The 72,089-nt window shown below is 35.6% G+C and overlaps 1 protein-coding gene across 8 annotated transcripts; it reads right to left on the bottom strand.

The window, feature by feature from the left end:
- Positions 1–18,623: 18,623 nt before the first annotated feature.
- Positions 18,624–61,058, bottom strand: LOC106153078 (uncharacterized). Of its 8 annotated transcripts, XM_086997070.1 has the most exons (4): positions 60,974–61,058; positions 52,214–52,282; positions 27,370–27,463; positions 18,624–22,582 (listed from the first exon to the last, which is right to left on the bottom strand). In XM_086997070.1, the coding sequence occupies exon 4, from the start codon at positions 22,473–22,475 to the stop codon at positions 20,730–20,732; it is 1,746 nt and encodes a 581-aa protein (XP_086853196.1). In that variant the 5' UTR covers positions 22,476–22,582; positions 27,370–27,463; positions 52,214–52,282; positions 60,974–61,058; the 3' UTR covers positions 18,624–20,729. The 8 variants fall into 8 exon arrangements, with proteins under 8 accessions (XP_086853196.1, XP_013382316.1, XP_013382315.1 ...); XM_013526862.2 differs by lacking the exons at positions 52,214–52,282; positions 60,974–61,058 and adding an exon at positions 48,505–49,772; XM_013526861.2 differs by lacking the exons at positions 52,214–52,282; positions 60,974–61,058 and adding an exon at positions 38,537–39,066.
- Positions 61,059–72,089: the final 11,031 nt, after the last annotated feature.

Genomic DNA, 72,089 nt, shown 5'->3' with positions numbered 1-72,089 from the left:
TTATTGGCCGGCGTCTGTGTCAGCCACTGTATCAGTAACCGTCTACATTAACATCACTGTATTAAGACACTACAACACTGACGGCTCGTAGTCAGTGATGGGGCTTGTTATTAACATCCACCCGTCTCTCTAATTAGGGGTAATTTTCTTTCTCACTCTGAAAAGAGCCTTTTGCACCAGCGATAATGATGGAGACGGCTTGGAGATGGTGTATTTGGGTTTGAGAAAAAAGATAAATCATTGTTTAAATGATGTTTGCTGGCCAATAAATCTTATCGTTAGGTACGGTTTCAAATCAGAAATGTTTTATGTCAGTCAAGTTTGAGAAAAAAAATATTACACTTTTTATAAAGTTTGGAATCATTTGAAAACTACAGACATTCATTTTGTGTTTATTCTGCTGGTGCAGGTTTAGCAAAACTACGGATACACAGTGTGTGTGTGTACCTGACTTCAGCAAGGCCCGCTATTAAACAATTTTCAAATTAGCGGGATGGAACACATTACAAGACTTTGCACATTAGGCAGTTAAATTTTTATACCCTGATCGACAAATTTGAGCAAAATGTGAGGTTAAATGTGCATTAAAGTTTCTGTGGTTAGCTAACGAGTGGAGTTGCAGTTTTATTTCTGTCTGGCAAATTTAACAAGGTGATAATGTCTCCTCTAATGTCTAAAGTATGAGCTAGTGGAATTATGCAAGTTTTATTTTAACGCTATTGCAATCACAGCATTATAATTTTTTTTCGAATATCACATACTATTTTAACAAGAGTGTGTTCTTATGATGCATTGACATATCACACGATTATAAACAAAAACACACATAAATGCACATCTGTGCACCAGCACACTCACGTACACACGCGCACACCCACATACATCTTGGTTTTTTTTTTTTTGACTGTGCTCTATTAAACATGCAAACGTATTCTGCTGCTGCAAAATATCCGACGAATGAAATACACAAACAAGCAGCTTAAGCACCGGCATTTACTGAATTCTCATTTAACGTCACTGAGGGTGTGCAGTTAAAAATCAAAATATAAAAAGTGCAAGAATGCTCATGGTATATTACTCTCATAAACGAAACAATGATTCCCAACTATATTTATTTTAAAAATACGTGTAACACCCCAAAGACGCAAGCAGGCAAACGCCTACATGTAGGTCCATACCCTTTTATGCTGAACGTCTTTGTGCCGTATTTTAGCGTGGAACTGCACAAGACGGATGGAGGTATACGGGGTTCTGCCAGCTGTTATATTCTTACATTAAAAATGTGCAACTTTAATAGCGTGAAGAAAGATAAACAACAACGAATAACATAAATGGTCACATCAGGAAAGAAAGAAAAAATGTTTTTCTCATTCAAAACGCGGAAATGCGAGTACCAGGAATTAAGTCATATTTTCTCAACATTAAACAACATTAGAGAAAAAATTAAGCAATTATTATGATTATTAAACCACGAAAATTATTTCGCTATTATTATCACAATCAAGAATGGAACTTAAAACACGAAAGAAATTTTGTAACGTCAAAGACCACAAAGTTTGTTTTTAAAACAACTAGCAGAAAAAAATACTCACTTATAGCACATAGCTCAGTTTTCTGGGATAGATGTTGTTTAGAATTTAACATAGATATGGTCAGTAAGCATAAAATATTGTTGATAACTGAAACATAAAAAAAATTACAATTTAACCCGCAGGTTTGTACACACTGTCAGCTTGGTAGCAGTAGTTGTCACATCACAAGAAGCCTGCTGTATTAATAAACTCATTACCGCGCTTTTACTACGCCTGCAGTAGAAAGCTTAAGAAATTGCAGCACTCATATAGCTTTTATCCGAAATTAACCACGCTTTACCCTGTTATTCAATTATAATTTACAGTGATATATCAAAACATTGCGCAGCAGTATATTTTGATAAATAACGAACGTGAGGTACGCAATGACATAATGTAAAAAAAAAAAAAAAAAACCAAGGTTGATATCTTAATTCAGTGCAATTTAAATAAGTGCTCACCCCCAACTTTGATAGGCGTGTCGAGTCGATTATATAACCATACACTGGGTGCACCTGATTAAGCAATCTTACAGCGAAAACGGTTCTATGGAATTGGTTGTCCTTTAATGGCTTTATTTATATACTGGTAGGCGGATCTATCACGTCGACCACGGCTACAAGCACGAGCTAGGGAGAATTCAGATTCGTCAGGCCGTTGGCGTACATGTAGTGCCCGCCTGTAGCTTGCGTGGGCTGTAAAGAAAGCAGTTTGAGCCGGTGTCAAGCAACACAGAGTCCTACCATTCTAGGGTCCGGCGGACCCGGTGTTTTAAAACTGAGAGTCCGGCGGACTCCCTGTCTCGTTTCATATATGTTATTCATATATGTTTCTCATAGTTTCACATTAAAAATATATATTAAAGCACATGTAGATATCAAATCCTTTATTGTTGATACAATCTTGCATTATAGTTGTCCATATAAAACATAATAGAAACAATTTTAATTAAAATTTCAAATGTTATTGAGAGAAATGGTTTTATATTTAGAATAAAGTTGTGCTATGTGTTATTAATACTTACGCCCTTTCATTATACTTCTTTAGGAATTTAGCACTAACGGCCGTCTTTAGTGTTTTCCCGTCTTGCGTCTTAAGTCTGTACGAACTAGCATGCTTTCCTTTTCCAACCACTATATACGGGCCAATGTACCTGTCAGCATCGTTACCTCCTTTTCTATCAGCGCGCCTCATGTTAAACTTCAAAACTTTACATCCAATCTGGTACTCCTGAAAAAGCAAATAGAATAACTTTAAACTTAAAACAGTTAATAATATAATATAATATAATATATATATATATATATATATATATATATATATATATATGATTGATATAAATGCATGACAATAAACAAAAATAAACACCACATCATGTCTTACTTCATTGCAACGTTTCCCGTCGTAGGTTTTCTTTTGCTCTGCCTGAGCTTCTTCTATACTGGCCATAGCTGTTGGTCGTGCCTTACAATTTAAAAATTTAATCAATTCTATACGTGGCAGAGGGTCTATTTCGTCCTCATCTATTTGTTGCAAGTCCCTTACTTCTTCATTTGGAAGAGTTGCTTCACTAAAATGACAAAAATTTATATGCTGTAAATGTTAGATTTAAAGAAGAGTGATTTACATAATGTTGTAATACTTTTATTTAACAAGTGCCATTTTAAGTATTAATTATTTATCCGACTTAAAAAGCATGCTCACTTTCCAAACATAAGGAAATGAGGCGTCATTTTCGTGCTGGCCTGCACAGATGTGTTATAGGCAAAATTGCATGCCCCTAGGTACATATCCCACTCTTTAGGATCTTTGCAAGATTTGGATATCATTGACTTTATAGTCTGGTTGTACCTCTCTGAAATATAGAATGATGCTTTTATTCTTATGCTGCCACATTGATTGCTTTATAATGTTATCGTGAGTGTAAGTCGTAAAAGTATATTTATGAAATTTATTTATAGCAAAAAAAAGGAAAACATTTATTAATACTGTTTAAATCACCTATTAGTCCATTTGCCTGTGGGTGATAAGGGCTCGTTACCCGTCTGCTGCAGCCTGTAATATTTGAGATCGTGTCAACCAACGTGTTGCAGAATTCTCTGCCTTGGTCAGAAACGATGATGCTAGGATAACCAAACCTATATAATGAAAATGAACATAGTTATAGAACAATGACTTGATGCTTAAGGATTTCATTTAACAATGCACTTTAGATATATAAATCATACTTACACCATCATTAAGTCTGTCAAAAATATAGCCACGTTTTCAGCCTTGTTATTTGGCAATGCTTTTACCGAAGCGTGCTTCGTAAAGTAGCAAATGGCTGCAATATAATATTGGTTGCCTTGATATGATTTTGGCATGTGGGCAAAATCAATTCCAATCTGAAAAAGAAATTTAAACTATTTAAACATTAGCAATTTACTACAAAAAACTTTAAAATTTACTAAAATTTTCATCTTACTGTAAATAATTTTGATATATTTACCTGATATCACGGTTTGCACTTTTCTACCACTACTGGGTGAAGTGGGCCAGGGCTCATTTTGAATTTCTTATTTGCCACCTGGCACTGGTGGCATGACGACACATACTTTCTTATGTCTGCGGCCATGTTGTGCCAGTAGAATCTCTGTTCTACTTTGATCAGTGTTTTTGATGCGCCCAAGTGTCCAGCTTTAATAAAAAAATTTATAATTTTTATAATGAATCAAATAATATAATATAACATTCACTGATAGTTTATGATGATGATGTCAATATTATTATCGATATGTTAAGCTGAAATTTAGCTGTACAACGCATGTAAATGATAAGTTTAAAACACCTTTGTCGTGCATTTCTTGTAACAAGGCAGTTTTCTTATCTTCGCTTTCTACTACTTTCCTCCATCTTCCCTTCTCCGTCTCTTCCTTCCCACTCTCTACCCCCACTATCTTTCTTACAGCTCTGTAATATAAGCAGCCGCTTTCAAGCTAAAACAGAAAGATAAATATGTACCTTAATATACATTTAAGTTGCTCTTTTATTGAACAGTCTTGAAGTTAAACGAGTATAAATGTATAAAACTTACTTTATAATGGTTTGCGGCGCTTCTCCTTATTGCTCTTTTCTGATTGTTGGTTGTTCGTCTTCTGTACCTGCCATGTTGTAAATAAAGTCGCACTGCTTGAAAATCCATTCTGACAGAGTAAGACATCGCGAAGATCTAGCCATTTTATACCCTGAGAAACATGAACTACATTCCTTTTGGGTTGATTCCATTTTCATTTAGGGTATGCAACTTAAATTAAAACTTATATAAATTGTTTAAAAAAATTAAATGAGTACATTTTCAATTACACTCCAAAAGCACGTATATTAAATAACAAATTAATTTCGTCATTTTCCAGAAAATACATATTTTGCACAATTTGGCATTGATGCACTGTATAACGCTAGCTGTCACACATTTATGAGTGGTAGTCATTGTAGCCTAAGTCACGCGTATAGTCTAAAGCAAGAAACGTTTTGCATAGTTTAGCTTCTATTCATTGTGTACCCTAGCTTACGCACATGTACGAGTGGTATTCAAATAAGTCACGCGTATATGTAGTACAAAGCATCACAATGCAATGGGATATGTGTGAAAAATATTTTAAGTAAGTTTTATTTTAAAAAAGGGTATGGAATATAATAAAAAGTGAGTATAGCACATTTTATTGCGGAATGAAACACAATAAATAGACAGTAAGTAGAATATTTAAGTAGAGATTTAAAAAACAAGAGTGAAAATAGAGACGTTATACAGTCAACTCTAGTATGGGACTCGAACCAACACATTGTTAAATTACTGCATACTTCCCTGTCATTGGATACCATTGTAGTCTCATAACACGTGTCGCTGTCCACTACACCACCAGGTCGTTGTGCAAACCACCGCCGTTTTGTTACATAATATTTACTTGCATCAAGGGTTTGCTTTATTATAATTCTATTATACCCAGATTGTCAATATAAAGCGCTTTTACTAAATATCTACTGTTCTACAGTAGGACCCTAGCTTTTAGACCCAGTTCTTCTGTATGACGGACGGACTCTGTGTTTCGTGATAGCTGTCATGAAACGTAGGGTCCGGTTAAATGCAGGGTCCGGGGGACCCTGTATATTATACCTAATCACCATTATACAGAGTCCGAGACCCGTTATTTCAGAAACCAGGGGTCCTACGGACCCCTGGTTTCTGAAATAACGGGTCCCGGACTTTCTGTCATGGGGGACCTTCTGGTACATGACACCGGCTATTTGTATGTTCAGATTTTCCATTACTTTGTACTTTTCATATTGCGAATGTGTGAGAGATTTTCTTATCTGTCGGCATCTCTTTCTTTGTTTTTGTCTCTTGGATATCATGAGCGTATACATATAAGAAGTCCATCGAGGTCTAGAATTTTAAAACTAGCCCCAAGGTTTTATTTTAATGTTTAAAAATCCTGTAAATCAACTCAAATTAGACCTCAGTAACGAAAGGACGCCTCAAATAAAAATACCAATGTCAAAATTTCCTCCAGAAATGTCAGGAAAAAATGGCGTTATAAATTAACCTCAATTCATTAATGACACAGACTATAAAATCCAAGTGCACAGAAAGGTCCAACAGTGATTCGTGAGAAGAAGAAAATCACTTTTTCCACAGAAAATTATATTTGGCGCGAAAATCCTGTATGGTTAAAATACCTTTGATTAAAAATCGTATTACAATAATAATTCTAATACAATTGCTCATATTTATCTGACGTATACTCTTTTTTCTTATGAATAATACACATTTGGAAACGATATAACGTATTTTCGTTTTCAATCTGATATAAATCCTAAATTAAAACATATATCCAAATGATACTTATGTACGTTTATATAGAGAGAGATGATGTGTATCCAGTACTGTGCTGCCGTCTCATTTCCAATGGAATTATTTTAATATGATTGCATTCAGCGGGAGTCCCTGCGAAGTTAAATCGATCTACGTACACTGTAGAACGATTTTGTTTCAATTGGGAATGAGCCAATATTCTTAGTTACCTCGTTATCGATTTATTACCGGCAAGACCAAGGATGGCCAGAGCGAGGCTCATTATGCCTCTACATGCATTATTATTGAATGGATGGGCTTCTAATTTAAAACTGTCTGCGCAAAGGCTGCTTTGGACGGCGATACCTTATGTCAAATGCTGGATGGCGCAGGTGAGAGTGACAATGCTTTTCAAGAGGATTTCACATCTACCGCAATCAAGCATATGCGACCACCATCATTCTGGTTTCGACCGAAATGAGATAATTTATGATCTGTCAGCAAAATCTGGCTTATCTTGTGACTTTGAGGTCAGGGACCTCTATTTGACGGGATCGGACAATAGTTTGTCCGGTCACACCCATGTGGTAGTTTTCTGGCCACAATTAACGCAATATTAGTTAAAGCAAAATGTGCGCACTCTGATTTATTATTCTTTTAATTATTTTATTCACTTATCTTTTTATGCCCAGGGAAAAGACCAACACGCTCAGTGCTACATTTTGTATTGTTGAAAATACAAGACATTTTCTCTTACATCTGCATTACTGCACACATAAAGAAACATGGAATAATTAAACGCAGTTTATCTGCAATAATTTTAACAGCAACCAACAACTATAACTGATTTATCTGATAAAAAAAACATGCAATAATCTTGGGATTTGATTTGAATATCGGTCATAATTCGCTCAAATTAACCTTATACTATTTTGCAATATCGCTTCTGGCAAATGTGAGTTTTAAGTATTTTTTTAATCCTCTGATTGAAATCACGGAATAGCGCCTGGGAGTTTAACAAGGAAACTTCCTTAATTTTTCATATACTTCTTTCAGTCTCTTTTTTGTCATAGTGCGTGTCTAGACTTATACAAGGAAAATGTCTTCAAAACGTCTGAAATATGGTAATTCTATATACCTCTTGCCACCTGGCAAGCATTAATTTTTTCACGGCTAGACAGAACGCTATGCCGTGACCTTGGATTTTAGATAGGGTTTTGTAAATACTGTTAAGATGCCATTAATTGGCTAATGAATTTTGAAAGAAATTGTTCGAAAAATGTTCTTGTGACCTTTAAGGTATTATTCTGTGACTAAAATATAATTATCAATTCGTTGTAGGTTACATTTGTCTGAAAGAGACTATGATACGCTTAATTCCGAACATCCGTCTAATTTATAATTGTATTGAGACTTTAAGTGAAAGAGGCAACATCATCCTGTAGTATTGGCTAAATTTTGTTGTATTTTACCTGAAATTAAGGACATAATTAAAACACCAATGAGGTGCGGCCAAATTCAACTGTCACTTAAAAAATACCGCTAGGTGGATCCTTGCTTCTCGTGTCTTAACCCCTTCAACGTCATCTCCGTCTCATTCCTCAGGTGCCTGCATCGCGTGCGTGGCTCCCAAAGGAACAGACCCCGTCGTTAACGCTGTTCAGATCTGTACTTCATACCGTTCATTATTCTCGCTGTCACTCGGTGCAAACTTTTGTTCTCGGGATTCTTTTTAAAGGCGAGTCATAGCGGCTGTCACGTCATCTGAAAACTTCAAACAGTAGCAAGGGTGTGCTTGTTTTCGCATATTTGATATTGGTGAAGAAATACGAGAATGAGAGACAGGGCATAGGGTGAAGTGTTCATTATTATATTTTGAAAACTAGACGCTAAAATGTCATAATAACATCATCGAAATCGGGGAGTAGACAAAGGAAATAAAATAAAATAAAGAGAAATAGAATAAAATAAAATGAAATAAAAAAGGTACAAGTTATGCCAAGATAAATCCTAGTTCAGCAATTCAATTTTAACTAAAAGATGCACCATGGTTATTTTTGCATATGCAGGACACAGCTCTAACGCTTATCTCATCTGCATGCTCAAAGCCCGTGACACAACTTCACAAGCAAATGAGTACAAATTACAAATAAGTATATTTGAGACATTTTGACATATCGATGCTGTACATAAGACCCCTCGTTAGATAGTATCAAGTGGCAGGTCGGGTTATTAATTAGTTGTCCAACGCAAAAGTGCGATGGATAAGAGTTGGAGCATCTTGAGCGACGCCTGACCGTCTCTCACTGGGTATTCCTCGTCGTACATGTATAATTATACCCTGGCAAGATGCTCAATCTGTACGTATACGTTCTTCCCAGGTGATATAATCATAAGATGCTGTCATAAGCATGGAGGACATCCATGTACTTGATAACCTCACCAAGACACGTCTTGTCATTTGGTCAGCGCAAAACTTTTTCCCTAAATGACCATCGTGTGGAAAATTCCAAGGAAGCGATTCAAATTGAATTATGCAATTAGGAAGAAAGATTCCTTCGAACCTGAATTTCTTGAAAAAGTAAACTGGGAAGGGGGAGGAGATGGGGGTTGAAATGGCAGGGGAGTGTATTTTGGCTACAATAACGCCCGGACTATGAGCGCCATTAAGAATACGTGGATCACTAACGGCCAGTTTACATAATGTTAGTTGTTGGTTTTTTTTAAAGTTTATTGTCAGTACACATGTATATGAGAAAATGATTATTTTGGATATGTTACCCCCTGTGCTTAAGCAACATCGATGATTTTTTTCCCGAAAACATTAATGTACAATATTAATTTCGATTAAATATTTTGCACAACAGTAATATGCAAAAATCAATTCCCCTATCTCTAGTTACCTGTCAAATATAACACAAAACTTACTTCAAAATAGTGACAGAAATGTCTGATACCTAGTGACCTTCATTGCTCATGGCTGACAAGCTCCTTTCCACTTTGCCTTCATTTAAATATAAAAAAGAAAATGATATAGCCTCTGCTATGGCTACAGATCAAGGAATGGCGTCTTCTTGGCACGCTACCCAACGATCAGATCTTTAAATATTGCGTCAGGGTTCCAGACTCCCTCGGGACGCCGGCTAGCCCAACCCTCTCCACTGGGATTCCGTGGCCTTAAGGCAAGTACAAGGACGTTCCTTGTTTACCTTGGTGCTCCCCTATGTGAGCCTATGTGCGTTGTATTATCTATATGAGCTTTTTTCTCTTTATTTTTAATACAGGACATTATAATTAGACATTTGATCTCTTTTTCTACTTTTAATGCCATTACTTTTTCATATGAATTAATTCTCTCAACTATGTATTTTATTTATATTTGCATTGTATTTTAATTGCAAAGTCTACAGAACATATTTTCACGGATTTAGATAAATATATTATTTAAGTTATAATTATTATTTAACATATCATTATGAAACATACGTACCTCTGCAGTGAAATATCTGTGTGATTTGTTATATCTATCGTTAATTGCATGGTGATTTAGAATGAGACTTGAACTGAACACAAATTGGTTATATATGATTAGTAACATAAAAAGCATTAATCTTTATTTTTAGGTTAATTCAGACATGATAAAGTGTCCTAGTATTTGTACGGTATTCTTTGAATGAAGATTTACACGTTTACAGGAAATCACTTAAAGTATGTAATAATAAAAACAATATGTTTGAACCTGTATTTTTGCTTGGTCGAATTTATTCTGTTTGATTCAAGTAAAAAACTTCTTCTAACTTGAAATTATGTCATCATTTTCTTTCGTCTTATTTTATTATATTTTAAAATTGATGTTGCGTTCGGTTTTTGAAATATTTCTCTATCCATTTCTGTCCACATCACTTAAAGTTACATGATTTAAGTTTTGATAATCATATTCGAATGTTAGGGATAGAAATGCAAAATTTGAGTTTTAATGTGTGTTATAACAAAATTTGACAAATGTCTTTTTCTTAAATGTCCATAGAAAATTTATCTTAATATTCGTCTTTTAAGAAACTGTTTGTAGGATTTTTAACTATTTTTCTATCATAGTTTTTATTTTGATAATTCATATTCATAAGTGAAATATGAAAACTGTTCAGATAATACAGAAATTATGAATACGAGGAATTCACATATATTATGACTTTTAAATTCTATTAAGCATGTATCAGTTGCAATCACCAATATAGCAATATGGCGCTGACCGAAAAGTACAGGTGTTTTTAAAACCTATAGGTTGCCACAGAAAACGATAACTATTCGTTTTCATAGCTAGTAAAGGCCCAAACATTCATCTTCCCGTGTGATATAGTAAATATGTGCTGATATACAATAGTTAGTGTCACAGAGTTATTTGTTCTCAGTACTAGTTCGAAATTTCTTGAAATAGTTTGTCATAAAATTATTGGCAAATAAGAGTGAAAAATACATAGATTCAAATACTATATATTGCATAGCCCATGAGTCCGAATTACATGATAGTATGCCGAGCAATAGCAAGGCATGCCAAAATATATATCGGGCTAGGGAATAGCGGTGCATTATTTGTCATACCTGTACATATAAAAAGAAAACCGTGCATGTTCCCCACCCAAGACCCCTAATTTTTAGTAGAATCACTGTGCTGATATCACCGTGCGTAAGGTATGTCATTGTACGTGAAATCATACACTGCCACTTTCTCGCGATATAATATGCATGAAAACTCGCTGGCGCTCGAGGTTTTCTGGCATATGTCGCTCGGGTGACAATGTATGACCTCAAGCATGGCTGACGTGCGATACCTACACATACATGTAAAAATGCACTGTAACGGACTTTGGTTATTTGTTCACAGCATTTGTCAGAGAATTGTCATTAAGTTTGTCATTCAAAATATGGGTAAGTAACTGAGAAAAAATTCCGTATTTAATATAAGAGAATACCCACTGATGCAGTATTATTATTATTTCAAGGCATTTGCAATGCATTTAAATAGGGTTTAAAATCTGAACAAGACTGTGCTTGGCTTACTATCACAAGGTCGTTTTAGAAGCTATTTAAAGCATACAGAAAATAAACAGATATCATGAAAAAATTGCATGTCGGTAGATATATGTACGCAATTTTGGCTATCGATGTGATATTGATTCGTGTCACACACAAGTTTGACGCACTTAAAATTAATTTATTAATTCTCTCTGCTGAGGCAGTGCCAAGTGAAGACTTATAAGCTGTTATTGCTGTTTATTAAAATTCACACTATAACCTTTTTTCAATGGTATACGGTATTTGAAAGTTTAACCTGCTGTTTAAGAAAGACATCCATTTATTTCAAAGGAGCGTGCAGATGTTAGAATTCAATGGCATGCTGTATAATACTCTTTCATCAAAACATTGGATTGTCAAATTATGATACGAAGTGTAAATGAATTAGCCATAAGCTGTAAACAAAAACAATAAAATACATTTCAAAGATGACTAAAGCGACCAATTTACATAAATAATGAATACCTTAAAAACACTTTATAAATTTCTACGGCTTTGTATACATAAAATCAACTAAACTTTAGTTAAGAAAACTAAATACGTTGACGTCAAGAATTTTTAAATTTAAATTTAAATTTTTAAAATACGACGTAAAAAGATCTAGAGGGTGTTATTTGGGAACCGCCCTCTCCATCCATGTGATTCAGCTTAAGGCTCGTGACTGAACGCGGGGTATAACCTCTATGGCCTTCGTTACATAAAAACAAAACACTGGGATGCACTGGCATGTTTTTCACGGTAAATCACTTCACATAACCCACGGTCAGGCGTTATCTGACAGCTCGTGATGTGAATGTCCGTTCGCCGGTTTGTTGTGTTGTATAAGAAATGGACACAGGTCAACCTGTAATAATAATAATAATAATAATAATAATAATAATAATGACTTATCGCACTCTCTTTGCAACAATTTCAAAATATATTGTACAGACAATCAAATCAAAATAGTGTCTCGATTCCATGGCCCCGTATCTCGAAATAGAATCGGTTATGGAATCGAGACACTTGCGCACGTGCGCAACATAGCGAACCTTTCGAGATACAGAGCCCAGGTCCAATAAGCCCCCCCTCCCAGCGCCTTAGTGCCCTCAAACCCAAACAAGTAACCTGTAGGAAGCATACTTTACACTTTCAAAAAAAAAAAAAAATCTACGAGTATGTACGTCTCATATATTCTTCCGTTTTTCTGTTTGTTTTCTTTGTCTGTGCACTCCAAATATCATTTTGCATTAAAGGTTTTCCCTGGTACATGTTTTCATATTGGGAACTTGGTGTCCTAAGCACGTGCCAATTCTGCTTGGGTGAACAGAAATCCAGTCTTGTCTGCGTACCAGTATAGGACCCATCATTGGCCTACATGTAGGTCTTACCCCAAGCCTGAACATTAGTTTCTGACAACAGTTCAGACAACGAGGGTTATCAGACTTCTTTTAGTCTTTTTAATCACCATGGCAATCCCTGCTTCAAACTTGTCAATCAATATCAAATAAGCCATAGTGTAGCTGCATTTCCCAAAACTTTGGACGGATGATAAAGCTGACATAAACATCATTACATCCACCTTTATCTCTCCGTGAATTTTCCAATTGGCCCGAAGGCCACGTCTGGGAAGAAACTTTTGTTTAATTAGTAATATTAAAAGATGAAGAATTTAACTTACGCGTGTTATTATGAGAGTGTTTTTATTGTTAAGGAAAACGGTCGCAATAAATTTTTCAACACGTCAAATGGTACATCTTTTACGAAAATGGATTCATGAAAGCCATTTCGTGAGAATTAACTGATATCGTTTGGTATGATTATCATAATTATAAATTGCCACGTTTTCACAGCTATTTGATTTGGAAATAATTTCGTCGAGTCACCGTGTACCTAAGGATGCCATAGCCCAGCGATCTCCCCTCAGTCATAATTTACAAGGTTAACCGGTGCTTTTTAAGAATACACGCAACAGACCTGGTACAAATATCTCCGGGGCTGTTTTACGTTATCTCGTGCTATCTCGCGTGATTATGTGATGCACTGTGATGAATGGACAGATAACCCGCCTACGAGAGCTTACTGGTACACCCGTTGTAAGAGGTAACTCAGTGCACTTTGCCGGCTGGGAATTTGTAAAATTGTACGACATATTTTGCATAAAACGATCCGAAGTTGAAACGAAAATTAACGTGCCTGTGAAGTAATAGCATAAAACCAATAATCTGATTAGATTATGTTTGAGCTTGTGCAGCGCATATGTTAAGATTTGATTTCAATCTGGTGTTGCATTGTTTATATGAAAATTATGTATAAGACTTCCATGCGTTTGAAAATTCTGATCAAAAGATACATGTGTGGTGCATACATATGCGCAAATTGTATATATTCGGTCAATTTGATTATGAATTATTTCCTTGACAACATACTTTTGAATATTATAAATGTGAGTTTTTGGCAATAATTTTATAAAAAATTGACCGCGCTGTTAATTCCACACATGAATATACGAACAAATACACTGTATTTGCAATATACTGTATCTATTAATATATCTTCTTTATAAACCATCTTTTGCTCGATACCGGCGTACATGTAAAAATACTCACTTGCGTGATGAACTTGATGAACTTGGGTCACGTGACGGGGTCAATGAGTTCACATTGTGATCTGGGTAGTTACAGCTACTAGCAAAGAGGAAGCATTGATTGGGCCATAGTGTGATGAAAAATGTTGTATAGAACGGTTATCGACAGATACAGATTACTAGATATCCGTAGAGAAGGGGTCATCCGGTATGAGATACCTTGATAGAATGTGTTTTCTGTCAACACCTTACTTGATCTGTAAATTGAAAGAAAGAATTACCATGATAGGTAGTAAGATTCTTTAGCGGATGATGTGTGTGTCGAGTGTTTCACCCAGCGACCGTATCAAATAACAGATGACTCTTTGTGCATGTAAAATTTTACCCTTTATTGATTTAATACATGTACGTCGGCTGAATTTTTAAAGGTCGTATAATTTCTGTCTTAATTGCCTAACAGTAAAATGTTTTCGGTTTACATTCAAATTTTATATTTTAGTTAAAGCCACTGAAAATCACTTTTAAGTTACCTTTGGAACATATTTCATTCGCTTTGACGAATTTGACATTCCATATTTGTGATACGAAAGAGTCCATTTGCATCCCATAATTGTTCTACCTGATATTTATTTCGTTAGATAGATAGCAGTAGCATTTTCCAATTTACTGAAAATTTATTTACATTAAGGGTAGATATGTGATTAATGATTATATTAATTATCAATTAGATATTCAGTCAGTTAGTTTATTTAATTGTCTATTCATTCACCAATTATTTTGTACATATTTATATCTTTATTCTGTCAATTATGCATTTATTTATTTATCAACGTGTGAATATATCTTGAGAGTTGATTATGAACTTATTTACTATCAATGTACTCATTTATATTTTGGTATATCAGTTAATTAGTTTACTATTTTTATGTTTGTATGAATTATCTTTCTGTCAGAGTCTTTCAGTTTTTTGTTCCTATCCATGTGCCCATATATTATACCATTCTGTTTGCTGTCAAAATGGAAGTTCTGGATAATGCCAATAATAAATTCTTGCACTGTATGGTGTATCGTAATTCAATTCATTTATTTTATTTTTTATCTCACGTTTTTATCACATCACGTTTGTGCTTTTGGATTGAACCATACCAACTTGGCACTTTGACGTCGCATTTCTTATCTGCCCATCGACTTAAGGAGTCTGTTCTATTTCAAAACGACTCATTGCTTGCACTTGTCGTGTAGATTCTAATGTGTACCTTCAATAATTACTCTTATTGTCTCAGAGACAGCGTGTGTTTGTTTCAAGGTGCATCATTCATTTTGCTCCAGGTTGGCATTTTTGATACACAAGGTGTGCTTGAAGCCCACCATAAATTAGTGAAAAAGCAAGAACAAAGACAGTTTTAGCATAGCCTGATTTCGCTCTGAGATAAGTTGGAAACGGGGCGCTGCACTTTTTGCTGTGCCAGGTACTGAAAGCTTCTTTGTTTTCAACAGAGGGTTATATTATAGTATAATTACATATGTGAAAAACTTCCCTTATTTGCACGATTTTAAACTGGACGTTATTTTATTCTAATAATATGTTACAAATTAATTAATTACCACTGACTGAAAATAAATGTATCTTTGGATGCACAATCCCTGTTGATAGCCGTTCATAGTGTTCATGATGGCGTTGTATATGAACTGTATGATATTTAGTACTTTGTATGTACATATTCCAATGAATCTTTCATGATCTCCATACAGTCATCTACGCTCAATTAAAAATATTTTAAAAAAATTGTCAAGTCTGCGATGGTGAAAAACATACCCACGATCAGTTTTGAACATGGCAAACAGGAAAAAATAGGGCGTTTATAATTCATGCTCAAGCATCACTCAGATGTACCTCATTTTCCTAACACATTCTAGGTTAAAGGTCAAAAATAAAATGAGTATGCGGAAAAATGAAAATAAATATCATTTAGACATGCAAAAAATCTATATTTAAACTTGTGACCCTGATAAAGCAGGGATAGGTGGTAAACCATTGGCTGTTTACTTATTGTATGTTATAGTTTTTATTCATAGCTTTTACACGGAGCTGAGCTGGTGAAAATGTATACAGAAAAATAATCATTAAAATGCATCCTAGGCTTTCAGTTCCACATATGTACACATTATCCAACATCCTAGTCTGTTGAAATAACCCTTGATAATGAGAGTAATTATTCATGAGGGTAACTGGGCGGAAGATGTAGAGCAGATTTTTTTTCAAAACAGAACCAAAGAAAGTCAAGGATATAAAGTTTTATATTAAACCAAAGATATAACCACTGCCACGTTTAAGTCTATTTTGAATGTTTATTTGTCGGTGTTGTTCAGATACACATTGCACTCATTAAAAAGTGAAAACATGTCAATCATATCATTAAGATAACAAGTTTAGAATATTGAACCGAAGCACATTAACAACTCACAACAATGTATCATATTATAGGGGAGTGGGGTCCAGCAGTGGACATTATTAATAACTATAGTGACTTCTATGTAAACTACAAACAAATGGTCGAAATTTTACATTTTTCGTACAAAAACAATGAGATATGTAAATAACTATTAGATAAGTTACATCAAAACTACATACATACATTCATGCATATATACATTATACATTAAAATATACAGACACGTACAAGCTTGTTCACATCCTATTCATACAAACAAACATGCAAACGTACAAAATACTGAAACTGCTCAGTACAAATTTTTAAAAGTAATATTGAATAAAGAGAATTTTAGGTAACACAAACTTTTAAAGGTTTACAAAATGTCATTCTTTGCTACCCATACTTGCAATATTAAATGAATAAAGTTACAAATGATAGATGAATAGCGTATGTATATTTCCCAGCCAATATTTCGTCGGCTGACTGGCTTGTAAATACAAGTTAATTTTTGTTATAACTGTTAACAAGTAAAATACATAGCTAGTGAAAATGCTCAACAATAACCGTGTATGCAGTTTTTTATATAGGTACCGTTTTACATATGCATCTTAAACAAATCAAAACGTGATACATTAAAATTTAATAGTGTGAATGGTATTTGCAAGTTCTTTGGGGGGAGGGGGTAAAAAAGAATAACTTAACTACATATATTTCTATCAATTGTTAATGGAGTTCATGAAATACTTTTTTATTTCTCTTTTTGTTAGTTCATTTCACAGTGTCAGTGACGTTAATAATCTGCAATGAATTGTTTCAAATAATTCAATATTACAGACCCTAAGCGTTCCGTATATTTAATTTTTCAATGTAGAATACTTTAGAAAAACATATAGATCGAATATAGTACATATCCAGCAGTCTGATAATCAGGTCTGTGCGTTGTTATTATTGAAATTTACGCCGGAATACCATTTTAGCACAACTCATATCTTAAAAACATATAAAAGGGACGACCAGGCAAATTGTTTGTGTTAAATCAGAGGATTAAAGATAATAAAACGAAAAAATTTCTTTAACTAAACTACTCGTCGCATTAATTTTTGAGACCAGGGCGACACACTTTGCTATATTAGTGAAATAATAGACGCATTTCCTGCAAAAAGGACGCGGTTCAGTCCATGAAGATTTCACAAATTTTAGCCAGAATATTTTATAAATGCGAGTGTTTGCAGAACATACATCTATGTAATCATTATATGAAGAAAACTTGATGGAATTTGTTTATTGCTCTTTTCATAGGTTACATTTCAATGATGAGAAAAATAATTTAAATAGTTTTAAATAATTTAAAATTTACACAGATCACCCAGTAAGTCCTATAGTTTCATAAAACGACAATAAAAAAGATATAGGCCCTAAGCAGCACTGCATTAGAGTAAAAGAGATTTTTTCTTTATATACCTAGAATTCAAATTCAGTTGTGCATTGAAAACTTTTTATCGTATACATATTTTATTATATATTTTATTTAAGGTAAGGTAATTTGGGGCAAAATGTAATTTTCCTCAGAAAAAATTCAACTAACGAGTCATAGCTCGAATTCCCCGCGATTGGATTCGATGTTTTATACCATTTTAAATTTCAAATTTCATTTTTAATGAGACCGTGCTTTCAGTACATTTCAAAAGAAAATTTAGACATAAGATACTTCTATTTGAGTTGTTTTATTGTTTAAGGTATGAATTGGTAAAATAATTACTTTTGCAGGATATCTACGTGGAACTTATGACTTTGGGACATTTTCAAACTCATATAATATATCTGAAAGGTTTTTTTATTCTTCAAGGTTTCTGGAATGTACTGTTTGATAACACACGGGTTTATTACACATCTTTCTGTATACACTTTCCAGATATATAATATCTTTTTATGAATTTTCAACGTATTTGATAGAAACTGTGACATATTAGATAATGGATCCGTTTTATACATATCTCATACATTTAAATAAAAATATATATTTATAAATGATTGTTATTGTCAAGCTATTTGAAATGTAGATGAAAATCATTTCCGTCGGTATAACAGTTGAAGTGGCGAAGAATAAACAAAAAATTAATTATAATCTAAGAAGAGACATCAAGTATTTCCACATAAATTTTATTGACAACGAAAGGAAACCAACAGGGATAATATTTGAAAATGAGCCAGTTACAGTATCGAGGTAAATGTTTTCAACACAAGCCTTTCCTCAGGATATGCTCAAACAAATACCCATAACAGTTAAAAAGTTAAAATGTTCCAAGAATATAAAGTCCACTTATTGCAACAGGCTTGCAATTTTTCAGGTCTGGTATAAGAAGTCAATGTACTTCAGATAAATACGTAACGATTAATCTCCAAGATTATGAAATTAAAACAAAATATCAGTTTCGAACTCATGTGTTCTTTGGGGAATTATTAAAAAAAATTAAGACTTAGCAACATTCGAATAGAGAGTATCTGAAGTAGAGAAAAAATGCATATAAACACCCTGTGTCAGCAAGACTTATCTTCACTTCTGAAGTAACAACAAAGATGGTTTCAGACCGTGTCATCAGTAGTGTAAAACATACCCAACAAATATTCTAACATTGAAACAATAACATTCAAAATATTTTTATGAAATTCATTATTATCCATGTGCATACAATAATACTTCTGTAGAGCACTGAAAACGTATCTGTGCATTTTAGCATCGAATGCTAATGATTGTGCATTTGCCTTTGATTCTATTTAACAATTGATGGTATAGTCGCAACACACAGGGAAATATCCTGCCTGAAGGTTTTATTGCACTAACAAAAGTCCTTTAGATTCCAATAAAGTACAATGTCGGTATTTCTGCTTTGATGTTTGCGACAATGATAGACACAATACTTACATTTTAACGGGCGTAAGTTAGGTACACGGTCACACAAATTACAACATATAGCGATAAACATTGGCACTTATTGCTATACATGTTCAGTTGAAATTATATAAAGTGAATGGTACCGGTAACAATTATTTTGAGCCAATAGGAATTTTCATTTGATCTAAAGTACCCTTCTGTGCATGAACTCGTGACACATAACAAAAGTTCAAGTATATATCTTATATTACATTTTATATTTTACCACTAGAAGGACACCCCTTTGGAAGCAATGATGTGGCATGCTTAAAAAACTTACTGTGCAAATAAACATCCATCTAAAAGTATTTTAAACGAATACATCATTGCATAAAAAATTAACACTTTGACAAATTCACTTGATAGCCATTTCATAACATTTTGATTCCTCTCAATCGTAATGATTTGCTATTTTAAAAAGTTACAGTACACTAACAGCAGTTACAATAAATAGGTGTAGCACCACTAGATTTTGATTATTTCTTACGGAAAAATACTTATGTTGAGGTAACAGGAAAGGTACGTTGCGCATACCATACTGGCATTCTTCGAATGTTTCTTCGCACTCGCTAGGATCAAAATACGCATTTAACAGTACAAATGGCCAAGGAAACCGTTCCTCTGAGCAAAAACTGTTGATATATAATTTTTAAAACAGAAGAGAAGATCATCGCCAGTGACTAAATTCGAACGAATAAAGAATAAAACCTGGGACCGATTCACGGTAGAATTTGATTCAAAAATTGATATTAATTCTTAAACCGAAAATCACAGTTTTTCTTGACCCCAAATATACCAAGTTACTGTGTAACGACTAATGTTTAAGCCAATATGTTATTTAAGCAGGTTTTGAACTAAAGACCAAATTTGTCGTCTAAATTAGAGATTAATTTTGGGCTAAAGTTATTTTGTGGCACCGACTTGTATGGTAATCCACTAAAATGACCTGTTTAACAAAAATTTAGAAGTGTTCTAAACGTTAGACATATGTGTTCACTGGACTCCAGAATTAAACTTAACTATAACTTTTAGATAAAGGCCAGTATTTGATTTTATAATGCTTGTGAAACTAGACTCTGGCCTTTGGAAGATCCCAAACATCTGAAATAACCAAGTCATGTGCGTTCATTGATATTTTGTCATTGTTTCCAAACTATGAGATCTCAGGTAAATTGTTCAAAGATAAACCGAGGCGTGAAAGGAACTTAGTGTTAAGCATATAGGTAATGAAACCAACCAAATTATACCCGACATAAAAGCTACGTGTATCTGTGCACGTCCTAACCGACACCGAACAATGAATCAGCTGACTGTAATGTTAGTCGCAAATCTGAACCGTCGCTAAAAGTCGAACAGGTTTTTGAAAAGGGCCTCGCCCCACTAAATGATGCTGCTCGTAATGTTCACGTAATTCTAGCTGATCTCTGAAAATTTTGGAACACAGGTCGCACCTAAAAGCCGTTATTACCAATCCCTGTGAATGGTGACCATAGCTACCTGCATCGTAGAGCGAGCTAGGGTAGCCGTCCCGAGAAGCATGAAAAAGACTCGGGTTAGCAGTGTCATTGTATCGAAACTTATGTAAATGCGCACTAGTTCTTCCAATTAGGTCGCCAAAATGGCGGTTTTGGTAATCCATAGTTAAGCCCCCGTATAGGTTTCTCTCCCGAGCCATGTGTAAACGCTGTTCGCTATTTAAATCGTTATCTAGGAGCGAGAACGATGGTTCCATCGTTTTCCTCGTTGTATGGTCTTTATGGTTGAAATGCTGATCGATGTAATGATGAAACGTTGTTGTAAAACTTTTATCGTCCTTCAGTAAATTGTTTATCTGAAATCCAGATTCCTTCTCCTTCACAGGGCTCGACTTAACTTTCCGTCGGTCAGGAGATGACGGTTTTTCAATATCAACCGTCTTGTTTTCCGTATTTTTCGAAACTGTAATTATGTCATCATTTCTCTGAGGAGCTACACTGCTTGGGATAGGTCCTAATTGTTCTTTTTCTTTGAAAACAACGGGGGCTTTCTCATGCGCTCCAGCCCTTTCTGCTTGCAGTAAAGCAGGGGAGGGCTCACTGTTTTTCTCTTCCTCCTCCTCCCTTGCGCCATCGGCATGTTGAATCGTTGACGGCATAATGTCACACTCCGTGTCGGAGACTTTATCTTTAAGCACGGCCATGTAGCGATACTTTTTGTGCCTATAAAGAAGTGAGTTGGGGCCAGCCCGCGTTTCACAAATCTCTGGAGAGGAGGGATTGGAGTCGGTGTCGTAGTCCCTGTTTTCCCTTTGCTCGTTGTCATTTGTCTCAAAGGGCCGAAAGAGCGACGCTGCCTCTCTCCCCGTCGGTTTTAGGGTCGTCCTGTGCATGGGGCCCGCGCTCCTTATCTCCTCTCTGATATCGTCGTCCTCATCCATTGAGTCATCGTTCAGAATATCAATGTTGTCGGAGTGTTTCGATTCCGCATCCTCACCTCCGCCCCCTTGGTTCGCCTGGGTGTGGCGTTTTTTATGTCTCTCTAAGTTGCTGCGGTGGCTAGTTGCGTACCCGCAGAACGAACAAACGAAGTCTTTTTTCCCGCTGTGCACAGTGATGTGTCTCTTCAGGAGCGCCTTGCGACAAAAGTTGCGTCCGCACAGGCGACACTCGTAGCCGTCTCTGTGACACCTAACAACGTGATCCCTCAAAGACGCCTTATTTGGGAAAATTTGGTCACAGCATTCTAGAAGTTTTGTGCAGATATCGTGCATAGTCGCTACGTGTCGTTTCAAGTTGTTTTTTCGGTCCGTGACATACTTACAATGCGGACACTGAAACAGTTTTTTATCCACCATGAACGTTTTGAGACGATCGCATCGGAATGTGGGCGAATTGAAGCGGAGGTCTCCCCCGTGTGGAGCGTCCTCGAAGTGAAGCCAAGGAGGGCGAGAAGGGGGTGCAGCCCCCCAGACGTACGGCTGGCGGTAAGGGTCGCCGTGGTTGAAGCCACCGGTGAGAATCATCCTAGGCGGCAGCGGTGGGGGGACGGAGCCGTTTGTGCACAAGTGAGGGGGTGGCTGAAACATCGCTGTGTCCGCTCCGCCCTGCAATTCGTGGCTTCCCTCCGCCTTCTTCCTCTTGGGGCCTTAGTCCGTCGCCCCTCTTCTCTGGTGACCGTGTGTGTGTGTCGTCTCTGCAAAATATAAACGAACTGAATGAACCTAGTCATTTTACACCGAATTCAATCAGTGCAAGCCCTGTAGTTGCGTGCACGCCGATACAACCAACCCGACCTCTATATAGTATTGCGTGCAACCCATCATCAGCCCAATGGCAGTAAAGGAAAAGTACAAAAGACGCTCCGAAGATGATAGAAATGTTAGAAAAAAAAACACGTTTGATATGAAACATAGATATATACCCGGGTATCCATTACATAAGATATTATTAAAAAGGATCGCGGGTTGAAAATCTTCCAATTTTACCAAAAAAGAGAGGGACAAAAACATGCCTGCTCTTGCGACACACGTACCGGAGCAACCCCGTAACCCCTTAAACGAACCTTAAACCTTGTCTGCCTGAAGGGGGGCTTGAACTAAAAGAGCAAGGGCCATCAAAGCTTATCAAGTTTTATGCTATAATTTATGAGGATATGTCACACCACAAGGCCGCTTCGTGCACCGAATGCCCCCGCCCCCTTGGTCACTACAACAGGTAGTCATTAGAAGAGAATTATGCATAGAGGAAATTACATCTCAACTTGTGAAGACATAATTAAGTGTCTTAAAGTCGTTGATTTTCTCACGATGTGTGTTGCCAACGATTTGAAATATAACCATTCAGTTAAGGGTCGTTGTTGAATAATATTCATTATAAGGAACTATTTAAACGTTATGAAAAAATCCTGTATTTAATTCATTTATCATTAGTGATATCAATGACATTGATAAGAAAATCATTGTGGAATCGTGTGACTTTTTTTTTTGAAAATACATGAAAGTAAAATAACAAGTTATGTTGTCATGAGTTTTAATTACTTTCCAAAAATATAAAATACTATTTTATATTAGCAAAAATAAAAAAGAGAAAAAGAAAGAAAAACGACCCCAAGTAAATAACGCTGCGTTAGGATAAAAAAATTCTATTGTAAAAGACATCCTTTAAAAAGTCCTTAATATTGTTGAAGACAACACCATCTCGATGTTTTCCTTGTCACTGAAGTTTATATCTTTTTATATTGTTTTTGTCAGAATAAGTAATGGGGAGACTTCACGCGATGGAGGCACCATAACAACAAAGGCATAGGGTCCTCACCTTCGTACTTTGTGACCTTATTATGTAATTAATTACTAGGTCTCCTCTTTTGAATTGTCTTTTCAGATTTAAAAGAGATTTGTCTCTGTTGCTCTCATCTTTTCATCAGAAATGGCTAAAATATTGAAATGATATGGATAACAGATATTATTGCATTTGAATGAAATTTTATTGTTTAGAAAGAGCAAGTCTGAAGGCAATCAATGGACATATTTTGGGTGATAAAAATATTGTAGAAACATTTTTTTTGATGCGACAAAATCTTAACTTACGCAGTAATGTTACTTGGAAAAACATTAACATATTTTTCTCCATTTCCGTAAGCATTGGTAATTACGTAATTTAAATTATCTAATTAAATTAAAAGTAACCGGATATATATAAATAAAAAATTGGAATCGCGATGCCACTCCATCACAAGAAAAATTAATGGAATAGTAAATCTCTAATGGTGTTAGTTTTAAAACAAAGCTGCATCGGATTATTTTTAACGCGCATTCGTATTTCAAGTCAAAATCAGTGCAAATGCCGCCTTTTACAGTATGAGTAAGAAAGTAGGTGTCACAATCATCATAAAGTATAAAGAAAAAGGTATCATAAATTGGTTTGGAACTTAATTCTTCAAAACGTCCTGACATCAATTAAGTCACTTCTGTTGTCAGGTTTCTCAGTCTTCTGTGTCAAAATATTTTAATTTTCAAATTTGTGAATACCATCTTTTGCAGGTAGGAAATAGCTAGAAAACGGCCTTAATTTAGAACGAGAGAAATTTACTAGGCCAAAGAATCAATTACATTTAATAAAAAATACATGGATATCGAAATCAAACAGTGATTGAATGAATGACGATAAGCAACAAAATAATATCAAATAAATAAAAAAAAATAAATTGGTAAATGAATAAATAAATAGACAAATAGATAAGGAAAAGTACCAACATATATTTATAAATACAAATCATATCGCTATGTACAAATATTTAGTAATTTTAATGCGCTGTTTTGTTCAGTAAAAAATAATCTAATTTTTACTAGAATGTTTAAAAACGTCGAAGTAATTAAATAAATAAATCCAGAAAAGGGGGATTTCTGAGAACACATTATGTCTTCTATAAAAGACTGATTAATTTTTACTTAATTAAAAAAACTGACTTTATAAAAATATACTCCAAATAATTATGGCTCAGTTTTATTTAGGCTAACTCTCCTTAGAATTGAATTTTATTAAATCCATTTTATTTATTGACATTTTATCCTACATATCAATTGTGTCAAATCATCTTATTTTCATGTCATATATTTGATAACTATACAGTAGTCTGCAGGGATTATATCACAAGGAGCAATTGTGCACTGAATGTTTAATGTATTGGTATTTAAAGCACATCGTCACAAAGCCACCTTTATACGCAACCGACATGTTGATGATTCACAGCACAAATATTTTCCTTTTCAATTCCAACGAGGTGCAAACATTAAAATGGAGTCAGTGTGTTTTTACGCTTGCGCGCACGTATTTCTCTCTCTCTCTCTCTCGCTGTCTTTGTGTATGTGTGTGTGTGTGCGCGCGCGCGTGTCGCTGTGCGCGTGCTCTCGCGCCTCTTTGTTCGTGTGTTTTTGTGAATCTTTACTTGTACGTCCATGTGTAATGATTAGGCATAACAATCGTGTGTATGGGAGGGGGGGAGGGGCTAAAAGTGCGCAGGAGTGTATCTGGTTTCGCTTTGTTAGCGAGAGAATAGTTTTTCAAGAACTAATACCCAAATGTTCCGTTTTATAGGTTTCATAAGTCAAATAAATTTGTTGCGTTAACGTTAGAAGTATGAAAACGGCGACTACATAATTTCTATCAAATTAATCAAATAAAATCATTTTTCAAAACAATTTCAGAATTGTTGTATGAATTGTGTACATACTACATATAGAATATTAAGAAACGGGTAAAACTCAAAAAGGTGACATTGTGTACTCTTTATACCGCTGGATATGTTTATCATATCAAAGAAAAGGGGAATATCAAAGCCCAAAGCTTGACTGCGTTAGTTTTAAAACCTCGCAATAAAAAAATTATTCTAGTAAATATATTTATCAAAATACATGTACTACGACATATCAACTATTTTTGATCTGTTGAGTAACTTTAGTTTGATTTTTGGAGAGAGTAATAAAAAATACCAAGCACCGCCGAGCATAAGTGGACTCAAATATTTTGCAAGTTGTAACACATTATTATTTATTCAATACCGCTCCTCTATTCTGAGTATACTATGACAATTTCTCCTCTTCCATTGCTTCAAACTACAAGAAATGTTATTTTTTTGTTGGTTTACTCATTCTTAAGCAAAAGTTGATTCCGCCTTGCCGTTGAGACCTGGGATTATTACTGAATATAACGCAGATTCAATCAAGGCTAAACTAAGTGGCGTACCCGAGCGCTATGACAAAAAACTAAGATAACCGATGATACATGAGCCCACGAAGTTTGGAAGACATTCGGAGTTATTCGTATCGTTTGATGATCGCAAGCGTGCCTAACGATCGTTTTGTATGGTACTGATGCTCTTTTTTTCTCGTCTTTACTTCGGGTCCGCCAGCTGTGACAAGCGCCATGCCTTCATAATGTCCTCCCACACGTAAACCGTGAATTTAGCCGTCTTATCTTAGCCCTACTAATTGAGCGTTATGTAAAGGAAACTGACAAAAATTGTACTAAAATGACATGGACAATTAAGTGCACACCAGCACGCATGCTCGGAGATACGGCTCGATGCAAATGGACGCAGTTGGCCCCTTTACTGCTTAGTTTCATCTCTTGATGTTAACAGCGTCAGATGCCCACAGGATGGGGTCACTCGGTACGTTTGAAGAGTACTTTAAGAGTTAGCAAATGACTGGCATTATTAGGATACAGCAATTCTACTGCTGTTACTGCTGAAAAAAACATCTTTGACAAATGCCGAGTCTTACTGTCCCCAAACTGGTTTAACGGTATTATTACAAATTTAGTGACAACGCAATTAAAAAAAAGTTATCAAAAACACCGTAGCTAATTATCTATACACTTTCTTTCACTTGCTATAGATTATATCAAAGTTTGCGAGCATTTATTTTCAGACTTTATTACTAGTTTTAAATCTAAGAGAATATTGCCGCTGTTTAATTGAATTTTTTACATAGAAGAACACGTTTAGGAAACAGCCATTTCGCATAGTCAGAATGTAGCGGATAAGCTAAACGTGCAGAAGAAAAAGAAAACCTTAAAAGTGAAATGAAACTAAACGGCATAACCGGATAAACCGGCAAGTATCTGATTTATGTACACAAGAGTGGGTAATTCTACGTAAAGCATGAATAATATTTTGGACATTAATCTCTACTTCTCAAGGTCAGCTATGATACGCTTTAAAAATGCATCATGAAATAAATAATTCACTGCATGCATTTTACGCACAATACAAAGCTATGGAACCATGACATGCTATAGAAAAGTGGTTGCGTAATATTAGATTATCTGACATAAGACGGCATTAAAAATAAAAATAGTCGTTAACATTAAACTTGGCGTTGAATCATCTAAAGCTGCGATAGTGTTGTCATCCGTAATGGAAAGATGGTGAAGCACACGAAATTTTGCACTTAAGCTCCCCGTCACCCGTGGTGAACTTACCTTCAATTAGTTAAGACGCTGTAATTATCTTTCTTTCCAGCCCCTCCACGCCAGACGCGTAGCGATTACAATCAGGCTCTGGCAGGTAAACGCACTGAAATTGATAGCAAAGGACACGTAAGGTATCGATTAGGGCCCGCGTGATCCACGTCCTATTCATGTACATTTTGGTTGATACAAGTTTATTGCGAAAAGTTGTGCGCGCAATGTAAAGGAGCGGGTATAACGGTTACGTACGTTTCATTGGGATGGCACTGAAAGAATGCAGCCTTCGGATAACATTTAAGGTATAACTTTCTGGCCACCTGCGGTTTTAAGATCTATATTGCTGCATGAAAAAGATCAAAGAGACAAAGAGAGAGAATTCCTAAAATGCGAATTTGCTGGTGTAAATTGGTATAGAAAACTTGACATTGTGTTTTCTCAAAATGTCATTGATCATATAAGGAAACTTTTCTGCAAGAATCAGTTAATTTTCAAGTTGATGGCGAATAGTAACGTGGCAGTGCATTTCCACTAAACACCTTTTTCTTTGAAATAAATATTAGCGATAATATGCAGAAAAATGAAATTATATATTCCATCATAGGGAGTTAAAAACTCCCTATGATGGAATATATAAAAACATGTTGAATAAGATAAACATGAAAATATACATATAATTAAAAGGGACCTGAGCTATCCCCCCCGCACGCAAAAGAATCTTTTTCAACCAGGCTTGGGTAAGATATGAATTTCCTCAAAATTATTTTTAGTTTATAGTCATATCATGTTCCCTACAATTCCCACAAGTAAAAGAAGCAATTGTGAAATCCAACACCTATTAAAAACTTTGTCGCTGAAACTGGTTAAAAATATATAATGTATTATTAGATATATTATGTCTCCCGTAAAAAAGTCATCAAAGTATTTACAGTTTTGCAGTTAAAAGCAAATATTTACAAAGAACACAGTTCTTAAAACAACAATAAATGTAATTTAAGGTCAACGGTATCTTCATATTTTCTTAATTATATTAGTTGTACTAAGTTTTATAAATATTATTTTCTAGTTGTGTCTCATTTGGGATATATGTCATTCAATTCATTGACAACCTTTAAACTTGGATACTTCCTTATCATTAGTACACGTTTTTACTGATTATTATTATTATTATTATTAGAGTTGGTTTTAGCACATTTTACCAATGGCTCTAATCCTATTAATATCTTGCTTGTAAGTTACAAGAGTGTCATACAACAATGAAACTGTGTAAGTTACACAGTTTTAGAGATAAAATCATGGCTTATATAGGACCTGTTCCTAACTAAATAAAAAGACGAGTACTTATGAAATATACATTTTATCTTTCCATTTGACAAATAGACAAAAACTGGTACCAGTAAAGGCGTTGATGGGCCTATATGTAATGGTTTTCGTATCATCTATGCACCTTTATCTAATACCGGTTATCAGTTAAGTTTCACGGCATTTCTGTTTTTACCAAACAATTCTACTTTGAAACCATACAACGTGTTGCTGGTTCCAACATTATACTTGTTTCGTTTTTTTTTTATATTTTTCTTTTTCACATTTCTTGTTTAACGTCAGACTAATTTCCCCAAATGTGATGCATTTTAAAAACAACACTGTAAGTTACTTTTATGTCTTTGAATGGGAGCAACGTCCTTTTTAATCTACCATCAGTTTTAAGGCTGTGCATATAATTGACAGTCTTATGCATGAACTAATTAATGTTTTAGGCATACGAAATGATAAAAGCTAGACAAAAAATGCGGCAAAGTGAACCCAACAATAATCAGTGTTTAAAACTACAACACTAAAAAGCCTATATTGGAAACATATTAGAAATATTTCATTGCAAACAGCGTACAAGTAGATGTCCGAAGTCCTATGTTAATATATAAATTATCAATGCATATACCCAAAATATAAATACCCTTATTGTCAGTGTTGATTAAAATGAGCATCCTTTCCCAGTACGTTAATGCGACTGTACAAATAAATATATAACCAATCGAGCACAATGAGTATGTTTTTCAGGAACTCGTACAATGTAAAAAGCTTCAACACAAAAACTCAGTCATGTAAGAAACAGGACATCTAACAAACAAAATGAAATACCCTTCACGATTCTGTTTCAAACTGAAAACCTGATGTATGAACAAAATACGGTCTCATGATCTGCGGCCAGAAATATGTGACACGGTGATACTCGGTGTGCATATAATATCCATTTGTAAATTAAAGTGAATTAAAATCACGGACTTCTGCACATGTCATGCGTCACAATTGTTAACTCTCGACTGAAAATTTAAACAAAAACTACAACCTACTTATGTTTTCTGAGCCACTGCCTCGAAGGAAAGTCGAAACATCCCCAAATCATCGCCCGTCCTGCCCCGCTGAAAATGGGTGTCTGAGACGTGACTGTAGCCTTCCAACTCGTCAACACTTTGAGTCAACCGCATCTAGACGCAGAACAGTCGTTTATGTCTATCCACTAACACGAGTTGTGTAGTTAAACCGCAGTGCCGCGTATTTTTATCCAGTGCCCCAAACATGTATAACCACTTGGTTCGTACTTGGTTCGCACTGTGCTCTCGCTACTCTCGACCAGCACATCAAAATGCCCACATCGAGGGCGCACCGAATGACACCAGGGGGCGTCTCAAGGTACCTGTAGAAAATGATGTTTCTACCCGCTTACCAGTCTCACTCTCACTCTCTGTTTATCCATACGAATGCGAGCCCGGGTTCTGGTCTGGTTATTCTACACCGAGATTATAGCACACATTGCGTTTGAATAACATTGAGAACTGGCACCTTGAAAATCTCAAGGCTCCCTGCCCCCTTTCATCCCCCTCCTCCTCCCCCCCCCCCCCCACAAGGATGAGTTACAAAACAACTGTCCTGCTTTGGATACCACAGAAAATTGGTCATCCCGGCCTGGCACCATGTTGGTCGTTATCACGACACACGACAATCAAAATCTACTTATATCTCAATCAGTTGGAAAATGTACTTAACACAACGCAGGTGGTGGGTCGCAAGATGGTTGAATAAACCGCGTGTGACAAACAGCTATATGCGACAAAGTCAAGTTGAATCATCATCTAATCATTATATATATATATATATATATATATATATATATATATATATATATATATATATAGGAACCCTACAAGTATTTTGCTCGAAACGTTACACATTTTAAAGTTCTGCGTAACTTGAACAAAAACATTGATCTATTTACTTCCACACGAAGGGTTTTTTTTATTTTACGTTGTTGTACAAAATCATCATCATCATTATTTACTGGAGAATTGTAGAGTCCATAGAAAGACATTAAAAAAAAATAATAATAATAATTCCGATAATAAGCTTAATAATGAGCCACGTTAAATAGCTGTTTTAAACGAAGCCGTAAATAAAACTGTCAATTTTACATAATGCTACCGCAATGCATACAAACGTTCAGGGAAGATATTGCTTCTGCTGTATAGAATGTAAAAAAAAAAAAAAAAAAAACTGATGAATTGGTAAACTGACTTCCATCCGTCTTGCTCTTAATTCAAATATGCGCCGCATACACAACCATAAATCCGTTAGATGCCATTCTCAACTTGCCGCAGGGATTTTACCTCAAATAAATCGACAATTCTTGCACGCCATCTTGTACTGAGCGACAGAGCCATTCAGTGCAATTACCTTCACGGCATAAATTGCGATTTGTTTGTCTTCCCATGGATTTCAATGGCTAGCTTTCACAATTTTACATATACTTAAACACTGGTTTGTCCGAATATTTCATGATTTTGAAAAATGATAGTATGAAAATGAGTTTCAAACTTCGGACTAAAATGTTCGTGAACTCAAGGAAATACGAAATAAAAGCCAACCTACATTTTGAATTAAACGAGACATGTAGACATTTCATTTCAATCTATACATGTTTTTAACAAAAGTCATAAAAGGTCACAACTCAAGCATATCATACCAGTAAATTTACATCACGATGACTGCTCATTCAAAATAATAATGAGTGTAAACAATCAATAATTAAAAACTTAACAATAATGCATGCAAATATAATTATAGAACCACGAGAAAATGACATGAGATTTGACAAAGAGTCAGTGAAATGTACTGATCGTAAGTCACACCAAGGCAGGACTGAGACATAGGTTTATTACGCGTATCAGACTTTGTTTGGCTATATAAGTTAAAATTGGTTAAACTTGTATACAATAACGTGGATCGCTTTGCCCGTTTATCGCATTGTATGTGGGAATAGTACTAATTAATAACCAACTAACTAACCACTGGTAGTGGAAGTACATGGCGTGTTGACGGCTCAATTTTAAAACTGTATTTTAGGGTAAACTAATTAACTGTGTTAAACGAAAAGAGCCACGTCACACACTATGACAAAATGTTAAGGGCGTATTACATTCAAATTGATCTAGTTAGGGAAAGCGCCAGGTTCAAATAACGCCCATTTATTTATTTTTTTTTTATTGAATTTTGAAAACTGTCTACTTTTGTGCTTAATTTGGTTATATTTTTTCATCAGTTGCTGTAAAGCTCATTGCATTACTTTTATAGAAACGGAAGACAGCCATATTTTCTATTAAATGAAAATCGTCTTCACCCAAATCGAAGTTAACTTATGTCAACATACTAATAACACCAACAATAATCGAAGGCAGCATTTGATAAGGTGATGACAATTTCATTTAAGCAATACTGCAAATTACAAAAAAAAAAAAAAAAAAAAAAACTTCAAGGCTCGTCATAACTTATAGGTCATGTCCCTTTTATTGTGGAAAACTTACTGAAAAATGAACAATCCTCGCCACTGTCTTTTCATAAAATTATAGAAACCAAGAAGTTTAAAACGTCTCATTCAAAAGATCAACAAGACCAAAGTAGAAAGTTATGGCAAATCAGCAATTCAAGCGCCCGTCATTAGTAATAAATGCTGTGGAAGGATGTTTAACAGCAAGCAGCACCCGATTGTGTTAAAAACACCTATGTTAATACGGAATGTATCAAATGAAGCCGGGGTAAGATCTACCGAAGAAAAAAAAACTAGTGGCCAAATTACGATAACTGAACTCAGCTAGTTCTCTAGAAAAACACCAAATACGATTGTCCCAGTAGAAATTTTCTCGGCAGGAAACACAGTGTTGAGATGGCCCCCCTAACCCACCCACCCATCCATTCACTGTTGACAGTAAGTTAATGGCACTATAGGAAAAAAAATCAAAAGATAATATCCCGATGCCTCACCTGGGCGCTCACGGGGAGGACGGTATTGCTGGATTTCATGACTGGAAGCGTTATCACGATACTGATGCACCGAAACCGCCATGAAAATAGTAGTAATTTATGTCAGTGCAAAGTGATTATGCGTTCAGTCAATATTCAGGGGGAGAGCGAAAGCTGAGGAAAAAAAATCCCTAAAATATTCAACCCTCGGAGAGTATGGGTTCAGATTTGCATTTCTTTCCAGTGGAGGTTTGATTTTTGGCCACCGTGCATTAGACCCGACCAATGGCGTTATCTAAATCATGCGAATTCGGGATAGTAGAACCATGTTCATTGGTCTTCCCGAAATAACAAGATGTCCAACTGCACTGCGGTAACCTCACTCGCACGCATTCACCTTTTCGAATGATGTGATGTGTGACCCGGGAGAGAGTAACACATTGTATTTATATAATTTTTGCATTTGATTGGCTCACATTTGACTTGCCCTCCTAAAACGCAGCATTGTCTCAAGACGCACTGGGGAATAAAATTGACGTCGGTTCAGGGAATTAGGGTTGGTGACAAGCCTCTCCCTACACTTGCACCTGTGACGGGCCGTTGGCACATTTAGGATAAAAATACATGAGGGCGAGGGGGTGCTGATAATTATAGAAAAATTGTCATTTCCAAAATAATATAGCCAATAAAATGAACATATTTTATAACAGCAAGAGGAATTGTCCTTTCCTTACCACTTTCACCCCCCCCCCCCCCCCCAAAGAGCGTTGACAACGCATCTAACGAGTCGAGCGACGCACAGAATTAATGCCACCGAAAGTATACTTCCCTAAACATTCTGGTGCAGTGTATCAACTTAAACGTTAATTAGCATTTCCCTTAAACAACAAAACTTTGAAGTCAGCACGGTAATCGAATTCACTAAAAAATCGTAGTCACCGATAAACGTCGGCGGCTATCAAATACACGTACATAAAATCTCGGGTTACAATTTTGAACTCTGCAGCTATTCCAGTAGTCTGAATATTCAATAACCAATAAAACCGGCCACTGAACTTTTGGTGACACGGCTGCCAAAAGGTGTTGGGAGCCCGTTATATGTATCTAATTACAGCGTTACGTGCTCTGTCCCATGTTCAGACTTGTGACTCGAGGGTTATTGAGTACAGAGGAAAGACTGACAACGAAATGTCGTCCGGGACTTCTGTACCAGCTTGCTTTCGAGATAGATAACTACATGTGCTAAAACTGCAGTGTCACTTACGCACAAGAATTAAGAATAAAAAAGCTCAACCATCGTTGCGTAACCAACGACCATAACTCTTCCACTGCATTTCTGAAAGGTTCACTTTCATTTCTGTCCTTGCTCCCTTGGGCATGAATAGAAAAAATATTAATCTTGCACAACCTCTCTTGTCGTACCATTCTCTAAATTCTCCGTTTTTTTTGTTATATCTTTTGCTATTGTGGCTTTCCTCTCCTAGATTTATGTTGTTAGAATTAGTAATTATAATGCATGAACTCATTACCAAGGTTTTAAAGCTCTGATGCAAGACATTTTCTTAACTTCTCATTCTTTTCTAATTAGCTTCCTGCTTGCATTTGTTTTTGTCTGATTGATAACCATTCACAGTGCACGTACCCAAGAATTAGTGAACCTCTTCTTGTCCTTTTGTCCAGTGAGCTCTAACATTTTGTGCTAAAGTTGTTTATTTCTTCACGAAAATATAAAGCCTTTGATCCAATAATCTCAAGCAGAGGATGTGCGTTTCACATGGGCATTTTCGGTCACTTTTAGAAATGTTAGATTTTGCGATATATATGTAAGCAATCGCCACAGATTAATCACGTTAAAGATAATTCTTTTCAATGATGGTTTCACTAGTGGCTTATTTAGCAAATGGCCCCAATAACGTCTCATCAAGTTATGTTTTAAACCACTAGATTTCGTTTTCGGCTATAAAACTTACTTTCAAATTTCAAAATTGATACATTTATCGGAAACAAGTAAGATATGCATTTGCTCTGCTTCATAAAAATGCTGCCTATACTCTTTTCCTGTATAACTTGGACTGTATATAGTATTTATTTATTTATTAACTTAACATGTGAACACAGAGGTATATAAATCACCCGCCTTCATGAGCCTATAAAACACCGAAGTTTGTACATTTATAAAACATAGGTTAAGGTCTTAATTTATAAAAATTAAGGACAATATAAACAAAACGTGGCCTTTCTCCATTACCTGTAGATAGCCAAACAGGCCTATACTAGGTCCTAGATTTGACATTGTTCTCTATCTTCTTTTCCTTCTGACATTTTGCAGATGAGTAATTTCCAGACTTTTGGCGCGTCTACTTATATGTTTTATAAGATATGCCTTTCAAATACTTCAGATTTCCGAACGTTTTGTTACTGAACAATACCTAGTTAATCAATAGGTCTATCATTGTGTTTTTAATTTGTTGGTCATGGAATTTGTCGAGGAATCGCACTTAGTTCCAGTAAACATATTTGTTTGCATAAAATAAAGAGTTATAATAATTTCTCTTCTATAAAATTTGGTGTTTGTATTTAAAAATGAAATTTAAAATCTTAGGTAAGCAATCATTTTAAAAAGGGTAGATGCAAGAATAAGGGAAATGACAGTGGATAAACAAAAATTAGATAAAAAATAAAATAAAATATATAGAATGTTGTGAAATGAAATGGACTGAAATAAAATAGAAAATAAAAAATATGAATAAGTAAAGAAAATAGAAAAGGTATGATATGATATGTTATGAATTGACATGATATGATATGAAATAAAATGCAATGAAATAAACCCGGCTCACATAGATGACCCCAGTGCTTATTCATTGCCCTTTTAATGGCGATTATATCACAAACTAGTGCGATATAGATCTCAGAAATAAGGGGAATTAATTAGTACTAGCGATTGACACCTTGATAGAGAGGGGACAATTCTGGCAGGTGCACGTAGGTGTGACCATGCTATGAATACGACAATTAATCACGTTAATTAGACATGTGTCATCCCACAAAGATTATGCAGAACTGCGTGTCTTTAGATATTAAAATTGAATGTATCTGTTTTAATTGTCCTTTGAATTAGCAGAGCTGACGAATATACATGTACGAATATTCCAACAAAAAGGTAATTTAGTCAGCTCTATCCTATTAATTGTATCCTTGGATATATTCGCTGAATATGATAATCAGCATACAAACTAGACAGCAAAGCTAGCGAATATACAGACGCTTACATAAAAAAGGGGTGGGGTGGGGTTCAAGGAAGTCTACCCTTATGAAAACAGCACCTCAGCAAATAATGCAAAATACCCTGGCATGTCCCTATTTTTAATTCATGCAGTGGTGAACCAAAGGCATGTTGTCGTTTTCTTTCCTGAAGATGCATTCTAAGTCATTTTTTTGCCACAAAGACTGCCAAATGCCACCATACAGTTTCAAATGATATAACTAAGAGAATTACCGGAAGGCGCCTTTTCATTTTACCCGAAAAATGATATTTGGACTTTTTTCAGCTTGCTTTTTGTTCTATATATAAATGGGCAGATAAGTAGGTCAAATTTACGACCAAAATGTTGAAAAAAGATGCAGTTTAAACATCTTTTATAGCTAACGGAGTGAGCAATTCGCTTATTTCTTGGCATGTCGACTTTATTTGAGTCGTTTAAGAAACTAGTAAAAGTAGTTTATATGTGTTATTGGGAATCCGCGCTCCACCTACGCTCGGTTAAAATATACCTTTAATCACGACTCTTCTGTATCAACCTTCCTGCGTGAACGGTATAAAACACTACAGCCTCAGATGCTTATTATGATCAGACTAATTTCCGCCTAGACACAATTTTATTTATTTTTTACTATTTAAGGAGAAAAAACAAGGGATCGGCAGTTAACTCTACACATGCACCAAGCGAACTATGGAAAAATATACATGTACGAAAAAGAAAATAAACAGTCCAATTATGTTGATTTCCGACCTAGACCTGTATCTGCATCAAAGGGAATCAGTAAATGGGAAACGGAGAAGAGCCAAAATGAATACGCTGTCATTATCTGGCGGAATACGCATGAACAAATAAAGAAATACACTGACAATGCATGCTTACCGATAACGGCACAATGCAATTTAAGGAATCAACAGTAAACCATATTCAGGGACGTATAAAATTCGTTGTATACACATTCATCTTTTCCTCCGAAACGGCCGCAGTTTTTTTTTTTCAAAATCTGATAAGCCTGTATCATTAATCTGCGTAAAGATTCATTACAATTCACCAAACATGAACAACCCGATTCTGGAATTCACTTTCTGAATAGCTTACATTGTTGAGTTGACACTGCTGAGCCCGCCGTGGGCGTGGTCATGAAAATAAAGTTAAACTCTCATCAATATTGTAAACCCACATTGATTTGCTTTCCATATCTTAATACATCCGTTATGTTTTGATGTGTCCCTGAGGCACGCAGCTATGAGCTTTTCCATTTTCTCGACTTATGCCGAGTATGCCAAGTTTTTTACCAGTACACTGAGTTAAGTACGCGTACACATGTACCCTCACAGTCCAATTTTAGAAATAAATGCACTCGGTTATTTACCTGAACATACCAACAACACATGTTGTACACTCTCGTTGTAGTCCACAGAACATAGCGTAACATCCACGGGTACGATTATCGAGTCTTTTGCAGTGCTTGGAATATTTTACGGATCCATTTGCTTCCGAAGTGGATGCTGCTTTATGAGACCTCAGCACTGCGCTGTGAATACAGTATGTAACTATCACTGCACACTGAAGCCTGATCAAATTAAAAGTCACTGCAATTTTCACGTGCTCACATCAGCATTGCGGAGTCTCGACCTCGTTCCTTTTCAATGCCCATCTATTGCACAAAACTGCTAACTATCATTTTGTAAGGCTTTGTAAAGAAAATAAATCTAACACAACACTTTGCCAGCATTACGTCTCATAAGGTGCATGTTCCATTATCCTACAGTTCCCCGGTAACGTGTTTTAGTGATAGAAACATTGCTTGGAAAGAATTACTCACATACACCATGTAGTCTCATGGTGGTGCCCTCAGCAAATCTGTTATTGTTTATGTTGCATAGCCCGTGGTTCTTGCTTAACCAGTTATGATATACAAATGACAGAGCTCTATTTTTCACAAAACGCGTCCTAGCCTGTGAAGTACTTAATAATAATAATAACAAAGAGGAAATATAATCAAAATGACATGCTGTTTTAACTGTAAGAACGATATCGCTGAAGTAATTTTTAATTTGACCTTTTTGCAGACGCTGGCATGGGGATGCGGGTTTAAGACTCGATAATCTAATTTTCATCCCGCTTCATTTCCAAATAGTTAATGACTTGATTAAGCATTATATTGCTGTCAGGGTTATTCAGTACTGGTCTCTCTCTCTCTCTCTCTCTCTCTCTCTCTTTTTCTCTCTCTCTCTCTCTCTGAATGCGCGCGTGTGTGATTGTACATGTACACTGTACGTATGGATATGTACATACACGTGCGTGTAGGGGGGGCACTGTGCGTGCGTGTGTGTGTGTGTGTGTGTGTGTGTGTGTGTGTGAGAGAGAGAGAGAGAGAGAGAGAGAGAGAGAGAGAGAAAGAGAGAGAGGTTAAGTCCAATTTTAGAAATAAATGGAACATAGGAAGGAACATGTGAACGCCTTAATCGACAGTTTGCAGTAATAAAAAGAAAAAAAAAATGATGTGGAACAATGTCTCACCTGACAGAAGCACAGATATAGACAAAAATAAAACTACTTCCTGCAGCTAAACCCTGTCATTTTAATATATTCATACACACACAATCGCTACATAGAATGATACTCACCGGCGTATATCACTTAACCAATTAATATCGGGATGCCAATCGGGAATACAGAATCAATGCGCAAAAGATAAATAAGGTGCACTAAGTGCACGCAGACAACGGCGTCACCGATTAAGTGCATCCCGAGCGTCTATCACGAGCAACATGTATAATAACCCATTAACTGTTACTCCGTGGCCCATATAAACAGGGTTCTGAATCACGTCGCAGTGCGGGAGCCAATAGCAGTTCGTCATACCGTGTTCACATTTTGAATGACATCGAAAAAAATGTCCATCCTCAAATGTCTCCGTCCAGTGTAAAATGACGTCGTCGCATTTACATATTGCAAAATAAATGGGTTCTCAAAGCACGTTAATCCAACAACAAGTAGTATTACACGCAGAATGTTTCAGTTAAATGTCAATCAAACTGTGCATTATAACTATTGTCCTCCTCTTATCATATTGGTCATTGGTCATTATTCGGTCACCTACTTATATATCAGAGACAAATGAGTAGATTGCTACCGCACCGAGACCTAACGTCTGTGGTAGCTATAATGGCATTTAATTGAGTACTGATAGGGTCATAACTCGATCTAGTTGCTGTGACAAAAAGGCGAATATGTCATTAGGAGAGGCACTAATGACTATGCACCAATATGTACACGGATGAGTATAAAGTTGGTTTTGTTAACCACAAGGAGGTGACGGTAAATGACACGAAAAGGAATTATTAACGTTCAAGCAACATAAATACATGTATCAATTTGTTTTATTATGTAAGACCGGGAATGCAGACGAAAATTTTCGTCTTATTTTTAGCAGAGTGCCAATATAATACTTCAATAACTGTGGCACCTGACATTTTACAAATTTTAATGAACATATTTTGAATATGCTAACCATGATTTATCATCATAATGCTTCAAAAGGATTTCTATGCTTTTGATATTAATTGGCATGTAGATGAAGAAATGGTAAAAGTATTAACAATTTTTTTTAATTTAGCCTGTTTAAGGTCAAATATGGTTTGCAACTAGAGCTGTTTTTGTACATCTAAACACGGCCTCTTGTACTAAACGCGTACATTATCATGATTTCAACACGATACATATTTCATTAGTCAGCACTGCTGAGTCAGAGAGATTTTGTTAAAGGTTAAGTTTCCCCGATAAAGTTTCCTCTGTTCCTACTTCAATAAAATACTTGTCATCGATTTGGAACCTTTTAAATATTTTGAATGTCTACACTGCAATTGCCGAAGTATTTATCTTTCTAATTTGAGCTAATGGAAACTTTGTTTGATAGCTTAAGCGACATTTAAGGTCGCTTATGACATCTTGGCAGGCGCTTGGTAAACAGACATGTAATTATAAATAACTCAAATGGTAGATTTTGTAATTGATAATTTTTTTTGGAATTGCTATCATGTGACATAGGAAATTGATGCCGTAGATCTGCTAGAACAAGTCGAGCATCAGCAGGATTATTCAAGGCATATATCCCGACGGGGTGGCAGTGTGTTATTTGAAAAAAAAAAGTACCAGAATTTTACGTAAAATATACTTAAAACCGAATAAAACGTACAGCTACATGTATAACACCACAATCAACATATGATCTCTAGGTAGAGGCATGCATATATACAGGTCTACGATGAAACAACAAACAATGTAATATGTTACCTGTAATTTTTTAATATTAAAATAAAGTATATCTCAGTTTAATATCTTGAACTCAGTTTTAATGAGTTTTGATTGGGTGGAAGTCAAGTCGAAGTTACTAGTAGATGAAATTCCGCTTGTTTGGTCTTTGAAGCGATAATGGTTTGAGTCATAAGTAAAGTCTCTCCAAAGTTGATCTGGATTCAAATAAAATGTGGATACACTGGGCATGCACTGTTTTTCATAGCTTAAAGGTTTTATTTCGTCTCGGTTTCAGTGTCACCTTACTTGCTGCGGTTATATTTGAACATATTATTTGTTAAATTTCTACCATTAGATACATTATCGTAGCTGCAACTTTCATGACTTGAATTGACCTCACGTCATTTTCCAATATATTCGGAATTATATTATATTATATTATATTGCATTTTACCATATTACTTTTTACGTTGAAGCCCAATGAAAGCAAAGAGAAATCAGAATGTTTACTGAAGCAAAAATGAATAAATAGATTAGGCTACGTAAATTAAAAAAAATCAAGAACAGCTATTCGAAAAGAGCAATCAAAGCCTGAGATATCTCTATGAGTCACAACATGTAAGGTAAGTTAAACATAAGTTTAACACTAAGTTTTAAAATTTATTTAAACAGTTGTATGATTAGATTAAGATTACTTTTTTATCAACTTGTTTATATTTAATGTACGCAATTGGTCAAATCCTATTTACAATCTATAACACTGTATCGCTTTGGCCAGACAAAAATAGGAAATATACTAACTAACTATGATGCCTGAACTGTACTGCATATTAAACCTAGCCAGAACAAATTGGTACATTTCAAAGTTCCATGAGTTTGCAGAAGAGCATGCATATAATTTTTGTTATAGAAACATTCGAAATAGCCAAATAAAATAATTTAACACCTGTTCATAGGCCACTGAAAATAAACAATGAAGACATTCTAAAGACATCCTGCATCACAACTGGATTCTTGTGATTGACTTCGCACTCATTTACCCTTCACATTGGCCTCAGGCGCTTAAATCTTCGCATTGCATGAGGAACTATTTTTATTTCCTTATCTCAATATTTTATCTCGGTCGTTTGTCAAAGAGATATATGAAAACGCATGGTATATCCTGACTTTCTCTTTTTAAGAACCATCAGCTTTGGGGAACACTATTTAACTTATTTATTCTACATATAAGGAGCTCGATAATTCCAACAGAATATATAAGTATATAGTTACACTTGCCAAAGGCTTAATTTCAGTGATAATGTATATTATATGACGCGCACTTGAATTTTCTATAGCAATTTGCCTAAGGATATGCTGGCTATGAAAATTAAAGAGAATGCAATATTTCATAACAGATAATACTGGTATGTTTATCTGTAACACTGGTGTATTTTAAATGTGAAACCCAAAATTACCAAGCAGTACATCAGAGCTATAAATAACACTAGAAATATGTAACAAAAGTAAATATTTTGCAAAGGAGTGACAATGACTGATTTCCTTCACCAAACACCCTAAAAAGCATGACACACAAAACAAAAAGAACAACAGTGATTGTTGTTGTGACACAGCAGCTTGAATGATTTTTCTATATCAAGGTTCACTTTACGTAACGTCTTGTACCCCCCCCCCCCCCCCCGGGCTGAGGTTGGGGTGCGCTAAACCGCCATGAATATTGTTTGTATAATTTAAAAAATTCCGTTGTGATATAAGTACATTCTGACGGTTGCGTATCTCAAATAAAATAATATTTTACAATAATTAACTCGGTGCTTAAAATGCACATCAGCCTATATTGAATTTAGAAAAGTTTCCATGTGGACTCTTGTACATCACTTGTATATTTTCAACGATACATGACTACATGTACGTTTTATTTCAGTGAGCCCATCTACGGATATTTGAGAAATATACGTCAGCTACAATACCAAAGAGTGAAATAATAATTATCTCTCGACCTTAATCTTCAGCCTACCGTTTAAGTTTCTACGTTAAAAATTCAAAATATTTCAAGGAAAAGCTTCCACGGTTCATTGTTTATTTTGCACGGCTTATTTGATCCGGCGTAAAATTATTTTATTTGGCTATTTCGAATGTTTCTATAACAAACCTTTTTTGCATGATCTTAAACAAAACTCATTAAAATTTTGCAATATACTTTAAGCGTACATTCACGGCTTTATCGTACTGGAATATCAAAAACGTCCATATCATCCGATATATCAATTTATAATTTAAAAGGGGAAATACATGGAATAGGTACGAGCATGAAGTGCTCACAAAACTAGTAGACCATCATCATCATAATTATAACTTATTTGTGTGTTGCCAATTATTTATTATTTAACGTAACCACTCCTATACTGACATTGGTGCGGTGAATCAACCTCTGTTTTTAATTAAATTATTCGTTGTTATCATCACATTGTCAACGCAAATTAAAAAATAAATATAAATAAGGATAAAAAGGCTTTCAACCTGTAGGCTTTTAAGCTTGTGTCTGATAGAAAGTGCAGCTTGCAATAAAGATTAAATTCATCGATTGCGATGTTTGATAGTCATATTCACCACAAATGCGTATGTTTTGATTTTTAAAGAAAATATCGTTGGAAATCTAACTTTATTGCACCGGATACAGTATGCATTACAAAAATACTTGTCTCTTAAGGCAGGGTGACGGTAGGATAAAACTGAATTGTCACTATTATTTTTACTAGTGTGACGTAGAAATGACCGGGCAATTAATCTATATTTGCGAAGATTCATAAAGAAAAATGATTATCCTATTTCATATTGCATAAATTAGGCCCGACACCAGTCGCCAAAAGCATGCTGAAGTCCTACATTTCATGCAATTAGATATCTGTTTTTCCTTCCATAAAAGCTTATTGATCGTTGCATTAAACAAAGAAGACACCTGCATTATTTAGCTACATCAATGTGAAGAACAACGCTGCTTTTACAGCAAAATGCTTTTAACATGATTACAGTTTGCTCGTCTAAAGCACAGAGAGGTGGAACCTTTAAACCTTATCATTCATGGTCAGGCTGCTCAGTTAACAAGATAGATACATGTACAAACGCGAGCGATCATCATCCAACTAAGCAAAAAATAAACGCTAGTCTGAGGTGGTTTTAAAGGAAAATGTGTTGGTTTGTTTTTTTAATCATCTCTGTTTTTTGGCGTTTTTATAACCTTTGATGAGAAATACTTTTTAAATTTACTGCATAAATGGTTAACTATCAGTGAATAGGAAAGTGCATAATGTTTTTATACATTTTTTTTTTTTGCATTTTCGTTGTATTTGTTATTCAAACGAAATCGAATGTAAAACAAGACATAAGTCTCAACAAAAAAATCACCTAGATATCCGTAACTACTTTTTTTTTGTTTTTAATGAAATAAAAAGATCAAAACCTAAGCATGAATATTTACACCATAACTCTTAGTTACATAAACATCAAGGTCTTTCGTTTGATAAACGGTGGTTGTTTTTTATTTTTCACTTAACTAATATAGACTTTTATATTATAGAATTTAAGATAGCATTGTTATAGGTAAGCTAGTGCATTAAAGTATTTTATTTACAAGCGTTTTTAGGGGCAGATTGAAGTCTAATTATATAATACAGATTTTGTAGAATCAATTCAACTGTCTCTGACTACAATTCCTTATTTTATTTTTTTCTGTTTATTCTTTTTTGCTTACAAATTTCGCTCATATGAATATAACTAAATAAATGAAATTAAACGACATAACAAAATTTATAAAATTTGCACTAAAAGACGAGCAAGTCGCTAATATTTTTTAAACATGATTTTTTTCGCACAATAAGAAGTCCTAATTAATATTACATTGCATGTACAACTAGTGGAATAAATCATGATGGCAGCTGTGGACTGCTTGAAAATTACGTATAAAACAAATGTAAGACTCAAATAAATGTGTGGATAAGCATAGCTAAATAAATGTCTGTAATTATTAATCTAGGAGGGAATTCGGACTGTTGTAAAATCGCTAAACCCACTTTTACACTGGACGGCGTCCTTTCTGCGTCCCGAAGTACAGCCCCGTTTGGTAGTAAAAAAAATAATACTTTTCGTGCCGACAATTGAATGATCATTGAGCATTTATTCTGCAACCAGGAGAAACTTATGCCTCCTTTCTACGACCACACCGATGCCAGTTTCATGATGGCACAAAGGACGCAGAAAAGACGCCGCGTTCAGTGTACAGGGTGTTGAAGTCTTTACAGAAAGGTGACGTCATTAAGGTGAAACCCCGGTCAAGATCTAAACCATTCGGTCAGCCAATTTTAGCTCTCGTTTCATGGGCGAGTGGACATAACTTTTTCATACAATTTGCCATAATGCAGATTAATGCCCCCCCCCCCCCCCACACACACACACATACGTCATTGCATTGTCCTTGACATAGACGTACTATCCAAGAGTAAAAAAAGTGGGGAAATTAGTTTCATTGGGTACGTAAACAGTTTGATCAGATGATTAGCATAATTATAAATTGTGATCTCGGCCGCTACTACTGTATGTCTGTGACGTTTGCAAAACAACACTACGACCTCAGCCAAGTCAATAACTGCATAGAGGATAAGATCCATCCGTTTCTGAGATTATCAACCCAAGCAAATCTAGACGAAGTAAAGACGGAACAGTCAACAGAGTTTTATAAAAAATATATAAAGATATTTATCTAATTTCCATAGATAGTTTCCAGTATGTCAGAAATAAAAGATAAAGTGACACCAGATGTCTTATCATCTACATAAAAAGCAGTCATCAGTTCAGATGCCGCAACATGTTGTGCGTGGTTGATAATAAAGGACGAGGAAAACCCGGAAATATTAGCACTAATGTACTGTTCCCTGTGTATAAATTGAAGGTTAATTGTAAAATCTGTATGTGATGCTTATTTATTTACTTATTTATAAATGAGATCATTCAATAGACGTACGCAACGATATTGAATTTGAGAATACCTCTAAAACATTCAGTAAAACAGGGTGGTGCTATTATTAAAGCAGTCTTTCGTCACGCTTCCACAAACATTCTCCGAACGACATTTTCCTCATTGTATTGGCAAATATGACATTTCTTTTCTGTTTACCAGTCTTGCTATTATTTTATTCATAAGTTTGCTAATTTCACTGCCGTTATCTTACCACGTGTTTTTTTATTATTATTATTTATCGGGTTCCACTCTTTTTTTTTAATACACTGCTCCCTTTGGGGCCTCTGAATCGTAATAAACCAGTCGTCGCCGCTGTACGTATGGCCGGTGTATGGTCGTCTCCAGTATGTTCAGTGGCCAGTTCAATAAAGCCATATTGGCATTTAAGTAAAGAACCAAAGGTAGCAAGGAGCCGTAAATAATTGGCTTCAAACTGGCCATTTTTTTCACCTGACGCGTGAACGAAAAGAAAAAAGCCTGTAAATCTAGCACATAAATCAATGGTTTAATCATACATTAAGTACATAATTGGCCTCAACAATAAAAGGACCGGCGCATTGAGAGAGCGATACGTGAACATTTATTATCTCGAACATGAAGCACCGCGCCCCCACAACGTCTGGAAGACGCCACTATTCAGGGTCCTATAAAGGGGGATCTCGAATGTGAAAAAAAAAAAAGATGCTGGTTGTTGTACACCTTTTATTTCATGTGGGCACATGTTGCTGAAATGAGAGACTTTTTTAAAAATCTATATGTGCTCCTTGTTTGAATATATGTTATCCTATTGTGTTTGATTGTTTATCACAGTCTCATAAATATATAAACAGTTCAATCAGTCAGTGCATTTATCTATCTTCATGTGTATTTAATTTTATTTATTATTTCTCGAAAAAATAGATCTCTCCAAGTACGATGCGCTGTCCGTAAAACAACTGACACGTTTCGTAATCTTTCACGCCACTTTCCATTGCATTTCGTTTTCTACATCGGCATGGAAAAAGAGGAAGAAAATGCTGAATAAATAGCAAAAGCATAAAATAAATGGGTGATATCTTCCCCCGTTCTCCTAAATGAAGATACGTAAGTTTGAAGAAAACAATCACAATCAATTTACTATTCAAGCATTTTGATAAAATATAAAACATATTAAATCAAAAGTAAATATGCTATGGTATTACTGTAATAAATTTTAAAGAAGAGCAAAGTACCCCTGTTGCTGCTTATGCTTTTTTGATTCATTATTAAGGGAATTTCTATTTATTTTGTTTCAGGCTGCCATTTAGTGAAAACAATCGTCCAAGGGCCGCATAAGCCGATGATATTTTTGGCTCCCAAAAAGTAGGAAATCCGATGATAGTCGATAAAATCTCATCCCTGTATTTTGCATCCACATCGTATTATTTTATATTAAATTTGGGTTTTTAGGTCCAAACAGACTACTTTTCTCGCAACCGGGATTTTAACGCGCAATACGACACTGTCTTAGTGTAGCTTATCCTCCCTATCTTAATTCTGATTCCGCCATACAGACATGCACTGTTATTTTACATTTGAGCAACAATTTTGTCTATACTGATGTTAAGTTTTTCCAACATTTCAAAAAAATGACCCAGATTCGTTAATTCCTTATTTTCCGTTTAGGAAATAAGTTCATCACGCACAGAATCACAAAGAAGATAAGTGGGAATTGTTTCTTCCATTAATGAAATAATGCATCCAACTTGGAGTTAGTAATAAAACATCTGCCTATAGCAAATCGTCGCTCATAACAGTCCGTGGTAGCAGGAATTACGTGTAATCAGTCATTGTTTCTACGCAAAAGAAAAAATGACAGTTTATAATCAATGTTTATGACGAACAAAAGATGGTGGTGTAGCTTGAAGTTCTTTCCGTCTTTCAAGTACATGTATGTCAATATCCCCAAATGCGAGCGCAGAGGTGGTTTGCCTCAGGAAGTGATAGATCCTCGAATTATACCTGGCGTGGCAATTGTTATAACAGGAGGAGAAACAACATGTCATTACAAACGCAATCACGGTTAGGGATTCAATTTACGCAGCAAAAACAAACTCCTATAGATCCACTTTCCCCAATTTCCCTCCGATTCTTTATGAAAACGTCACTTTTGCGGCAGACGATGTACGAAGTACACCTGTCGTCTGCGTCAAGAGATAACCTCCATTGTTCCAACCTAGTCGTTATCCGGTGTTAGTGCGTAATTACAGCGCTGTGGCACCTCTCTTATCTCCTACCTGAATAGCTCTCGTGTTTTCATCGAATAATTTTCTTCTATTTTTGCACGTTTTCATTCTTCAAATTTTTCACCTGTCGCTTTTTTAATCTACCTGTATCTGTCATGATGCCCATGAGGTAAAGCATAGATTTATTATTTCATTTTCACCCCGAATGATACCTCTAAGTTTTTCCCATCCTACGAATGTTTTGCATTAATTCATAATAAGTTAGCTGAATAGTAAGCTACAAGGAAACATATAAATGAAAATAGGTTAAATATAAGTTTGTGTACGCTGATATTTATTACACGTTTTGCAACGCTTATTCAAAACTGAAAAAAAAAAAAAAAATTCAATTACATAAACAGTGTTCACTAAAGCATTAATTATCAATAGTTTTAATAATAACTATGCCAAAATCGTGCAAAAGCGAGTTTTTTTCTTTTTTTTTTTTTGCCTAAGATTAAATACCAGACTTTGTAAACTCTTCTCAATGGGCTTCGTGTCCACCGCAACAATAAATACATTTTACAGATTTATCACTGCTATCATCTTTCTTTTCCCCGTGCATGTCACAAAGTGCGCTACAAAGTTCACTTTAGTGTTCATTCAGTGCAAACAACAGAGCCACAATTTATCATCCGCTGCCATGGGTGTTTTATAACTTAAAACAAACAAACAAACAAACAAACAGACTTATATAATTAGTATATAAATAGTCAGCTAATAGGGACTTTTGGACAAAATGGATGAAAAAGTCGGGAGCCTTTTTCACCACTGACCAGGAGAGACAAATAATAATAATAATAATAAGAAACACGGAATCTTTCAGAAGATTGAAAAATACATTAAGCTTGTATGTGTCACAGTTACACTTAAATCCAATGTGCGGATAATGGTTTATAGATTAATCGCCACATACAAAAATTGAGCATTAACCCAGAACGGAACGACCGGAGAGGAATAATACACGTTTGGCGCTTATCCATTTCTATGCATATGACCCTTCCCTGCCCAGCCTCGTAATGAAAACCAGCTTTATATAAAAACAATTAGACATATACTTTAAAAAAACTTGGTGACTCACCAAGCCGTTTCCGTTTCCTTACTCTGCGTGCCCCTTACGTATAAACGTTTATGGATTGGTCTCTCTCTTTTGGGACAGAAGTTCCTTCACAGTTAAATTTCTTCAGTTCAAGGATTCCTTTCTCAAATCAATGGTCATTTGCAGCTGGACATTCGCAGGAAAGGCCCCTTACTGGTCACTCGGTGCGTTTCCGCTGACTTCCTGAACAGTATCAAACGTAGTGGACATACGTCCAGTATGTGATGTTACAACAACCCAGGTTAATTCTTTCTAATTAAGATTAAATCCTTACTACCTTTTAGGTATCTGTTTTTGAAAACGGCTGCGTCCACAAGTGTCTATTGATAGCGTCCCAAGAGATGTCCCCCTGTCACGGTGGACAATGTCCAGATGGTGGTGTGAGCGTCCGGGGTCGTGAACGACGAGTACACCGAAATGACCCCCGCCTCGACCACGTACCTTGTCAGTAAAGTGAAGGACTGAGATGAAATGGCTTGATAAAATATGCAGGTAGATGGATACATATACATATGAAATGGGCTGTCGTGCAGGGCGGGTTTTGGGTGCACTCCAGATAGGTACCCCGATAAAAATGGACTCCTGTCGTGATGATGGCCAATTTGCCTTATCCAGGGGGGCGGACCATAATAATGGGACTTTAATGAGAATCCGTGTTCTCTTACATCATTTTCGGCTCCCAGCCCCGCCCCGTTAGTTGACGAGGGGGTTCATTAAGTCAAGCCTGTGTAGCACTGACACGGGAAAGCAGTGATCTTTGGCGACTACCACATCCGCTCCGTCCCGGCTGCGTAACATATACACATTGATCAACGCCCTCCCTTTATTACTATTAGGCCGTTGTCAACCACCAATTCCCTATATTAAAAGCAATCCAGTTCTTGATCACGTCAACGTCTCTCCTATGGTGTGTGGGTATCAAAATAAGTAAAATTGTCCGATCAAAAGTACTGGAATGGTATCACCCGTGAGTCCTCACTGTAGTGGGTCATTTCAAATCTCGTGGAACCAATGTCACATTATTTCGATGCGTGCGCGTCACAGTTACGCTAGTGAAATGTCAGAAGTCGCTGCACTGGTACGTTTCTGTGATCGTTGCACTTAAACATGTTGGTATATCTCTTCTCTTAAGGTCCCTTTCACACATAAACTGTACTAGTACACGCATTTGGTAAATGATAAGTTTCCTTTTGCATTTAAGAAGATATCAACTCGATTATTTACCAGTGTCATTCTCTACTCTTGTTAAAATGAGATCAGGTTTTTCATTGGTTGGCTTTTACTCACAGCGCCATCTAGCAACGATGACACTGCAACAGCCAGTAATGGGCAACTCGCATTAAAAACGAAACGATATAAAAACATTGTACTCTGATAGATGGGAGGTAGAAGTATGGGAGCAATCCTCCGTTTTGCGAAACGGAATGTTGGTCCCGGTCCAAGTTCTTCCCTGAAGGGATTGGAATTATTGAGAGCCACAGGATGCTCCAGAAAATAAGTGCTGCCAAATACCCCTAATTGCGTAATACGGTATAAGAAGCCCGTTTTAAAAGACAGACTGCAGACTGTCAGGAGAATACTAATTGCGGTGCAGAAAAAAAAAACAAACAAACAAACAAACAAGCGAACACGAACAACTAAACATGAGATGTTTTCGCCTTAGGTCTTCCATGTGCTTAATTAAAGCTGCATTTATTTTACACAGGCAGGCAATTTCCTTATTCTATTCAAAATGAAAAAAAAAAAACTAAAACTAAAAATAAATAAATGAAAACAAAACTGAAAGCACAGACAGCTAGCCGAAACATGGCGGGTAGTTTTAAGATAATGATAGAGACGCTCAATTCAGATTTACTTGTACCTCAAATTTTTATGTCTTTTCAAACGTTTTAAATTCTCTTCTCTTCTCTTTTATACTATATAAACACACAATATATATTGTAAAGGCATGCGCACAAATGTGTTAATGTACATTAAAGACTGCTTAGATTATTTCAGCATATGTTCAAATGTGTTGAGGAATTCATCAGTTCTAACTAGACCAACATTTTTCTGCTTTTCTTTCTTGACTATTGAGTGACAGAAACTCTTTATCTACATACACGTCATTATTTTTCTCAAAAGACATGGCTATTAGATCTACCTTGGTTATTTTTCTGTTATTTTTTATTGTTTCAACTGAAAATTCAACTTTTCATATTCGCTTTTATTACGCTTCCTGAATGTTAAAGATATACAATCCGAGTCTGATAATGTCCCAAATTTATATTTTCTATGCCTATCGAACATATTGACACTGCTACTAGTACTTATCTTTCCCACTTCAGGCCTTAAAAACCGATAAAATCCCTCAAATTATAGTACCTTATGTTAGAATTTCCCTTCTGAAATGTACATTAAAAATGGCGGTTACAGGGAACTTTAGAACAAAATCAATTAATCAAAAATGGCATAAAACATGAAATCCCAATGCAAGGACGTGTCAATGTCAGTAATTTATGGGTAGGAGATAGTGAATTTTTATTTCAAGGAAAATGTGATTATGCGGGAAGATCCTGAGCAGAAAACCTTTTGTTCATGCGCATCGATAGATCTGAACTTAATCACTGGATAAATTATTCATATCTCATGATTAATCAAATCTATCTTTTTCTCAAGAGCAAGGAAAATAAAGACGACAGTTATACAGCTCAAATGTTAGTTTCTACAGAACGTTCCTAGGTATGGCTCAGGGAGTGTGTTAAAAGTACCACCTCCAAATATACCTACATGCACATATACCGCATATATACACACGGCATATACATGTGTACCCGGTAACGGGATCTGGGCTCAAATGACGAAATAGATTGGACACATCTCCTCTTATATGTACCTCCTCGCTTCACAATGATTATCGGAGAGAATTTGTGACCACCGACATTAAAATATATTTCACATTGAAAAAATAAAAAAAGAGCCAACCGGCTGAGAATGTATCAGAAAATTCAGCGGAGAGAGAACTAAGTTCCAAACCCCTCTATAAGGATGATTATAGGAAAATGTGTTATGTACCATGAAGTATTCTAAATTTGAACACAGCGTCTTTAACGCGAGACACGTAACGTGCGTACTGTTAAACGTTCAAGGGGATTATTATTATTATTATTATTATTATTATTATTATTTATTTATTTATTTTCTACCAGAAATCAGAGATTATCAATGCCACCACCGCCTTTAATTAATTTTTATCGTATTATGAAATAATCGATAATAGTCGACATTTTTCTTATCATCGCTATACCAGTTACACAACTTAACTTAGAATTTAAAAAACAAGTGCCTATGAAGATAGCTTTCGTTTTTTCACAATAAGAAAACTTAAGAAAAGGGGGAAAAATTATGAAGACGTGATTGTCTATTGCACAACGAGTTAAAAACGGTTGTGGCCTGCTTTCACTCAATATATCACGATTTATATCAGCACTTTTTTAATTTTGAAAATTTCGTTTGTATTTAAACACTAAGGAAATTATATTTGGTAAAACAACTGGATCTTCTCTTAAAACATTTTAAAGGTCACCTTACTCCCTTTGCCCTTAAGAGCCATATAAAAACTAAATCACAATATTTATGTTTTCAAAATTATTTTTTCAAAATACCATTCTCTTGGAAATTACACTCTAACAAAGAAAAATAAAACGCCTACCTTAAAAAAGGAAATCTTTCTCCAAACCTCAAAACTTCAGACTATCCCACCACGGTTGACCGCCTTTACCTGAAAATACAAATGTTGTATCCATGTGGGTGGTCTAGGCTAATGAAACACTTAAAGCACTACTTGTCTTTCTGCGACAGACGCTGGGTTTTGTGTTATGACACTGATGTCACTAAAATGATGTGTCGTTATGTTCACATCCCCTCCGCGTCTCCATCTGCGTCCTTTGTACATTGTTAAACTAAGGCGCAAAACAATATACATTAAAAAAAGTACAACGTAGACAGAAAAAAGGATGAGTAAAGCAAGTCGCCTTACTTGTGTCAAAAGTTAAAAAGGTGATGAATTTTGTTATGGTAATGTTTTAACATGAAGAGAATTTTACGTGTGTCTGTAACAGACTATAATGAAAAATACGTCCATGGACACCTAACTGTTGCTTTGGCATGTTTCAAGTTTTAAAACTAACACGCACGACTGAAAATTCGAAAGCCGTTACGAGAGCTTTCGTACAGATAGACCAAGAGAATGTGTTATAATCAACAGCTCTTGTAACGAAATTCAGTTCTAAGTCGTGCGTATAAGTTGTAATGTCCAAGAATGTAAAATATATTTTATAAACACTCAGCTTTCTGGATAGATATAATACACTGTTCTTCACGATCAACTAACTGATGGATGATCATCCGACATTGTTAACAGTGAAGACGAAATTAAACAGACAGTACTGTTACTATTTTTAAAGAATATGCACATCTACAGAAAATAAAATAACAAAACCAAAAACATTTACTTTTCCTCAGTAATTCGGTAATTCTTGCCATCGGCCCGTGTTACTTAAAAAAACCTCAAGGACCACACACATTTTATAGTAACAATCTACAATGGAAAGAGGCTAAATACAAGACAAAAAGTACATGTGTGCCTGGAAAAATGCATTTAAATTGTCAGTTTATACACAATCAGTTTTCGCTGAAATGATGTAAATGGTGTTTCAAATTATGAGAGTTTTTTCCTCTCAAACTAGATTGTTTTAGGTTATAATACATAGTCTTGATGTGCTATTGAGGAGCATACTTAGTCGAGACGATGCATTTCTGTAATCTATTCGTTTCATCTGTTTATTTATTTATTTGTTGGCAAAAACACTGACTGAGACAATGTAATAAACTATGCAACTGTCATGCTAAAACGTAGCTCAATACATCTATTGAATTACATAAGGTTGTCAATGTGCGTTCCGTGTTGATTCAGCAATTTTTTTTTTTAATTCTGTCAAATCTCTAAACGACTCACGTAATGTTGACAATAGTCAAGTTTATACATAATTATCAAACAAGACGCACCTCGATAGCAAATATTCATGTAAATTATTAGCAAGTGGGCGAAAAAATAAGACCGAATTCAGGAACAAAAAAAATACGTTTCTATAGTCAAAAAGAACATTAGAAAGAGAGAGAGAGAGAGAGAGAGAGATAGAGAGAGAGTGAAAGGAAAAAGAGAGAGAGAGAGAGAGAGAGAGAGAGAGAGAGGGGGGAGAGAGAGAAAGGAGGAAATATAAGAAGAATGTCGTCCATTTTTTGGTGTTATTTAAGCGAACGTGGAAAAGAGAAAAGAAAAAGGAATCACTTCAGACATATCCATATGATACCAACCCTCTAAAATAGACACACGTCCCGTATAAGTGGAGGGTAATCTAGCCCCCCTCCCCTCCCTTCCCCCCACAGACCTGCCGTTACCCAAGGCCCCATACATCAAGCAAGTTAAATAACAGGGTAGCGGCTTAATGACCTAGAATAAATGTCTACCACGTTGAGGTAAAAAAACAACCCGGGTCACAAAATTATCGAAACCGGAGCCTGGATCGTTTAAGTCGATGCTATTTTGTCTCAGAATTGAGGGCTACTTAGACACTGAAGATGGTTATTAACGGTCCAGCAAAGAATAAGATAGCCTGGCGGTAAGTGTTTAATACCAGTATTTGAGGATGGTGACAGCGAGAGAAAACAAGCGCAGTAGCACTCGTCTCAGTTTATAATGATTACAGAGAAGAACTACGTCTACGTTTGCGCACCTCATACAAATGTGAGACTTAAAGCGCTCCTCTTCGCAGACAGTCGTTAGTTTTATTTTGACTTCCACGCTCATAATACCCAAATGGAGTCGACTTTTGGTTATCATGTTATTTAGAACTGAAGAACGCCTGGTATATTTTCCGGAGTAATAACTGATATTAAAAAGACATTCAGTCAAACTGAGTGGAAACGTTATAAATGAGTAGCGTTGAAGAATCACTGTCGGCAGACGGCTTTGAAATAGAATAAAAATAAAAATATGGTAGAAATCTACCATGAAATGTTATCACACAGTGTATGCGACACTGGATATTATATTTCTGGAATTTCCATTCTTTCAAAGCAGAATTACATTTTTTTGCTTTACATATTTCTTTTCTTCAGGAGGGAGCTGTATTTCTGTACCATTTTATATGTTTAAGACTTAATCATTTTGGCTAATCATAATGCTTTTCAATTTCGTTAAAAATATCTCCTGTATGCTCAACTGTTACAAAAATTATTGGTAATTATGATAGGCTCAAGAAGACCTCTCTATACTATAATACTGAATACAACAGATAATGCATTGCTACAATGTAACATCTTTACATACAAATAACCCCAGTAAAGAGATTATAAAGATTATACGAGGAAAAACTTAATACAAGTATCCCCGATCCGCGACATAGATAAAAAGACTTGTGGTTCACCACGACGTTAATATCAAGTAAATAGGAAACAAATATTAAGTGGGGAGTTGACCGATCAGAAAAAAAATTACGATGAAGGAATTTCACAATGTATTATTATTATTATTATTGAAAGTCATAATTCCCCTCCTCCCTTCGGTTATGCCTTAAGTGGTGGAAACGAGTGGTAGCGAACCAGCTCCCCCTCCCCCCCTTCCCCTCGCCCAACATGACTCTTACGCTCATGAAAATTCATATTGTCCTCAACGCGACAGATACAGGATACAGCATTTCCATTTTCCGTTGCTTCCTGTGCTTATACAATACCAGTTGGTTGCCAAAAGTGCCAAAAGCTCGTGTTCATGGAATTATGACTTTCAATAATAATATTAATTGACATTGTGACATAAATTTATTAAAGACCCCGTGAGTTTCAAGTAACAAAAAAAAAAAAAAAAAAACCATGACAGAAATTAAATTTAGTCATGAGTCCGTAACTTTCAGGACAAACGCCATGGTGAATAAAATTTAATTATGACTAAGTGAATTTCAAGGCAAAAATTAGTTATTACTTGAAGTGACTTACAAGTTTCATGTAAAAACAATGGTGACAGATATTTAGTCATGACTCAGAGAAATTTTTAAATGTAAAAAAAAAAAAAAAAAAAACAATAATGGTTTGTACGTGACTATGACTTGGTGAATTCGTCGGGTATCCTTTACCACTGAACATACGTTCCAAAGACAAGAAAAACCTGTGGAGACCAAACAATGTGAAACAGGCAATTATATTAAGTAATTTGATGAAAAAGAAAAAGAATTCTCAAGATATAACATGAGACGGTTAAATGGCGACTTGGAGAAAGTTTCACGTTTGACCAAAAACAACGGCGGTATATTTATCAAAGACAGCTTTTTTAATCATTCAGCTTCATTTAATTGCCACCTCGCTTTAATTGAAAGTAATATTATTAATTGTTTTTATACAATTAATCTACAACGATTTTGAAAGTAAAAAATTGATAAAATATAATGGAGACAAATTAAGATTTGAAATAGAATACAATTTTCCGCACACCACACTGGCATAAGGAAAATAATCTTAAATAACATTACACATAAAGTGCACTTATATTTGTGTGTGGAAAAAAGGAAGGGAAAAAAAGGAGAGGAATGATTGAAGATCGAGAACAATTTAACCCTACGCTGCACGTAATATTGCAATGAATCTGAAATCCGAGGTCAAATGACAAAGATCATTTCCAATCTGGCGAGACCTATCAAGTGTAAAATCAATTTCATCTCAACGCCAGTCTTTGACTCCGTGACACCAACCCTCTGCGCCGCTTGCGTGATCTTCGTCACATATTCTGTTAACCCCAATGCTACTCGAGTGCTATTTGTGCGTTATACCCGCAACAACAACGCCTTCGCGAAGATCCTCAAGTTCGCAGAAAAAAAGAAAAGAAAATGGATGAGGGAGTTGCATTTTTTTCTGAGATAATTGCAGGACCTGTGGGGTTTCGGTGATTTGTTTGGAGACTCCGATCAATCCACTGAGAAGCCCTAGATCACGTGACAGTCAGGTTTGGTTACCAAGCGATTAATTTGAGGTTCTACAGTTTTATATCTCCAAACCCAAACGTACACTTCGGTTTTAGATTTAGAGATAAACGCCTGTTTTCCCAAATATTCACACTCTCAAGACATTGATTTGCTTAATTACGGAAGTGTGATATCAATTATAAAGTATGTTATTCCTGCTCTAGACATGTATGTGATACAGCTACATATCGAATACTAAAACCTTAAACTCACTTATATGTACCCCATGTCTAATAGAAACATCCAAAGATCAACAACATCCATGTATTTCAAATTAAAGAGGGAATGTATCCATCTATATATATAAGTTGAACACGTAGAATTACATGTAGGCCTACCCATAAAATGGACACTAAATACGGCAATTTGTGCTTGAGTGACACTTTCTTTGAAAATCATTGATCATCTTTGTACTGAATACTCTTGTCAATTTTGTAGACTAAATGGATTTAACAACAACATCAACATAACCACAACAACCACCACTACCACCAAGAACAACAAGAATAATAATAATAATAATAATTGGTAATGATGGTTACACCTGCAAAACAAATAATGAAAATACCTTTAATTGTAAGACTACGAAATCTTATGTGTACTTACATTTACGGTGCAACAATTATAGTTGGCAAATGCACAAGGCGACATACATTGTAGGTTCCTATTTCCACGAGAACATGGTGCATGAATAACGCTAAAATAATCACGAAGTTCGGACAGATGCTTCAAACAATGGTCAGTCGTCGAAATGAGCAGGGTATACTTGTGGGTCAAGGAACGATTCCCATGCTACTTGTGTTACTGCTACAACTAGCTGGCACTGTAGTACATGTATTTGTATAAGAGTCGCGACAGTGTCAATTTAGTTGACGTGTTGAGTCGTGTTTTTGTTCATTCCCACTTGGATGAATTATAGGTCTTCGTTAACGTAGTCTAGGTCAAAGTCCGAAAGCAGTGCCTTACTTTTGCAATGTTAATTTCACAAAGGACGGAGTAGTGCGCTGAGATGAACGGAGGCTACTGCATCTTACTTTTATTTCATTTCATTTCTTTTCTGTTTTGATGTCCATAAATAAGTTTTATTAGGATAAATCGCGGGAATCTTATGAAGAGAACGAATGTGATCTTAAAATGATCCGTGAAATGTACCTTTGTTTTGTACAATTGTTTATTTCCTGTCTAATGTTTAGATTTATGATGTCAACATCAATAATATAGTTGTGGGTAGACGGCAGGGGACAGGAAGGGGGGGGGGGATATACAGGCTGGGAGCAGTCCGTTCCGGAGGCAATGGACAATCTGTAAACAATAGCTGTGTTCCTCATTTTATTCAAAAATAGATATATCATTCGATTTTCTTGACATCAACAATGAAGCAAAAAATTTTTAAAAAATCCAGATTTTGTAACGAAAAACGACAAAAAGTCCAAAATAAGTAGAAATATTGAACAACTAATACGGCAAATTTTTGCAAGTTTTCTTCGATGATACACAATGGGAACGTTGCCTGGGAACTAATATGCACCCAGATTACCTCTGAAAGAACAATGCTACTGTATTTTTTCACTGACGTAATGCATATCATTTGCTAACCCTTGCGTCTATAAAAAGCTGCGGTGCTGCGTCGTCGTCTCCAAACCGGAGTGCTGGCTTTTAATTACATCGCTTACTCAGGTGATTTTACCAGCAAATTGAACGCAGTCATAAATCTTGCAAAGAGCGATTTTTTTGCTTGCTTGTATATATATTCGGCATTCAGATCAAATATTAATATATTAATAAATTCGTTAATCTATTTATTCAATTTCCATTTATTAATCAATTATCTTATATATGTATTTACGTGCATCTCCACATTTCTCCACCTACATGTACCTGTACACAATAAGTTTGATAGAAAATACTAATGTCATGCCTTCAACCGGTTTTTTCTTTCCACCCTCGATGACCAAAGACGCTTGAATCCCATATATTTTAGGTAAACTATACTTAATGGTTTTGCCCCAAGAAAATCTGATCAACACATATACTAAGTATATATATATATATATATAACGTAAATAATTGAAATCCTCCCACCGTTATAAAGAATCATATTCCGTTAACTTCTTTATTCTTTCTAATTTCACATTTTCCAATTATTTATATAATGTAACTTAACTGAATTTAGCTTCCTGTACTGGGCAATGAGAGCAAAGGACCAAGGAAACCATGGAAAATGAAGCAATTCACAAATGAAAGTATCATAACGTTTTATAATTAGTTGACGATAAAGTATTCTCGCGAAGATTGATCGGTATGTTTATGCTCAAAATCCGTTTAAAACTGAAAAATAAATAAATAAAGACTGTCAATTTATATAACCTACATAGTAGTAATTGTCTTTTACCATCTCGAAGTTGGGTCAGATTGCTGACATTGTGACGTTACGGTATAATCTTTGCCAGTGTGAAACTGTGACTAATTGTAAATACACCAAGTTACTAGCGTCCTGCTGTAGTAAGGTCCTTTTAACTGCTTTGGTGTCTATCGTCTGTCATCCATGGCGCAGCAGACGACAAGCTGAGGTCCGCGTCTCTCAAAAAACAAGTTAGAGGCGGCAAATGAGCGCACTTTTATCGCAAGTCTCGTTGCTGTGAATTATTGGTCATCAGCCCGGCTTCATGTGTCGCGAAGCCATTTGCCTTCACCGGGCGAATCAGTCTGTTTTCTTGAGCAGACGATAAAGAACTTTTCTTATTTCTTTTTCGCTATTTTCGGCAATATTTCGATAATTTCCTTGCGTTTGGCATGTCAATACGGTCTGATAAGTAAAGTCACATACACGTAGGGGGCGTTTACTAACAGATGGACCAAAGTACACTGAAATGTTCAGAATTACTCAGAATTAAGTCAAAGTTTCGATTGTGAAACCGTGTCCCAAAACGATCACAATTCCATCACGAACGGCAGTTTTAATCTGATACAACCAAGTACAATTATTGAGTTAGAAAGTGATGGATTAAAGAGAATGGATGCTGTAACTGATAGAGATTAATGCCTGTGTCGTCATACTACGACTTCTGGGGCTGTGATAGCCTTGCAAAGATGGCGCCAAGGAAGGCAGTTTTCAATTTCAATTTGTCGAGCACAAAAAATGACCATACACGAAGGTCCATGAAGACGGTAATTTCATCACCAAATAATCACATGGGTGTCAAAGTTACTATTCACGATGCCTATAATCTTAGGTAAAAAAATACCATCGGTAAAATATATATTTATCTAAAATGTCCTTTTGTAAATGAAAACAGCCCATGGCAAGTTGCATGTGGCCCCGCATATCTAGGCAAATCCCAGACGTTTCGTTTGCACTTTTATATGCTTTTTATTGCTACTGAAATAGAACCCCCCTATTTATTTCGTTTTTGCAACATCCTCAATATATTCCATTAAATCTGTGACCAAACACAACAGCAACAATGTAACAGCAAGATTCTAAGGATTATTAGAGGATTATTAGAGATATTAAATTTTAGGGATAGAGCTCGGAACCAACCTGCGGTGAGGAACCAGCCCAGATTCCATTTCTGCAATATCAGAGTGAAAAGTAAGCAACAAACTGCGTGTACGTGTAGGCGTTCACGTCATGAAGAATAAAATTTAAGGTTATTCATCAATTAAGTTCAAGGACTAAACGTAACACCACATGCACAGCTCTGAATGTATCAGTAAACAGGGGTAGATCCAGAGATATTGTCTTCCAAATTATCTTTGTTGTTTCATTCTCCATTTTTGACCGTCTTCCGACAGAAAAAAATAGATACCTGTCAATATAAACTTTAAAAACTGGAAGACCCAGATGATGGCCGTAGTCCGCCCCTGGTAATAAATAAATAAATAAATAAATAAATAAATAAATAAATAAATAATATACTTGAGATACGCCGTTTACATCTTCAGCATGTTTACATTATCACCAACTTCCTACCTTAAATTCAAATCATTTTACTCGTGAACTGTCATTCATTATTATTATTATTATTATTATTATTATTATTATTATTATTATTATTATTATTATTATTATTATTATTGTCGTGATAATAGTCTGACATACAATACTTTTGTTTTTTTTTCTACAATATAACAGAATCGCTTCTCCAGTTTCGATAAACAATCACGATTGACTAAAAAAAAAACAGCTTTTCTATTTACATTATAAAGAATTGCTTGACTTAACGGGGGAATAAAAAGGGGGGAAGAAAAATAACTAATAAGACATCTATTTAAAGAACGATTAAATGCACAATTATCAAAAAAATCATAATGACTACTACAGAATATATCTTCAGATTCAGTTATTAAAAAAACATCAAATATCCCCAAGAGCTTTAATTTGATCAACGTTTACTTACATTAAAGCCGGGCAGGTCGCTTTTCCTCCAAAGAAACGTTCAGAAATCCCGCCCCAGTTACTTTCCCAGCTGCTCCAAATTTCTCTGAAATAAAGAAAAAAGACAGCCACGTCAGGACCGTGTGTTTCAACCTAATACACTTTTCCCGTTACTCGTGATAACGGGGCACTCTTTGAGCACGCCGACCCATGAGCATACGTAATTCAATTCCCGGGGATGGTACATCCATGCTGATTGAGTGTTTGGGATTGGTAATCGGCGTCAGGAACAATACGAGCCGTCTATGCTGAAAAATAAATCTACTTTAATTTCTGGGAGATATTACTCACATTTTATTAATTTAACTCACATTTATCATCTGTAGATGAGACAAGATGCAACGTGACGCGCGCCGTCGTTAATCATGAAATTGAGCTAATCTCGTTCCCCCGAGCCTTTCGCGCGAGATTCCAGGACTAGACATATATTCTATAAATTTAACTGTCATACTTTGGCCCAATAATAGAGATAATAAACTTGGGTAGACCCAGTAACATTCTGTGGTTCAAATTTTTCCGTCTACATAAATTAATTTGCATTTATCCCGACTGTTCACTCCAAAAATAATTTTATTTAATTGAAAAAAAAAAAATTGGAGGACTGAAATTAAATAAAAAAAAAAAAACATGAAAGCCATTTCATGTTGGTCAAGACTCCTCAACGAACAGTGAAGATTTCCAACATGACACGTTTCTTTCATAACACCAAGTGCCTTGAATATTTACTGATGTCTACTAAAAATTACATTAATCATTAAATATAGATTGAAGGAAATTACAAACATTTTGTAAAGAGACTAAGCAAAAATCGTGCTACGTGTTCTTTGTTGATATATGTACGAAGTCAATAACTACCAGGGCTACAGAAATTATTATTTACTTAGTATTTTAAGTTCTTAACCTGGGTTCGCTAGCTGGGCACTCTTCTGTCCAGTGAGATTTTTTTCACAACTACGTCATCACCCTGGCCCATAGTATATTACTATAAACTTAACTTATCTATACAGTGTATGAAACAGGTTCACAGCAGAGCGTTATAACTAAGTATTACTTCAAATACTGTTAACAAATGCATTCAACCAAAGTGGTATTATATTTTATGTAATGTTGCGACATAAAATGTGCGTAAGTATTGAAACCCCAAAGAAACGCCCTGATTTAATAGGTTTTTTCTTTTCGGAAAGCGGACAAACGCCCTTTGCATTTCTGAGAAAATAAATCACTTCAGGTTACTACCAGAAGACACGAAAAATTAACAAGAAGGACACCAACAAGAAAAAAAAGACAGCTGCTGCAGGCTTTAGCGTGACCGCGTCCATCTATCTTAATAAGCGTTTGCCTTTTGGTTGCCATGCGGGTCCGCGACGTCGGAGCGTTAGTGTCCCTCACGTTTCATGCACGGCTACTCCCTAACGTCCGTCGCCCGTATCGAAGACTTAGGACATGTCACCAGTGAGACATGGACTCGAAGGTATAATATTTTCATGTGATTTTGCTTGCCTTCTTTGTCTGGAACGTTTTTACTCTCCTTTTCCTAACTTTTGTCGTTCTTCTTTCTTTCTTTCTTCCTTTTCCTTTTTTTTTCACATACCGGTGTCTACTATTCCATATTAAGACATGCGTAGCAGCAAGTACCAAAAGGTATGTAAATATTTCGACCATGTTTTGAAGATATTTTTAATATACAAAATCTGAAGGAGATCAGAAAGAACAAACAGATGGAATAAATACACCAGAATTATTCATGCCACATACATATACTGAAAATGTGTTGTATCACTTCACTGGGAGCTGATTGGTGACTTGTCAAAAAAGAGGAAAACGTACAAGCAAGCTGGCAGTTAACCAAATCTATCATAAGATTAAAGAGCTGCGTACAAAAACACGTATCCATACATATTGCGCAGAATTGTAGAACTGTAGAACAGTCGCGGCAGAAATTTATAACACTGCTTTCCTTTGTTTTATGTCAAAATCGAGATGGCCCCCTAATATCGTCACCTAAAGCTAATACTGCCACACAAAAAGTCAGCAAGTTCGCGTGAGAGCACCGATTAACCCCGACAAGTGCGCTGTTTACGAGTCCTTAGAATGTGCTTTTTCTCATCAAGCTGCCCGGTGACAAATACGGTGTCACCGTTTAAACATCAGAAGGTTGTCACAGCATCTTGTCACCACTCTGAAGTGGGTAAGTCAGACAGCACACAGGAGTCTGTCACGATGATCTATGACACGGCTCTTCTTTGGTGACACGACGTTTGTGGACAATATTTATGCCTTAGATTTTTAATATCATTGTAAAAGTTATGGTGAAAGAATTCTGTGCATGTTGGAAATGTGCTGTCCCTCAAACAAGAGTGGGAATGCATCGTACGTTTGCATTCACAGACTGGTTAACAGTCCCTATCTTAGCGCCTTATTACGCAGTGTGATTGCTCTTATGTAGGCACTATTGATTGTGGACTAATTCATTTTTATTTGCCAAAATTATCCCGACACTTTAGTATCCTGTATGAGGTACATGAAGCGGTTCATTATTTAGAAGTAAAATAATAATAATAATAATAATAATAATAAATAATAATCCAGACATCCTTTTCTGGAATGTATATTATGCGTACAACAGGGTTCGGTTCTATTTTTGTTGGGCCTAAATTAAATTCCTCCTTGTATGTATGGAATACCAATTGATATTAAGAGGGCTTTTAATAAAGAATAAATAAAATGTAGAGTTTCCCATAAATGAACACTGATATCTATATCATTGTCAAATTTTCACCACGAAGAAGATCACAACTTGCTGTGGGCAAACTAAGGACTAATTTTGAGATTTAGCTACGCCCCATTATAAATGTCAATGTTTTATGAATTTTCTTTGTGAGTGAAATCATTTGTGACTACAAGATGCACTGTATGTGTCGTGATTGAAAGTGCAATATATTTTTTAGATTTTTAAGAAATTTTTCAATATATGTACATTATACACAGTACTCACCCCTCGATGCTACAGACAACATACATTTACAAAATATTCCTCATTTTTTCTTGCAAAAATAAGCTTATTTTACAATAATGATTATTTGCAGATTGAAATCTTTTTTCATTTTTTTTTCTCTCTAAATATTTATTTCGTAAATTTATGAAGAAGTTCCCATAACATTTGAAAACGTGTTGTTTCAATGTTGATATACCATTCGAAAATGTTATGAAGTTGTGAACCATCACTCGACATCCTACATGTAGGTCACGTTGTTTTCTTCTTCCTCCTCTTATTTTCAGAATAAAGATACAATGGCAAAAAGCAACCAACCATTTCAAGTCATTTCAGGTGAAACGATTTCTGACAAATTATGACAAATAATTCATACATAATTAACCAAAAAATGCTGGCCCAGCTGGAAAATAATTGCACATACACTTTACCATACACACGTCGCTCCCCTGTTTATTTTGCTTATGAAGCGTGGATACATCTACGCGGGCCTGTTATAAGAATTAGAACTTTTTGTATACTGTATTTATTGACAGCGCCTTTCCCTAGAGAATTTGCTAAATTTCCAGGCAATATAATGTACTTTCACGACGGCCTTGACTTCTAGCGTATATTCAATTCAATTTATTCCAGTACTACTGCAGGCATTTAATGACCTTGTACAATATAGAATAAAGTATTAGGGAAACGCCTTTGAAGTAGAATTAATCAAAAGAGGAGAGACAATAAATGCCAAATTTTGAGAAGAGATCATCCTGTACCATCACTATCACTCTCTTTGATTATCTAGAGCAAAAGTGAAAAGTTAATAGTCATTGATTGTTGATATATATTACATATGCGTACACCAACATATGACAAAATGGACAATTGATATAGTAAAGATATAACGTTTGTGCAAAGCGTATTCCCAAAATATGTTCATGTATGTTTTTCAGGGATTAAATGAATACAATGTCAAAAGTAGTTCTGTGTCTGGAATCTTACCGTTTTTATTCCTATTCGAATTGCCTAATACCCAGTATTTTCTCAAATAAACAACAATAAGCTGTGACATTATTTGTCTTTCAGCAAACAAAAGGCGGAAGTAATGCGTACCATCACCGACAATATGTATAAAGAAAACTTGACTGGCGTGGACTTGATCCCGGAAATGGTATCGGCGCACCAAAGTGTACAGTGATCACCAACATAATAAAGGGTGAAAAGTGAAAAAAAAAGCTTCATTTTGTTGATAATTGAGCGAATATGAAACAGGTTAACATCGTTCAAGCAGGAAAAAATTACCAAATAAAATCAATCGATAAACTTTGAACTATGTATTGCAGTCAACTTCAATAATGTATTAGCCCATGGGCATAAACAACAAATTACACACCGAGGGATTTTATTCTAAAGAAGGAAGACATTGTATTTTGTTTATCCCGAGCAAAATTCTAAACTTGATTTAAAAATCACGTCAAGGTATCAATAAATGAAGACATTTAAAAAAAGCACATTTGATATTTTGGCATTCATGTACACGCTTCGAATTCCTCTGAATGGAGTATTTCGCACCAAAACTGCACCACTTAAAATCTCCAGGTTCCATTTTCAGTTTATTGTGTATGATCCGTATCTAAAAAAGAAACATTTGGTATATGGTAAGGTTTAATTTAGTGGGACACACTATGTTCAAAACAAATATACATGCATCTTTCATTCAGGTAAATCAAAGGCGACGTCTGGCTGTCATATTACTGCCATAACACGTAAGACAACACAGTCGCATCCGAGTAGTATGTTTCTACAGGTATGTCAGTTTACGATTCTGCACTCAGTGAACCCGTCACTTTTGACAGGTGTCAAAACCTTGCACCGAGAACCCTTATCCTTACGGCAGCGTGCGACAGATGAGAGCGAAGAACCTTTTGTGGAGAATTCGTGATGAAAACGAAAAATGCTTTATTTCAAGCCGGTCCATACACCGGGACATACTGCCCTGTATTGTTCCTCGCCCAAACACCCCCTGATCTTTGCTCATAACCGAATATTTGGGGTCTAGCAGTTTGGTGATTGGGTTACGGGGTGAGTTTTGACATGCGAGAGCTGTCAAAATGTTGGGGTTCACACGGTACAAATACATCACTGATAATGTATCTTACTACCGTGGACGAGAACGCTATCTCCCAAGAGGATCTACCGAAATTGTCCAACGCCGATCTGGAGGGGGTGATATGGGTTGGTTGAACTCGGATGTGCCTTTAAAGGAATTGTTTTATTTATTGTCCGATCTTATCTGGGTGTTTGCGGTTGGCTCTGTGGTTTCAGATTTATTCTCTGATTTTTATAACTACCGGGTGCTTTGGTTATTTGATCAAAATATACGACCCATTGCCTTCATCAGAAACGAACCATACAAGTACATGTATCTGTGGCTTTGATTTTTCCCACGCTTTCAGTTACATCATATGTGTACCCAGATCTTACATTATTCAAGCGTGACAATCAAATATTAGGAGATATATGGGAAATATAGAAAACTGTTTGTTAACACATGTCTTGAAGAAAATAATACAGTCAGTGATTGCATATCCCACCACACAATCACATGCAGATTTTGGGTTTTAAATTCTTGTTTTAAAGGAAGCTAGTATGGATACAAAAAAATTTAGAAATAATCATGTAAAAAGTAATCCAGTGCGAAACGAGATCATCATAAAAGCTGCATGAAGTCAAACATTCTCCTGGTTGGTTGATTGATTGATTTATTGAGCACTGAGTAAGTAAGAGAGCGACGGAGCGACAGAAAGAGAGAGGAACGAGTAAACCAAATAATGCAAAACGCCTTCATTTCTCGGCAAACGCACTGCATGACACCCAGTAACTGTACCCATTGTTTGTGCACCGTCGGAGGCAGGGCAGCCCAGTGCACCCTCCGGTCTCACTGTCACTATCAAACACCAAGTCATCCCGATTGAATAACACGGTAAAATGAACTCCGCTGTGTAATTATCTGAGAGGTCACTTAGGTGTGATGAGTGGTCTTTGGCCTGAGATGGAATGTCCAACAGCACTGACCTATTGCAGTATGAGTTATCTACTAGGACAGGCACGGGCTGGTCAGTCCTTGATCCTTCTACTGACCAATTCGCTGTGTAAAAGCGGTTCCTGTGGCCTAAAGTGTTGTTCTCGTAAAGGATGAATTATTGCTTGGTGACATTTGGAAATTTGACACTGTTATTGCAGTTACGTATAGAACATACGACAGAGAGTAAAATGAGTAACAAAGAGCAAGGTATTCTAAATTATATTATATTTGGCTCAATGCTCTAAAGTCTGGAAAGAACATGAATGAGACAATTGCAATTTTATTGTGGTCGTGGGAATCGAGACATGATACAATGTAAAAATTTCATTTAGCATTTTCTGTGATAATGGTTGAATAAATCCTCATGCTGTTTAAATGAGTGAATCGAATCAGTTTTGAAGATGGCAGCTTATTTGTTAAAAGAAAAAAGTACAGAAGGGATACTTAATAAAATTGTTTTGTTTAATACCGGTACGTTTAGCATATCGTCAGTACCTGTAACATACCGTGAGTATTGAGTTACGAGCTGTTGGATTCAGGACTTAGGGTTCAGGGGGAACAGGTGTTGGGATGGCGCGTAGAGGCAAGTTGGGGGGGGGGGGGGGGGCTGGCTGTATTCCTTGAGAACCAGGGATTAGCTCGTTGGCCTTCGCATTTGTCTCGGACCTTCTTCACAAAACGATTAGGTCAAACATTTATTTAAAAAAAGAACGGCATCTTAAAATTTTAGCCAAGATATACGTGACCATGATACCTAAAAATGTTTACCTCGTTTTAAATATGCCATTATAGCGAACTGTGATAGTCTTAACAAAATTTTTGTGACAATTGGCCGTTTTGGAACACCAATAACGTTTACTGCGGGGATTTTGTTAGCAAAATGCTCTTAAAAACAATATTACAAAGTCGAAGCAACGTGCTTCACAGTGCCATTTGATTTGAGCATTCTAAGATAAGTACAAAAACTATAGATTTTTCTTAATTTTGAAACAGGACCCATTTCTGGCGAGGTCGTTTCATTTGCCCTCCCTGTTCTGATTATGGCTTTCACTGTAGAACGATGGCGCTGCCATCTAGCGACAGATACTGACATTACCAGTGTTTATATACAGTCTAAAAAGATTAAAAAAATGAGAGAGTCAAAGATATTATGTTGGCAATAAGGCAGCCGACAGCTCTTTGCACCCTGTACAAAAAGAAAGAATGAGTAAATAATGAATCTAAGAATAAACCATACATACACAGAAAAAGAGACAGAATGAAGAAATTCAAATTTATGATTAGCTTACGGTAATATGGGGGAATATTTGAGGAAATGTGAACCTAAACGAGTCGCAATAAAGAGCATATACTTTATATGTAAATCATTCGACGGATTACCTTTACACTACGGCTGACGGTGATTTAACGCCGTTTTCCATGAAATATTACGGCTAGCCTTTTCACAATCCTAGTATCAGAAACAAAAATGTACTAACGCGGCATCTCATTTCGAAGTGAAAACAGTTTTCTAGGTAATGACACCAGTATCGTGGCTCATAAAACCAAAACCTCAAAACAAATAAATAAATAATGCCGGCATATGTAATTCAGAATTACTTAAAACGTCTAAAGCCCACAGCTTATAGCGCTATTAGTGATAATTACCAAATGACGTTTCCATATTTTCGACTACTGAACCTATGTTGTCATGAAATGTTTTTAGTCAAATAATAATAATAATAAATAAATTAAAATAAATAAATAGAAATTAAAATAAATAAATAAATAAATTCAATTTAGGATGGCATTCGCTTAGGGATATAAGACGGGCAGAGTTTGTAGACGTGCGTAAACGGGGTTGGGAATCAGGGCTGGGAAACGCGCTGCGTTTTACGTGCGTTTTTCCTTGACAACATGGGCGAACATGTTCTACCTTCGTGCGATCGCTTGTAGGAAGTCCAAAAACGTAAAAAGGAAGTGACGTGTAATTGACAATAATAAGCGGTCTTTATTGCTTTGTGTGCTTATTGTACAGTATATTCATATTAGTTGTGACATTTAATTCGAGCTTCATAATTAATGGAACATTGACATGGTTCTTTCTGAAATGGCACTGTATCCTGGAGACTTGCTAATACTGTGCTATGTACAGTATGTTAAAATTAGTCGTGACATTTATTTCGAACTTCATAATTTATCGAACCTTGGCAGGGTTCTTTCTGAAATAACTCTCTATCCTTGAGATTTGCTAATACTGTAATAAGTAGGGCCTGCGTAAAATAAATAAATAAAAAAAACAACAAATAAATAAATGACAAATAAATAAATAAATGAAATTAGGTCCAAAGCAACAAAATGAAACATTTGCCTCTAACGTTGAAATGTATTGTTATACAGACCTGCGATTGAAGGTCATGTATAAGTAGATAGTGGAACATAAAAATCGATAGTTTCTAGAGTGGGTTTTGAGACCATAGCGATAAAAAATCTAAAACCTTTATAGATCGTGTTAGTGAATTGTCATTTTTTTTCTTTAAAAGGAAGTTAAAAGAAGTAAGAAATCTTTAACGATGTGCCAACAGGTTTACAGAACTTAAAATGATGTTTTGTTTGTTTGTTTGTTTATGACCTGGGACAGATATTTTCTTGCTGAACATGCAATAAAACGTACAATATTTGCCGCGAAACTGCACGTGTCACCCCTTTTTTCGGAAAATTAATTTAGATATTTGTAGCAAATGTTGAGAAAAGAAAACAGAAAAAAAAAAATGTTTTTAAATCCCACAACATTTCATTTATTGGCGTCTATCACTGATGATTATAATAATATAATATAATATAATATAATATAATATAATATAATATAATATAATATAATATAATATAATATAATATAATATAATATACATCAAATAGTAATTGTTATCTTTAATTGTTATGCAGTTTTTTTTAAAGATAATTTTCATCTAATGATATTCCATGGAGACAGTCTAAGATTTTTTAAAAAAGATTAAGAGGGAGAGGGAGAGGGCCTCCGAACTCTACAGCAATGTGTATTATCAACACGGTGCCTCCCTGGATCGTTTAATCCAGTTATTTTTGCACAAAAATAATGATAACATTCAAATGAATTACAACAGGCATATGGCATGCATGCATGATGGCAACCAAGGGTATTCTTCTGTAAATAAAATTGCCAACAATAGCACTATTTCTTCCTTTCTGAATAAATTAAACATGGTTAAGTTTTTTCTTGGTGTTGGTTTTCTCTCTATTTAGGGTCCTCCAGTTTGCCTAGAGCTTCAAACGCTCCCAAACTAAGGGATGTTGGGGATAGTGCGACATTACAAGGAATATTGCGATACTATAGCGCTCTTTACAAAGCTCATTCTCCCGATTCTTTTGGGGGTTTTATTTTGTAAGAAAACGAGTGGTTACATTTGTTATTTTGATTTTGATTTTGTCAGAAGATAGAACATAGTTTTGGGCCATGAATAAGTCAAAACCGCCATATGTTTTCTACAGGATTGGTCTGTATCTGCACATACAGTTGATATGGATGTTACATTGTTTATTAAGAAATGTAAAAAAAATAAATAATAACCAATACATAACTTACCAATCGATGCTTGATGTATTAAACTCTGCCTTGTACTGTTAATTACAGAAATTCTGCTTGAGAAGTTCTTTTTTCTCAAATCCTTTTCGCCATTTTCAACCGATATGGTGGAAGATGAGAGCCCACAATCAGCAATGGCGCCAAGCCAATCACGCGGATCTAGGCGCCTAAGTGATCGATCGTCTGCCGGTTGACCTGCAACTGAAGCACACAGGATAGCGCAATAAAAACCAGCAAATGTCGACTAATGCAGGAGAAAACGACTGCTCGAGGGCTCACTTCTCTTTTAGATATGATAAACCAGAGGAGGCGTGGCTTGATCACATGACCTCTTCACGATTGATTGTCTGCTGCGGAATCAGGAGCGCGAGCTGGCTTGCGATTCGACAGACGACAGCTCGTGGGGGTTATAAGTTCACGTAAGAAATATTTAATTGCATAGACTCACTGCCTGAAAGAAATTGTTCCTTTAATGCCAGCGGACGTGTGCATTGTTTAAATTGTGTTACAGAGATGATGCAGAAAGATACCCAAATTCATTCAAACTGGTAGAATTCAAATGACATTTATACAAAGAGAATAATGTACTACGTAGAAAATCAGTGTATCAGTGCAAAAGCGCGATTGGAAATAAAATAATTTTACCTATACCATATCGGCCAAACATTGCTATCATTTTCGGCAATTTTTCGAAAATTGAAACTAAACCATATCGGTTGCCATGGTCGATTTATGACATATGTTAAAATATTATGAAAACACATATGCTGCACAAAAGAGCATTGAAGTAAAAACAATAAATTCGAAAGAAACTCTTTAAAATCTTGTCAATCTCGATTGGTTTATAATCCCATGCTTGTATATCATAAGCTCATTATTAGATCTTCTAAAATAAACTAATCTGAAACAAATTAGAGTATTAAAATATCACAAGAAGTACCGATATCTAAGCAATCCGTGTCAGTGTCTGTAAACAAGATGGCCGTAAACAAAAGCATCCCTTTTTTATTGCCCGCTTTTTGTTGTCATTTGAATGACATTGTATGGTATATTATTCAAACACTGGCGCGAAGTAGGATTTTAGCTCGCTGTGAGTGGCCGTAAAAAGCATCAAATTTAACACCGATTTAGGGTCGGGTCATGTTATTTTGAAATACACATTCAAGGTGCACGTGATCCTCTAAGTTTGCCTCATGACATTTGACATGAAGTGAACCGATTTTATTCTATTCCTTATATTAATACAGCATGATTGTATGCGTATATTCCTAGTTTAAAAAAATTGATGTATTTGGTTATATTTTTCTTAAGATACTATTCGTTCACTCACATTAGTAAGATTATTGCCCATCTGTCTAAATGATCAAATTCTAACTGTTAATATTTGTGAATAGATACCTTAAACGGCCATTCTT

The sequence above is a fragment of the Lingula anatina genome, chromosome 10 (assembly GCF_051362555.1).
Source record: "Lingula anatina isolate TDL-2025a chromosome 10, LinAna3.0, whole genome shotgun sequence".
Lineage (NCBI taxonomy): Eukaryota > Metazoa > Brachiopoda > Lingulata > Lingulida > Lingulidae > Lingula > Lingula anatina.
This window is presented reverse-complemented; position numbering and strand designations above follow the sequence as displayed.

What these genes read in the sequence shown, in the direction of transcription:
- LOC106153078 (XM_086997070.1), bottom strand. Translation starts at nt 22,475, where the DNA reads ATGTTTCAGCCACCCCCTCACTTGTGCACAAACGGCTCCGTCCCCCCA.